General features: G+C 41.7%; 1 protein-coding gene and 4 pseudogenes across 1 annotated transcript; 2 read left to right on the top strand and 3 right to left on the bottom strand.

Moving 5' to 3' along the window:
- The first annotated feature begins 13944 nt into the window (after nt 1–13944).
- LOC128563347 (lisH domain-containing protein ARMC9-like) lies at nt 13945–15883 on the top strand (annotated as a pseudogene).
- A 4925-nt stretch (nt 15884–20808) lies between these two features.
- On the top strand, nt 20809–23020 carry LOC128563695 (nitric oxide-associated protein 1-like; annotated as a pseudogene).
- A 13284-nt stretch (nt 23021–36304) lies between these two features.
- Nucleotides 36305–38456, bottom strand: LOC128563693 (nitric oxide-associated protein 1-like). Its single transcript, XM_053559125.1, has one exon. The coding sequence runs from the start codon at nt 38449–38451 to the stop codon at nt 36385–36387; it is 2067 nt and encodes a 688-aa protein (XP_053415100.1). The 5' UTR covers nt 38452–38456; the 3' UTR covers nt 36305–36384.
- A 4959-nt stretch (nt 38457–43415) lies between these two features.
- LOC128563346 (lisH domain-containing protein ARMC9-like) lies at nt 43416–45353 on the bottom strand (annotated as a pseudogene).
- A 14808-nt stretch (nt 45354–60161) lies between these two features.
- Nucleotides 60162–67834, bottom strand: LOC128563345 (disks large-associated protein 5-like; annotated as a pseudogene).
- Nucleotides 67835–72089: the final 4255 nt, after the last annotated feature.

The following is a 72089-nucleotide window of genomic DNA, read 5'->3' as shown; positions in this document are numbered from 1 at the left end:
AGTTTTATGTGCTTGAAGGCTTAAGAATGATTTCTGCTTATATTTTTCAAAGTTAAAATTTTATTTTGAATATAAGATTTTTTATAAGGCACACCCAAAGGAAACCATATTTCTTTCTTTCTTTTCTTTTCTTTTTTCCAAGACAGAGTCTCAAATTGTCACCCTGGGTAGAGTGCTATGGTGTCACAGCTCGCAGCAACCTCAAACTCTTGGACTCAAGTGATTCTCTTGCCTCAGGCTCCCTCCCTAGTAGCTGGGACTACAGGTTTCTGCCAGAACTCTTGGCTTTCGGCTTTTTTTTTTTGTTTCCATTGTTTTATCTGGCCTGCACTAGGTTCAATCCTGCTAGCCTCAGTGTATGTGGCTGACACCCTAGCCACTGAGCTACAGGTGCTGCCCGGAAAAGCTGATGGGATCCTGATATCAATATAGAAACCATTTTTTTGTTTACCAAAAAAGCTTATTGTTGAAAATAACAAAATGGCAAAATTATAAAGAAATTGAGTTCATTAAGGGGTGGTTTTATGAAATTTAGAGAATGTGAATTGCTAGAATGTATAAATGGTTGCTCAGTATTTTCTTTAATTGCAAGTATTTATTTATTTATTTAACATATATAAATATATATCTATCTACATATATATTTTTTTGAGACAGTCTCACTGTGTCACCCTCAGTAAAGTGCAGTGGGATCACAGCTCACAGCAACCTCAAACTCTTGGGCTCAAGCTATTCTCTTGCCTTAGCCTCCCAAGTAGCTGGGACTACAGGTGCCCAGTACAACGCCTGGCTATTTTTTTTGTTGTTGTGCAGTTGTCATTGTTGTTTAGCTGGCCTGGGCTGGGATGGAACCTACCAGTCTGGATGTATATGGCTGGCACGGTAACCACTGTGCTATGGGCACCGAGCCTATTCGTAAGTATTAAGTGCCTTGTAAGACATTATTTTAAGGGCTAAAGATCAATTTTTTTTTTATTAAATCATAGCCGTGTACGTTAATGTGATCGTGGGGCACCATATACTGGTTTTATAGACCGTTTGACACATTTTCATCACACTGGTTAACATAGCCTTCCTGGCATTTTCTTAGTTATTGTGTTAAGACGTTTATATTTGGGCGGCGCCTGTGGCTCAGTGAGTAGGGCGCCGGCCCCTTATGCCGAAGATGGCGGGTTCAAACCCAGCCCTGGCCAAACTGCAACAAAAAAAATAGCCTGGCGTTGTGGCGGGTACCTGTAGTCCCAGCTTCTCCGGAGGGTGAGGCAAAAGAATCGCGTAAGCCCAGGAGTTAGAGCTTGCTGTGAGCTGTGTGAGTGAGCCACGGCACTCTACCCGAGGGCAGTACGGTGAGACTCTGTCTCTACAAAAAAAAAAAAAAAAACATTTATATTCTACGTTTACTAAGTTTCACATGTACCCTTGTAAGATGCACCGCAGGTGTAATCCCAGCAATCACCCTCCCTCTGCCCATCCTCCCCCCTCCCTCCCCTGTCTCTCCCCCTTCCTCATCCCCATATTCTTAGGTTATAACTGGGTTATAGCTTTCATATGAAAGCCATAAATTAGTTTCATAGTAGGGCTGAGTATATTGGATACTTTTTCTTCCATTCTTGAGATACTTTAGTAAGAAAAATATCACAGCTCTATCCATGTAAACAACAAAGAGGTAAAGTCTCCATCTTTCTTTAAGGCTGCATAATATTCCATGGTGTACATATACCACAATTTATTAATCCATTCGTGGATTGATGGGCACTTGGGCTTTTTCCATGACTTAGCAATTAGGAATTGGGCTGCAATAAATATTCTGGTACAAACATCTTTGTTATGATGTGATTTTTGGTCTTCTGGGCATATATCTAGTAGAGGAATTATAGGATTGAATGACTGATCTATTTTTAGGTCTCTAAGTGTTCTCCAAACATCTTCCCAAAAGGAATATATTAATTTGCATTCCCACCAGCAGTGCAGAAGTATTCCCTTTTCTCCACATCCACGCCAACATCTCTGGTCTTAGGATTTTGTGATATGGGCTAATCTTACTGGAGTTAGATGATATCTCAAAGTAGTTTTGATTTGCATTTCTCTGATGATTAAGGATGATGAGCATTAAGGATGATGAGTATTAATTTGCATTCCCACCAGGAAGGCATGATCCTTCCCTTAAACAGCTTAGATAGAAACTCCTTTTTTTTTTTTTAAGACAGAGTCTCACTTTATCGCCCCTGGTAGAGTGCCATGGTGTCATAGCTCACAGCAACCTCAGACTCTTGGGCTCAAGCAATTCTCTTGCTTCAGGCTTCCAAGTACCTGGGACTATAAAGTCTGGCTATTTTTAGAGGTGGGATCTTGTTCCTGTTCAGGCTGGTATTGAACCTCTAAGCTCAGGCAGTCTACCTACCTTGGCCTCCTTGAGTGCTGGGATTACAGGAGTGAGCCACCACATCTGGCCTAGCTATAAACTTCTTTTATTACTCAATATTTACCTCTGCTTATTGAAGACAAATAAGTTTGTACAAAATAAAAAGACTACTTCCTATTTCAGTCCCAGTCTTTGAGTTCTACTGAAGTCCAGACTTCCTATCTACCCAGGTCTTTTTATAAGCCTTGTTGTCATGTCAGCTGTCCAGGATATTTTTCTTAAGAGCTAATCCCTAGATAGGTTGGGAATCTCTTTGCTCTTGAAACAACCTGTGAGTTCTTTGCTGTTAGTACCCTTGGTGTGCCTGTATGTAGTGATTTGTTTAAATTTCTTCTCCACTAGAACGTGAAGTTCTTTTTTTTTCCTTTTTATTTATTTATTTTTTATTGAGACAGAGTCTCACTTTGTGGCCCTCGGTAGAGTGCCATGGCATCATAGGTCACAGCAACCTCCAACTCTTGGGCTTAAGAGATTCTCTTGCCTCAGCCTCCCAAGTAGCTGGAACTACAGGCACCCGGCACAACGCCTGGCTTTTTTCTGGTAGAGATGGGGTGTCACTCTGGCTCAGGCTGGTCTCGAACCTCTGAGTCCAGGGTAGCCCACCTGCCTCTGCCTCCCAGAGTGCTAGGATTATAGGCGTGAGCCACCCTGCCCAGCCTAGAATGTGAACTTCTTGAGGATAGTTACCAGGTATTAATGAAACATTTTTGTATTTCCAGTGCCTTGCACATTTTAAAGTGTATAATAGATGATTAATGAATGAATAAATGAATGCTTGTATGCCATTTTCACCTGAGTGACTTCTTTTAGAAAGGCTATTGAATATTAGGTTAAAGCTTTTAAATATCACTTACTGTATCACTGAAACTTCTAAATTATCAAGGATTCCAAATAAGGTAGAATAATTTTGTTAGCTAGCTTCCCACGCCCTTTCTTTTTTAGACGACCATCACAAAGTGGTATAGCTGGAAGGATCTCTTATAGATCATGAGATAAAGAAAGGGGGCATTTGTTTGCGGTTAGAAAGCCAGAAAGCGGCACAGGCAAGATCCAGAGTTAGGAGACTACTCCAGTGTCCTTTGCTGTGGCAGGCCGTTATACTAGTAGGAGTCGTCATGGTGACTGTGCTGTTATTTGAGTTCCTATCTATACGGTAGTGCCTTTTACCTCTATTTTGCAAGACGAGGCCATTTTCCTGAGTCTCATAGCTAATCCAGGGCAGAATCAGACTTGCCAGGTCGTCCGTCTTCAGAGCTCATTCCCTCAGCTCTTTACTGTCTGCTTCGTGTGTGAACATAGGATGCCTTTAAAAGCAGAGTTCACGGCATTGGTCGTAAAACCCAACATCTCCTCAGTCAGTCCGATGATTCTTTCCTCTGCCCCACACTGTTGAGGATAGTGTCCTTTTGGATGATTTTTCATGAAGAGCAAAATGATAGAAATGGGAATAGTTCAGTTTAATACTTATTTTGGAGACTAAAGCTTTTCATTTTATTATCTGAGCATTAAGGGTTTTTCTGAATTTCTAATTGAAATTTCTTTTTAATTACAACAGATATGTTTGTGTAAGTTCTTCATTAGAGAGATTTTAAAAATGCCTACTATAATTCTTACACAATATCTCAACCTTATAAAAATTCTTGGCACTTAATCCTATAATGGCATGGTACACATTTTAGTCTTTTCTGGAATTTTTTCAGATATTTGCATGCTTAATGTTGATCTAAAAAAATGAAGCTTGGAATTGTTCCTAAATTCTGACTGCTGCTGAACTTCTTGTTTGATTGCAGACTTTTTTCTTTCTCTTTCCGTATAGGGCCTCACACTGGGATTTCAAAACTGTTTAGTTAGTGATGAACTAGAAAGTCTGTAGCGCTTAGTGCAGCGCGGTCTATAGCTCATTGAAAAAAGAAAACTCCCTCTGTTATCATACTGGTCTCCAAAAGTAAAACATCTTTAATAATATCCACAGAAGAATTTAAAGCTCCTTCCATACAGTCATTAAAATTTTCTTTTAGGGGCAGTGCCTGTGGCTCAGTGAGTAGGGCGCCAGCCCCATATACCAAGGGTGGCAGATTCAAACCCGGCCCCGTCCAAACTGCAACAACAACAAAAAAAATAGCCGGGTGTTGTGGTGGGCACCTGTAATCCCAGCTACTCGGGAGGCTGAGACAAGAGAATCGCCTAAGCCCAACAGCTGGAGGTTGCTGTGAGCTGTCATGCCAGGGCATTCTACCCAGGGCAACAAAGTGAGACTCTGTCTCAAAAAAAAAAAAAAAAAAATTTCTTTTAAAGGCAGCACCCATAGTTCAGTGGGTAGGGCGCCGGCCACATACACCAAGGCTGGTGGGTTTGACCCGGCAGGGGCCAGCTAAACAATAATGGCAACTACAACACAAAAATCGCCGGGTGTTGTGGCAGAAACCTGTAGTCCCAGCTACTAGGGAGGCTGAGGCAAGAGAATCGCTTAAGCCCAAGAGTTTGAGGTTGCTGTGAGCTGTGATGCTACAGCACTCTGTAGCTCAGAGGGTAACATAGTAAGACTCTGCCTCCAAGGAGAAAAAAAAAATTTTCTTTTAATATTCCCAATGCAGTCATTCATATTAGTTCTTCCTCCCATGTTCCTAAGTCCAGCTCTCAAGAAATAACTGTTTTTCAAGCACAGTTTTTTATTTTTTATTTTTTTTAAACAGAGTCTGACTATATCACCCATGGTAGAGTGCTGTGGCATCACAGTTCACAGCAACCTCAAAACTCTTGGGCTTAAGCGATTCTATTGCCTCAGCCTCCCAAGTAGCTGCGACTATAGGTGCCCACCACAATGCCCGACTATTTCTTGGTTGCAGTTTACATTGTTGTTTAACAGGTCGAGGCTGGGCTCAAACCTGCCAGCTTCGGTGTATGTGGCCAGCACCCTACTCAGTAAGTTTCAGGCCCAAGCCTCAAGTACAGTTTTTAATGTAATCCTCACATGTGCGTTGTCTGGTGACATGAAAAAATGTCCTTGGAAGAATCTTACAAGATACCTGAAATTCTTCAGAGAATTCATAGTTGACAAAAAATGTACCAAGTGCATCAGTCCAAAAGTCCGCATCTAATTTTATATTTGTTCTTTAACAGCCATACTTAACATATAAGAAGTAGAAATAAACCTACGTGACTGGAAATAACCCATCAGTTTGGGGACAAATGGTGTACTTTAAATCCTTTATTGAGTGGATTTACTAAACCAAAATTCATTATTCAGTGACATACTGTTTGTGGGTTTTTATTCAGATATTCACTATTAGGAGGCACTTTATCAAGTCACATTTCTTCAGTTTTTTCTGTATATTTCTTAAGTATTAGGGTTTAGGATGATGGCTTTTTAACCCCACATTTAATAAAAATAATAGCAGCTAATGATTACATCCTAACCATCTGCCAGACATTCTGCTATAAGCTTATATGCATTACTGTGTGTCTCATTTAATCATATAGCAGCATTTTGACATATGAATACTGTTTGTATCAACATTTTAAAGTAAGGATTTAAGTCTTAGAAAGGTTTAAGGTCATCTAATAAGTACCAGAGACAAGATGCTTAGGTAAAGTTTTCTAATTCAAAGAAAGGCTTATGCTTCACATTTATTACTAAACTGCTATTATATGACCCTCAATTATCAACAAATAAAATACTTAGAAGATGCTGTACAAGTACTTGTTAGGACAATGTACCCATACATTTTCAAGGGCGTTTTTAACAATGAGGGTTAAACCAGAGTTTTGGTAATACTCAGTTAATCAATTAATCACTATTCCCCAGTTGCAAAGGATTTCCAGTAATACTTATTTTTGTCATTTGTTTTTTAAAAGTTAGCATGATAGTTATTAGTGTTCATTTTTATTCATTACTTGACAGTACATGAGGAGTTAGACAAAGCAAAGTAGTTTTCTAAGTTTTGTAGTTGAATGTATTCACAATCCAAAATAGATAGCTTTTAAGTTATTTTGGAAGCTACATTATCTGATTTATTTTAATTATTGGATTTATAGATGTATATTTCTGAGCATTTATTCCTCATTGTAACCAAGAAGCATGAATTGAGAAATAGATACTTAATCAAAATGTACCGTCTGTACCTGTTTATTCTTATGTAATTGTATTGATGATAGTTACATAATCTGACATAAATAAACCGAAGGTCTTATATTTCTCTTAACAGATTTTATTAAACAAAGAAGAGCAGGACTGAATGAATTTATTCAAAACCTGGTTAGGCATCCAGAGCTCTATAACCAGTAAGTCATTATCATTGTATTCTGAAGGGATGCTGAAACCAAATCTAAGAATGTTAAATAAGCCTCACACAGATTTTATCTCTTCTGTGAAATCGTGCTGTATACTAGTTATGTTTGTAAATTCTTCCTGGAGCATTTCCTCCCTGATGTTCTTAATTCCCTTTGCCCTTCATCAACTTGTTTTCTTTTCTTTCTTCCATTTGTATTTGAATTAGTTTTACAGATTAAACTTGAAATAAATTTGCATAATGCAGTTAAAATATTTTACTAATTATTTGATACTATGTTTGTGCCTTCAAAAAGCATTTAAGTGACCATTGCCTGCTTTGGGAATGTAAAACTAAATGACTTCCATCCCAGGGCGGCGCCTGTGGCTGAAGGAGTAGGGCGCCGGTCCCATATGCCGGAGGTGGCGGGTTCAAACCCAGCCCCGGCCAAAAACCACACACAAAAAAATGACTTCCATCCCTTTCATCCCTTCTAGAGGCATGGGTTCCCAGCCCAGTGGGAGAGTCAGACGTATAAACAAGTAATTGAAGCTGGGTAGTTTCTATGGTAGAGATGTCAGAAGATAACAGAAAAATATGTGGCCCTCTCTTTTTGAGGATGTCAAGGAAAGCCTTCTAGGACTTAATGCATGTATAATCATTCAAGAAAAAAAGGTAGGGAGAACATTCAGGTAAAGGGAGAAGTACATGTAACAGAGGATGCAAAAACCCGGAACCTCGAGGCCACTTATAACATTCCATGGTGACTGGAACAGGGTAGGGTTTTGGAAAGGAGATGAGGCTGATGGCGTTGGTAGGGTCAGGCACACATGCCCCCAGCCTTTGTTCTAGCTGCAGCAGTGTTCTGTTGACCCACAGAAGGCCTCTAGTCTTTCTCAGCATAGTATTGTAGGCAGATGAAGGCACTTTCCCAGGCCTGGCTGCCCTGTTGGCCCATGCCTGTAATCTCAGCTCTTTGGAAGGCCGAGGTTGGGGGATCACTCAAGGCCAGAAATTTGAGACCAGCCTAAGTATAGCAAGACCTGTCTCTAGAAAACTAAAAAAATTAGCCAGGTGTGGTAGCACTTGTAGTCCCAGCTCCTCAGGAAGACACAGGATTGCTTGAACCCCATTTAAAAATGGTTTGATGGTGAGCTACTATGGCACCACTGTACTCCGGCCTGAGTGACATAGCAAGACCTTGTCTGTAAAAAAATAAGAAAGAAGAGTGGCGCTTGTGGCTCAACGGAGTAGGGCGCTGGCCCCATATGCCAGAGGTGGCGGGTTTAAAAACCCAGCCCCAGCCAAAAACTGCAAAAAAAAAAAAAAAAAGAAGAAGAAGAAGAAAGAAAGAAATACCTGTGAAAACATTGGTAGATCTGTGGCTTAGTTTATGTTTTTATTTTTGAGTCTAGTAGTTGGTTCATAGTGATTACCTTTATTGTCCTTGGTAATTTAATATATGTTACAGTACTTACATTGTTTTGTATGTATAAAGTATTATATTCTTAGAAGAAATAAAGAGGGTAAAGTAAAATATCTGTGGAGCTTTTCCACACCTTACTTAGCTATGTAAATGCAGAAGTTGCTTTATATAGATAAGGATGTAAACACAAAACACTTAAATAATATTTTCAGAAGTACAACACTGAAGGACTGTGTTTTTTAGCACTTGTTCTAAAAACCATGATTACCATTTATATAGTTCTTCATAGTTCAAAGAAGGCATCAACTCTTTTTTTTTTTTTTTTGAGACATAGTTTTGCTTTGTCACCCTCGGTAGAGTGCCGTGGCATCACAGCTCACAGCAAGCTAAAACTCTTGAGCTTAAGCAATTCTCTTGCCTCAACCTCCCAAGTACCTGAGACTACAGGTGCCCGCCACAATACCCGGCTATTTGTTGTTGCAGATGTCATTGATGTTTAGCTGGCCTGGGCTGGGATCGAACCCGCCACCCTTGCTGTATATAGCTGGTGCCCTACCCACTGAGCTACAGGCACAAAGCCAACTTCCACTCTTTTTTAATTTACTTAATTTATTAAGTTACTAAAAATACTAAAACTGAGTCTTCCCTGACAAGATCTTCTGCCCAGAGCTATGGATTTCCCCTGATGCTCACAGGTAGGACAAGGGTCAAGGAGGTCTTGACCCTGGATTAACCAGTGCAGTTCGAGCAGGGGTCTTCACATGAAATTGAATTCCCTTTCTAGTCTGTTCCTTAATGAAGACTTTTTTCTTTCTTTCTTTTTTTTTTTTCTTTGAGACAGAGTCTTGTCTCAGTCAGTTGCTCTGGGTTAAGCTCCATGATGTCATAGCTCGCAACAACCTCCAACTCTTGGGCTCAAGCAAACCTCTTGCCTCAGCTTCCTGAGTAGCTGGGCCTACTGGCACCTGCCACAATGCCCAGCTAATTTAGCAAAGATTCTTTTACAGTTTGGCTCTTAGTGGAATTACTTGGTTAAACATTATGCGTTTTCCTGAGGACAAGTTCTATGCTGTCTTCAGTTTAGATGTACCCTTCTAACCGCCAGTCTTGGCTCTGTGCACTGGCTGTTACTCTGAAATGGTATATGACTGGCTTCTTTGAAATATATTCCATGCATTCAAAGCTTTAATCTGTTCTGTTTTGACAGAGCTGACTTGGAATAAGTATACAAATGATGAGGGTGGTGATTATTCTAATATTTTTAATTGTTACTCAGAAGTTCTAATGCTATATATATAATAAATACTAAATATTCTGAATCTTGAAGTGTAGTATTACAAAGATGTTATATTTGACATTAAAATTCAACTAAAAGCAACTTGATTATTTAAAATCGCCAATTTATAAAACATTGTACTGTAAAATATACAGTTCTTGAGCATACAACTCAATGGATTTTTCTATACTTTTGCCCCCTGTAGCCACCGCCAGTACATTCAAGATAGAGAACATTTCCAGCACCCCCAGAATAGCCAGGAGTTTTTTAAACTTAATTTTTTAACTGACATTTTCTTTGTAATAAAAGTGACCTTATATATTTTCTCGATCCCTTCTCTTCTTAACAGAACTTTAATTTTCATGCTCTTCATTTGATATCTTCATTTAAAATAGTAAAGGTTTTTTTTTTTTTTTTTTTGTAGAGACAGAGGCTCACTGTACCACCCTTGGGTACAGTGCCATGGCGTCACATGGCTCACAGCAACCTCTAACTCTTGGGCTTATATGATTCTCTTGCCACAGCCTCCCGAGCAGCTGGGACTACAGGCACCCACCACAACGCCCGGCTATTTTTTTGTTGCAGTTTGGCCGGGGCTGGGTTTGAACCCGCCACCCTCGGCGTATGGGGCCTGCGCCCTACTCACTGAGCCTCAGGCGCTGCCTTAAAATAGTAAGATTGCAAGAAGCCAATCAAGCCTTTTATTACTATTGAGGAAATGTACTTTAAAAATAGCTTTACTTCAGTAGCTGGGCATTGTGGCAGGAGCCTATAGTCCCAGCTACTTGGGAGGCTGAGGCAAGAGAATTGCCTAAGCCCAAGAGCTGGAGGTTGCTGTGAGCTATGACGCCATGGCACTCTACCGCAGGCGACAAAGTGAGACTCTGTCTCTTAAAAAAAAAAAAAAAAAAGCTTTACTTCAATAGATAAAAGCTCATTTTTAAGATAACTTTATTAAAATCAAATTTAAAAATCATTAAAATGTAGAATAAAATGTTATTAGTTTCTCTGACCTGTATATGGAGGAGGGTTGTCTGAGAATACTGGCAATGAATGATGTATCACAAAGTAAAACAATGAAAAATTTGAGTATTAAAAACTTCTCGTAAATCATAAATGAATTATCAATCGTAAATGAAAAATACAAAAATATTTTCCATAATAAAGATCAATAGAGAAGTAAAGTTAATATAGAAAGAACTCATGCAAATAATACCCTCAAGACACCAAAAGAAAAATAAAGCAAAAGAGCTGTTTACAAAAGAGGAGATACAAGTGGCTGATTAATTATTAGAAAAACTGAACATTTCCTTAAGAAATGAAAATGGCCAGATGCAGTGGCTCTTGCTTATAATCCTAGCACTTTGGGAGGCTGGGGCACAAGGATTGCTTGAGGCCAGGAGTTCAAAACCAGCACAGGTAAGACAGCAAGATTTTATCTCTACAAAAAATAAAAATAAAAATTAGCTTGTTGTGATTGCACATGATTGTGGCCCCAGCTCTTTGACAGGCTGAGGTGGAAGGATTGCTTGAGCCCTGGAATTTGAGTTTACAATGAGCTATGACCATGCCATTGTACTCTAGCCTGGGTGACCCTCAAAAAAATAAAGAAAGAAAGAAAAAAAATGGAAGCGTAAGATTCAGAAAAGTGCCCAGATGATGTCTATACAGCTCAACGAATGATCAGAAAGGGAACACACCTCAGTTGTCACTTTTACCCCCCACCAGGCCAAGAAATAAAACGTTATCAATACCCCTGAAGCCCCTCACACATCCTCTTTCAATCTCTGTGTCTTCTTTTCTTCCTAAAAGTAACTATTGTCCTGATTTTTAATAATATAGATTCGCCGCCTAGTTTTTAAACTGTATGTAAATAGAATCATACAATTTTTTTTCTCCAGCTGGCTTATTTTCAACAAGGTGAGAGTTACCCATGTTGTTCTATGGAGCTGTAATTTATTTCCTTTGCTATGTAATATTCCATTGTATGAATGTGCCACAGTAATCTGTTCTACTATTGATGCACACTTGAGTTGTTTCTGTTTTCTGGCTATTGTAAATTATATTGTCATTAAAAACTTTTGGTGCACACATGCAAACATTCTTTATGTATCTTGAAGCAGAACTTCTGGGTTATAGGATATGTATATGTTTAACCTTAGTGGATAATGTTGAATGGTTTTCCAAAATGTTAGTACCAGTTTCATACTTCTACCATCAAATCACATTGCTTATCTCACCAGCACTTAGCATTGTTAGTCTTTCCATTTTAGTAAGTCGTTAGTTTCTTTAATTTGCATTTGCGTAATACCTTTTTAGAAAAATGCAGTTTTTCACTTACCAAATTATCAAAGATGTTAATATACAATGTGTATTTGTATATACCTTTAATGCAAACCAAGGCTGGGAGAGTTTTCAGGGTGTTCCTATACTGCTAACAGAGTGTAAATTGGTATATCCTCTCTGGAAATCACTTTAACAAATTATTTAATGCTGAAAAATTCTTTACAATTCTGACCAGTCATTTTATTTGTAAAAATCTGCAGTTTCGAGGCTGGTGGATTGCCTAGGTGCATGGGTTGAAGACCAGCCTGAGCTAGAGCGAGACCCAGTGTCTAAGTATAGCTGGGTGTTGTAGTGGGCGCCTGTCATCCCAGGTATTTGGGAGGCTGTGGCAAGAAAATTGCTTAAGCCCAAGACTTTGAGGTTGCTGTGAGCTATGATGCCACAGTACTCTACTGAGGGCAGCAAAATAAAGCTCTATCTCAAAGAAAAAAAAAAATCTGTGCAGTTCTAACGTTAGCAGAAAGGTGGTCAATTGCAGTGTTATTTATAGTAATGAAATTGTATAGTAAAAAGTTGGAAGCCATCTATAGATCCTAAAGTAAAAGAATCATTCAGTAACATGTCTTTTTATTTTTTTCATTCAGTAACTTTTGGTGCACCCATATTATACAACATCATATATCTATCGAAAGTTACTGTTTATCAAGAGTTTTTTAACAACATTGGCAAATGTTTATAATTAATTTTTAAGTGAAAAACATAAAAATTTAAATATAGCATGATCCTAATTATGCAGAGAACAAGACTGAAATAAAACATGCTAAAATGGTAATAGTGCTTGTGTGTGGTAAGATTAAAAATCCCCACCCCCTTTTATTGAGATAAAATTCAACATTTTAAGCATTTTAAAGTATATAATTCAGTGGTGATTAATATAGTCACAATGCTGTTCAACCATCTTCAGCATCTAATTCTATTACTCCAAGTCTAATCTGATATTTTCATCCCCCCCACAAAAGAAACTATCTCCAAATTGTCTCTTCCTCCAACTTTTGAAACCACTATTCTATTCCTGTCTCTATAGATTTGCCTATTCTGAGTATATCAAAAATGAAATCATACGGGCAGTGCCGGTAGTTCAGTGGGTACAGCACCCGCCACATACACCAAGGATGGCGAATTTGAACCTGGCCTGAGCCTGCTAAAATCAACGATGACAACTGTAACTACAACCAAAAAATAGCTGGGCATTGTGGCGGGTGCCTGTAGTGCCAGCTACTTGGGAGGCTGAGGCAAGAGAATAGCTTAAGCCCAAGAGTTTGAGGTTGCTGTGAGCTGTGACGCTACAGCACTCTACCCAGGGTGACAGCTTGAGACTCTGCCTCAAAAACTAAATAAATAAAGTGAAATCATACAGTACGGTCTGGTTTCTCTTCAGAGTGGGTAAATCTTACTAAAGATTTCCGTGGAGAATGGGCAGCACCTGCAGCGCAGTGGGTAGAGTACGGGCCACGTACACCCAGGCTGGAGGGTCAAACTGGCCTGAGCCTGCTCAAATCAACGTGACTACTGCAACAACAACAAAATAAATAGTCGGGCACTGTGGCAGGCACCTGTGGTCCCAGCTGTTTGGGAGGCTGAAGCAAGAGAATTGCTTAAGCCCAAGGGATTGAGGTTGCTGTGAGCTGTGACACCACTCTACCCAGGGCGACATAGTAAAACTCTGTCTCAAAAAAAAGATTTCCGTGGAGAGGAACAAGTTGAGTTTTTAATCAATTTTTTGTGGTCTTGCTTTGGCAAAGCTAATAATAAACAAATAGAATCAAATCAAATAGTCAAATCAAATGGAAACAAATAGAATAATAAATAAACAAATAGAAAAGGATCACAATATGTGATCCTTTCGGCTGGGTGTGGTGGCTCATGCCTGTAGTCCTAGTACTCTGGGAGGCTGAGTCGGGTGGATTGCCTGAGCTCATGTGTTTGAAACCGTCCTGAGTCAGAGCCAGACCTTGTCTCTAAAAAAAAAAAAAAAAAAAAAAAAGGCTGGGTGTTGTGGCAGGCACCTGTAGTCCCAGCTACTTGGGAGGCTGAGGCAAGAGAATCACTTGATCATAAACCACATTTTGTTTATCCATTCATCCACTGATGGATATTTGGGGTGTTTCCACTTTTTAGCTATTATGAATAATGCTGTAGGGTGGAGGCTGGTCCGCGGCCGAAGTACAGACATTTTTCCTGTGAGAATTACCAGGAACAGTTCAATATGGGGGATATTCTGGCTCATGAATCTGAAATACTCGAACTAGTGAAAGAGTATTTAGATTTTGCTGAATTTGAAGATACCTTGAAAACATTTTCCAAAGAATGCAAAATAAAAGGAAAACCATTATGTAAAACAGCAGGTGGATCTTTACAGGACTCTAAACCATTGATAATTCAGAAGGCTCTTGTCTCTGCATTTGACAATGGAGACCAGAAGGTGTTCTTCAATTTATGGGAAGAACACATTCCCAGTTTCATCCAAAATGGTGACGCCCTTGCCCAGAAGTTGGAATTCTATCTTCACATCCATTTTGCCATCTATCCTCTGAAACATTCCGTAGGGAGACCGGACAGAGAGGAGCTGGAGGAAAGGATTTCTTACTTCAAAACCTACCTGGAGACCAAAGGAGCAGCGCTGAGCCAGACCACCGAGTTTCTTCCTTTCTATGCCCTTCCTTTTCTTCCCAACCCTATGGTACACCCTTCGTTTAAAGAACTCTTTCAGCATTCCTGGACTCCAGAGTTAAAGTTGAAGTTGGAAAAGTTTCTAGCTTTAATATTTAAAGATAGCAACACGCTGAAGCTTTTAACAGTGTATAAGGAGAATGGACAAAGTAACAAAGAGATGTTGCAGCAGCTCCACCAGCAGCTGGTCAGAGCTGAACTTAGGTCAGTGACCTACCTGAGACGTACAGTAAGATCCAAGCAGACTACCACAATCTCATTGGAGTCACAGCAGAGCTGGTGGATTCTCTCAGGCCACAGTCAGTGGCAAGATGATCACTCCTGAGTACCTCCAGAGTGTCCGTGTCTGCCTCTTCAGCAACCAGATGTGGCAGAGCCTGGCTCATAGCGTGGACTTCACAAGGCCTGGGACGGCTTCCAGCATGTTACAAGCTTCCTTGGCACCCGTGAGACTGAAAGATGTCCCATTACCGCCCTCCCTGGATTATGAGAAACTGAAGAAGGATTTGATTTGGGGGAGTGATCGTTTAAAAGCCTTCTTGTTGCAGGCTCTGCGCTGGCGCTTGAGCACCTCCCGTCCTGGAGAGCAGAGGGAGGCGGTTCTGCAGGCCTACATCAGCAACGACCTCTTGGACTGTCATAGCCACAACCAGAGAAATGTGCTTCACTTGCTGCACGCAAAGAGTGAGGTGGTGCGGCAGTACATGGCCAGGCTCATCAACGCTTTTGCGTCACTAGCTGAAGGTAGCCTCTACCTTGCTCAGAACAAAATGGTGCTGTGGATGCTGGAGGGAAGGCTGAAGGAGGACAAGGATGTCATCACCCAGGAGAATGTCCTTGGGGCCTTGCAAAAGTTCAGCCTCAGGCCCCCGCTGCATCGCTTCAAGATGGTCTCATCTTCTGGCTGATTGATATTCTGAAGGACTCTGATTGCCTGTCTGACTACACACTGGAGTTCTTAGTGGCTTTGCTTATGAACCTCTGCCTCCGGAATGCAGGGAAGAACATGTGTGCCAAGGTGGCAGGCCTCGTGCTCAAAGTCCTTTCAGATCTGCTTGGCCATAAAAGCCACGAGATCCAGCCGTATGTGAACGGAGCTCTGTACAGCATCCTTTCTATTCTGTCCATCCAGGAGGAAGTGAGAGCAATGGGGATGGAAGACATCCTACACTGCTTCATCAAAGAAGGCAACACTGAAATGATCCACCAGATTTTTTTTTTTTTTTCGTTTTTGGCTGGGACTGTGTTTGAACCCATCACTTCTGGCATATGGGACCGACGCCCTACTCCTTGAGCCACAGGCACCGCCCCGCCAGATAGAATTTATCATCAAGCAACTTAATTCTGGTCAGTTTAAGGCAACATTCCGGGATCTTTCTTGTGAATCATTCACAAGAAATGTACCGGAAAGATACATGGACTGTCTTATAGGGCCTTGTCATGCTTCTGCCAGCATTCATTCAAGAAGCATTTAGGGAGGTGAAGAGACCTAAGTGAACCCACTAACAAGAGTTCATTCAGGTATTCAAGGCCAGATTGTCCAAAGATTAATAATATCTTATCACACTTAACAGATACAGCCAACAAAAAGAATTTAAAGGCAATTACAGAAGCCCTTCCCTAGCCTTGTGTGTTCTCTTTATGTGGCCCCTCCCTTTCCTCTCCTAAATCCTGCCCCACTGTTAAGGGTGGCTTCCCCAGGTTCCTGTCAGGGAATGAAAACAGGTGCCAGCCTTTCCAGCACCACTGTGGAAAATGGCATCCCCCACATTTATTCATTCAATCCAAAACAAACAAACAAACAAAAAATAATGCTGCTCTGAGTAGTCCTGTGTGAGTTTTTGTGTGAACATACTCATGTGTTGTTATTTCTCTTGGATATATGCCCAGGAGTGGAATTGTGGGGACATACAGTAACTGTTTAACTTTTCAAGGAACTATGAAACTTTTTCACAGCAGCTGTACCATTTTACATTCATGCCAGCCCTTCCCTTTTTATTTGTATTTTATTTATTTATTTATTTTTTGAGACAGAGCCTCAAGCTGTCACCCTAGGTAGAGTGCCATGGCATCACAGCTAACAGCAACCTCCAGCTCCTGGGCTCAAGCAATTCTCTTGCCTCTGCCTCCCAAGTAGCTGGAACTATAGGCACCCACCACAATGCCTGGCTAATTTTTGGTTATCTCACAGTAACCTCTAGCTCCTGGGCTCAAGAGATTCTCCTGCCTCTGCCTCCCAAGTAGCTGGGACTATAGGCGCCTGCCACAGCGCCTGGCTATTTTTTGGTTGTAGCTATCATTGTTGTTTGGCAGGCCCAGGCTGGATTCGAACCTTCCAGGTTAGGTGTATGTAGCTGGTGCCTTAGCCACTTGAGCCACAGGTGCCGAGCCAGCCCTTCCCTTTTTAAAAATTTTTTTTTTATCTTTTGAATTCCCTGCAATGAATGTATATTGTTTGTAATTGTTTATCTTTTGAATTCCCTGCAACGAATGTACATTGTACCAGGTGTAGAGAGTGAATCATTCCTCAGAATTGTCACTGATCCACGCGTGGCCCATCTTTCATTTTAGTCCATTTTTTCTCTTTATTATGTATTTATTTATTTATTGGCAACAGAGAGTCTCACTATGTTGCCCTTGGTAGAGTGCTTTGGTGTCACAGCTCACAGCAACCTCAAACTCTTGGGCTTAAGTGATTCTCTTGCCTGAGCCTCCCAGTAGCTGAGACTACAGGCACCTGCCACAACGCCCAGCTATTTTTTGTTGTAGTTGTCATTGTTGTTTAGCTGGCCCGGGCCGGGTTCAAACCCGCCACCCTTGGTGCATTTGGCCAGCGCCAGAACCACTGTGCTGTGGGTGCTGTGTCTTTCTCCTCAGCCTTGATCTTCGTACCCATTTCCTCATCGTCACCGTTGACATCCAGGTTAATATGTTGGATATATGTGCTTGCATATCTGTATCTATGTAACTTTGTTAAAATTAGACTTACTGATGCTTTGTGTGTACACATATTTATATATATATATATATATGTAGATAGAAAGGAAATATATATATCCTGTGTTACGGTTCCTTGTTTCTGGCTGCTGACTGATATTCTCTGTAGTCTGTTAGCATAGTTGATTTCCCTGATGCCTACTTTGCTTCAAATTCCTACTGTAGAGAATCCTGCAGTGAATGTCATGGTTACTACATGCCTTTGCCTGGTCCTGCACATAATTTTTGTATGGTTTAATTCCTAGAACTGGAATTTCTGGGCCCAGAGAAAATGCATACACAGTTTCAGCAAGTATTGCCAGGTTTCTTTACAGAAAAGTTGTCTTCTTCTATCTTCTCACCAGCAATACATGAGGGTGTCTCTTTCCCTAAGTCCTTACTAACTTCTGATATTAGCTTTCTTTTTCCCCTCTTTTTTTTTTTTTTTTTAGAGGCAGAGTCTTACTTTGTCGCCTTTTGTAGAGAGCTGTGGTGTTACAGCTCACAGCAACCTCCATATCCTGGGCTTAGGCGAGTCTCTTGGCTTAGCCTCCCAAGTAGCTGGGACTACAGGATCCTGCCACAACACCCGGCTATTTTTTTGCTGGGGCTGGGTTCAAACCCGCTACCCTCAGTATAAGGGGCCGGCACCCTACTCACTGACCCACAGGCGCCACCCCTGGTATTATCTTCCTAATTTTTGCCTGTTAGTAGATATAAAATGGTATATCCTTCTTGTTTTAATTTATATCTTTTGGTTATTAGTGAAGTTAGCATCTTCATAAATTTGCTTTGTCATTTACGTTGTCTCTATCAACTACCTCTTTATGCCTTTGCCCATTTGTCTGTTGGTTTCCTTGTTTTTTAAAAAAATAATTTTCTTATTGCTTTTATAATGTTAATAGATTTTGTTGGCTTTCTTACTATCAGTGCTAATATAGTTATTTCTATATTGGTTTCTATTTTAAAAGGCAGAAAACCTGTAGAAATGCTGTTGAAGTTATACTAAAGTTCATTTTTGTTTTTAGTCCAGATGTCAGAGCATTCCTTCCAATGGACAGTCCAAAACACCAGTCAGATCCATCTGAAGATGACGATGAAAGAAGCATTCAGAAGGTAGTAAGAGGAATTTTTTTTAACAGAAAAAATACCATTCCCCCAAAGTTGAAATTAGTGGCAACTTTAGGGCAACATATACTTAAAATGAAGTAACTTCATCCATAGTAGGTTTCTGCTAAATAAAATACATAAAGACAAACATGTACAACTTACTGATCACTTTTTTTTCTGATCTCTATTTCATATAAAATTTATAGGATGAATATTTATGTAATAAAAAGTAGTATAAGTGAATTAAAGAAAAATTTGAAAATAGCAGTTAATAAAGTATTACCCATATTTTTTGCCACCCAGACCTAGTAATTTTTTTCAATTTATTTGTTTATTTATTTTTTACTTTTTAAAATTTTTTTGTTTCTATTAAATCATAACTGTGTACCTTGATGCATTTATGATACCTTTGTAATTATGATGCATTATGGCAGGATAACTGATTTGATATACAATGTGAAATGCTTACATTGAACTGATTAATATGTCCATCACAATTACACTCTTTCTTTTTTTTTTTTTTTTTGTAGAGACAGAGTCTCACTGTATCACCCTCGGGCAGAGTGCCGTGGCGTCACACGGCTCACAGCAACCTCCAACTCCTGGGCTTAAGCTATTCTCTTGCCTCAGCCTCCCGAGCAGCTGGGACTACAGGCGCCCGCCACAAGGCCCGGCTATTTTTTGTTGTTGTTGCAGTGTGGCCGGGGCTGAGTTTGAACCCGCCACCCTCGGTATATGGAGCCGGCGCCCTACTCACTGAGCCACAGGTGCCACCCATACTCTTTTCTTAATAGTTTTTAAATGTACCATTGCATTATGCACATTAGGTGAGGTTCCCCCCCAAGTACCCTCCTGCCTCCCGAGACCTAGTAATTTTTAATATTTTAGTGATTTTCTTTCCTGTATTCTCCTAATTATCTAATTTTATCTCATAAAAATTGATCTTAATTTTATTTCTCTAATGATAATTATAACAGTGTGTACAAGTATATATTTTTCACTTTACGTCTTACTTTTCGATCATTATTTATATTTATCATCATCACTGTACTTGAAATTATTGTTTTGAATTTTTGCCAGCAGGAAAGGCCTTTTCAACCACAAATTACATAGCTCTTCCTCTGCCTTGTCAGGTTTTTATACATAGAGCAATCCGTACACACATGCCATTTGGTATCAACTAACTTTTATTTCTATGTATAGGTACATAATAAATATATATTCTTAATAGAGAATGGGGTATTGTTATTTTTTTAACTAGATTATGATAGCAAAAAGTAAAATAAACTTGTACCTTATTTTGAAGATGTTTTCATCATTTACTTTAGAAAGTTGTATAGAAAGGGAAAACTGCAATAATTTAACTCAATATATTATGTAGCAATTAAAATTATAATTATGGGGCGGCGCCTGTGGCTCAGTGAGTAGGGCGCCGGCCCCATATGCCGAGGGTGGCGGTTCAAACCCAGCCCCGGCCAAACTGCAACAAAAAAATAGCCGGGCGAGGCTGAGGCAAGAGAATCGCGTAAGCCCAAGAGTTAGAGGTTGCTGTGAGCCGTGTGACGCCACGCCACTCTACCCGAGGGCGGTACAGTGAGATTCTGTCTCTACAAAAAAAAAAAATTATAATTATGAATACAATTAAATATAATATATTTATAATTCAAGCTTTGTAATTATTATTAAATATGTACATGAAAATTTGAGGTGTTGGGTTGATTGACATTTTTCTTTAGAAGGTATTTTAATTTTCTTATGGCTTTATTTTTCTAATTTAAAAGCTAATGTTATGTACTAGAACATATTACTATCCTAGGGCTAAAATATTCATTTGGGAAAAAAAAATATTCCTTTTTTGTGACTATTAGGAAGTAGCATTTTTTTTTCTCTGATGCCCTCAAAAGATTCTTACTTATGAGAACAAATTTAACCTTTGTATCTTTGACATGGTTGCTCCTATGACAGTGTAAAAATTTATATATTTGCTGGCAGGATGCCCATAGCTCAGTGGTTAGGGTGCCAGCCATGAGGCTTGTATGTTCGAACCTGCCCCGGGGTATGGCTCAGTCGGTAAGGCGCCAGCCCCATATAACGAGGGTGGTGGGTTCAAACCCGGCCTCGGCCAAACTGCAACCAAAATATGGCCGGGCGCCTGTAGTCCCAGCTGCTCGGGAGGCTGAGGCAAGAGAATCGCTTAAGCCCAGGAGTTGGAGGTTGCTGTGAGCTGTGTGAGGCCACGGCACTCTACCGAGGGCCATAAAGTGAGACTCTGTCTCTACAAAAAATAAAATAAAAAAGCTGCCCGGAGCAGCGCTCCCCATGCTGTCTGCACGCCTGGCGCCCACGCTGCTCAGTCCCTTCCTGCGGCGATCCGCTCCCACTGTAGGGCGCCATGGCCTCTGGGAGACGCTCCTGGGGAGGCGGTGCGCGGCCGCCGCCTCCTCCGGGCCCGCGTCGGACCTGGGCCCTGAGCCTCCTCATGGCCTCACGAGGCTGAGAGTTATGAAGGAAGCCCTAACATGCAGGAGCGGTTTCTGTTCCCCGAGTACGTCCTGGAGCCTGAGCCCGCGCCCACCCGGAAAGAGCTGCTGGAACAACTGCAGCAGCAGCACCAGGAGAGGGAGCAACCCAGGCGGACGCAGAAGCCACGGGTCGGCCGCCGGGCGCACCCTGTCGTGGGGCACCCGGACCCGGCGGTGCCGCCCAGCGGCCAGCACTGCTCGGGTTGCGGGGCAGAGCTGCACTGCCAGGACCCCGGCGTGCCCGGCTACCTGCCCAGCGAGAAGTTCCTGCGCGCGGCGCAGGCGGACGGCGGGCTGGCGCGGGCCGTGTGCCAGCGCTGCTGGCTCCTGGTGCACCACCAGCGTGCCCTGCGCCTGCAGGGGAGCCGCGAACAGTACTCTGAGCTGGTGAGCACCGCGCGGCGGCGGCCCGGGCCCGCCCTGGTGCTCTACATGGTGGACCTGCTCCACCTGCCCGACCTGCCGGCACTGGTAGGCCCCAAGCAGCTGATCGTGCTGGGGAACAAAGTGGACCTGCTGCCCCAGGACGCCCCCGGCTACCGGCAGCGGCTCCGGGAGCGGCTGTGGAACGACTGTGCCCGCGCCGGATTTTTGCTGGCCCCTGGCCACGGAGGGCCACAGCTCCCCAGCCGGGACGGGCCGCAGGACAGAGAGGAGAATTCGAATCGGTCGGACAGGTCGTGCACGGTGGTCCGGGACGTGCGTCTCATCAGCGCCAAGACTGGCTATGGCATCGAAGAGTTAATCTCGGCACTTCAGCGCTCCTGGCGCTACCGTGGTGATGTCTACCTGGTAGGATCCACAAACGCTGGCAAGTCCACTCTCTTTAACACGCTCCTGAAGTCCGATTACTGCACCGCCAAGGGCGCCCAGGCCATCGACCGGGCCACCATCTCCTCTTGGCCAGGAACTACATTAAACCTTCTCAAGTTTCCTATTTGCAACCCAACTCCTTATAGAATGTTTGAAAGGCACAAAAGACTTAAAGAAGATGCAGCTAAAGCCCTAGAAGATCTTAGCGAGCAAGAACAACATCAACTTAATGTTTTGAAAAAGCATGGCTATGTAGTAGGGAGAGTTGGAAGAACATTCTTGGATTCAGAAGAACAGAAGGATGAAGATGCCTTTGAATTTGATGCTGATTCACTTGCCTTTGACATGGAAAATGAACCCGTTACAGTTGAACCTACATCCACCAAACAAGTAGTATTGACTGCACAAGATGTGAGAGATGCCCGCTGGTTTTATGACACGCCAGGAATTACAAAAGAAAATTGCATTTTAAATCTTCTAACAGAAGAAGAAGTAAAGATTGTTTTGCCAACAAATTCCATTGTTCCAAGAACTTTTGTGCTTAAACCACGAATGGTTCTATTTTTGGGTGCTCTAGGCCGCATTGATTTCCTACAGGGAAACCAGTCAGCCCGGTTTACGGTTGTGGCTTCCAACCTCCTCCCCGTGCACATTACTTCCTTGGACAAGGCGGATAGTTTGTATGAGAAGCAGGCAGGTCACACGTTACTGCAGGTTCCAATGGGTGGAAAAGAAGGAATGGCAGACTTTCCTTCTCTTGTTGCTGAAGACATTATAGTAAAAGAAGGACTTGGGGAATCCGAAGCGGTTGCTGACATCAAGTTTTCCTCTGCAGGTTGGGTTGCAGTAACGCCTCGTGGGAAGGACAGATTGCATCTCCGAGGCTACACACCTCAAGGAACGGTTCTGACGGTCCGGCCCCCGCTCTTGCCGTATATCGTTAACATCAAAGGACAGCGCATCAAGAAAAGTGCGGCCTATAAAACCAAGAAGCCTCCTTCCCTCGTGTATAATCTGCAGAAGAAGAAAGGATAAATGTATGAGGCTGACTTTGTTCCTGCTGGATATTGACCATAACAAGACACATTGAAATTATATTAAATATGGGAGGCACCTGTGGCTCAAGGAGTAGGGCGCCAGCCCCATATGCCGTGGGTGGGGGGTTGAAGCCCGGCCCAGCCAAAACTGCAAAAAAAGAAATTATATTAAATATAGCCTATGGGCGGTGCCTGCGGCTCAAGGAGTAGGGTGCCAGTGCACATGCCGGAGGTGGCGGGTTCAAACCCAGCCATGGCCAAAAATTGCAAAAAAAAAAAAATAATTAAATATAGCCTATAATAAAATTCCCCTGCTCCTACCCCATTTAAAGATCTTAACAGTTGAACTTTTTTTTTTTTTTTTTGCAGTTTTTGGCCAGGGCTGAGCTTTGAACCTGCCACCTCTGGCATATGGGGCCGGCGCCCTGCTCACCCAACAATGACCTTTTTTTTTTTTTTTGTGGTTTTTGGCCAGGGCTGGGTTTGAACTCGCCACCTCCGGCATATGGGACCAGTGCCCTACTCCTTGAGCCACAGGCGCCGCCCAACAGTTGACCTTTTTAAACTAACCAGGACTGTGCCTATTCATAATGTACTGAGCTTGTAAATAGAGGTTATATATCTATTTCTTTTCTTCTCTTTTTTTTTTTTTTTTTTTTTTGGAGACAGGAGTCTTGCTGTGTTGGTAGAGTGCTGTGGCGTCACAACTCACAGCAACCTCCAACTCTTGGGCTTGGGTGATTCTCTTGCCTCAGCCTCCCTAGTAGCTGGGACTGCGGACACCCACCACAACACCCAGCTATTTTCTTGTTGCAGTTTTCATTGTTGTTTAGCTGACCCGGGCCAGCCTTGAACCAGCCAGCCTAGGTGCATGTGGCTGGCACCATGACCACTGTGCTACAGGCGCAGAGCCCTTTCTTACAGGGTATGTTTACGGTATATATTTGTGACCCATTTATATAAAAAGAAAGCCTGATATATTCAAGTTTCTCCCACTGCTTTTTTTTTTTTTTTTTGAGACCAGATGTCATTTCTGTCATTTGGAGTCTGTAGTTGACAAGGCAAGTTAACAGTCACATGAAAAAATAATACACTGGCTTATAAGTAAAAGTGAATAATCATCCGTGGACACAACTGGTGGAACATTCTGCGCCTTCCATCTCTAGGTCTAAGGTAACGGTTTTCCAAGTCCTCATCCTTTCCCAGCAAGTGTGAAGAAGGGGAAAGAGTGGAGAGCAAGCAGCTTCCCTATTTAAAGGAAGGGGAAAAGCTGGATGTTACACACATTGGTTTACACAGTCTGTTGATAAACGTCATGGAAACTGGGAAGTGAAGGAGGAAATGGGCACTGTTTCAGATTTTTACTGACAAGGGGAGAATACATACTGAGAACAAGTAGAACTTCACCTAACACAATTTAACAGTGTCTAAGAATCTTTCATAAAGATGTGTGTTCCTGGGCGGCGCCTGTGGCTCAGTGAGTAGGGCGCTGGCCCCATATGCCGAGGGTGGCAGGTTCAAACACAGCCCCGGCCAAACTGCAACAAAAATAAGGCCGGGTGTTGTGGCGGGCGCCTGTAGTCCCGGCTGTTCGGGAGGCTGAGGCAAAAGAATCGCCTGGGCCCAGGAGTTGGAGGTTGCTGTGAGCCGTGTGACTCCATGGCATCCTACCCAGGGGCGGTACAGTGAGCCTCTGTCTCTCCAAAAAAAAAAAAATACGAAGAAGATGTGTGTTCCTAGTATCTGGAATCTATTCCACAATCAGGAGAGCACTTACTACCCATGTTATTAACATTGGCCTGTCTGTACCTGTACAACATGTATCGATCAGACGGCTTTATTTTGGTTATTCCTAGGTGAGTTTTACTACAGCTGTGTAGAAACAATCGGCGCGTCTCAGATCCTAACACTGAGATAAATGCTGGTGGGTTAAGCTGGGCTGAAATGCAGTTAGATCCGTGAGTGTCTTGATGGACCTGTGTTCTCTCCCGACATGTGGAAGCCCTGTGTACTTCACACCCTCCTTTTCTGCTAAGTCTCCTTACACTAAATATGACAAGTTTTTTAAGATGCAACTTACAACTTTGAAAATCTCACTTTCATAGTGTTTCAAAGGGTAGTATAGTACTAGTGGTATGTTGGGGGAGATGTTCTTCGTGTGTAAAACCGTTTCAGCGTGGATGGCATCCCTCATCCCCAGACACTGGACGCCAGTAGCAACTCCCTCTGCCCATCGGTCATTAAAACTGAAACGTAGCCCCAAGGTTTCCAACTGCACCTCTAGAGGGCAGCAGTTCCCAAGTTGAGAAAATCGATCGGCGTTTTTTAGGTTTCACTGGCAGGTTTTTTGGAGGGAATGAAATACCATTAATTTTACTACAAGTTAAAATTGCGCTCCAAGCACAATGGCTCATGCCTGTAATCCCAGCATTTTGAGAGGCCAAGACAGGAGGATCACTTGAGGCCAGGAGTTGAGACCAGCATAGACAAAGTAGCAGGGACCCTGTCTCCACAAAAATTTTAAAAACTTGGGTGGCGCCGGTGGCTCAGTGAGTAGGGCACCAGCCCCATATGCTGAGGGTGGCAGGTTTGAACCCGTCCCCAGCCAAACTGCAAGAAAAAAATAGCTGGGCGTTGTGGCGGGTGCCCGTAGTCCCAGCTACTCGGGAGGCTCAGGCAAGAGGATCACCTAAGCCCAGGAGCTGGAGGTTGCTGTGAGCTGTGATGCCACCGCACTCTACCAAGGGTGACACTTTCAAAACTTAGCCAGGTATGGTAGTATGCACATGTAGCCCCGGCTACTTCAGAAGTTGAGGCAAGAGGATCTCCTGAGCCCAGGAGTTGCAAGTCACAGTGAGCCATGATCACAGCACTGCACTCCAGCCTGGGAGACAGAACAGGACCCTGTCTTTCCAAAAAAAATTGTAGTCTTTATCTTTCTATTTGTAGTTGAAAACAAGAATTCACAGTTCAGAGCTTAGGCCTGAATCTTTTTTTTTTTTTTTCCCCTTAAATAGAGACAGGGTCTCACTTGTGGCCCAAGCTAGAGTGCAGTAGTGCAGTCATGGCTAACTGTGACCCTGAACTCTTGGGATAAAGCAACGTTCCCACCTCTGCGGCAGCGGGGGCTACAGACACACACCAGCACATCCAGCCTGAATCTACTGAGATAGCATTGTTTTTAATTTCTGGAGAAGTGGCGGCGCCTGTGGCTCAGTGAGTAGGGCGCCGGCCCCATATGCCGAGGGTGGCGGGTTCAAACCCAGCCCCGACCAAACTAACAAAAAAATAGCCGGGCGTTGTGGCGGACGCCTGTGGTCCCAGCTGCTCGGGAGGCTGAGGCAAGAGAATCTCGTAAGCCCAATAGTTAGAGGTTGCTGTGAGCCGTGAGATGCCACGGCACCCTACCCGAGGGCGGTACAGTGAGACTCTGTCTCTACAAAAAAAATATATATATATAATTTCTGGAGAAGTAAAATAACTTACAGAAATGTATTTTAGAGAAGAAAACAAAATAAATAAATAAATAAAAAATAGCCGGGCATTGAGGCGGGCATCTGTTTGAGCCCAAGAGTTTGAGGTTTCTGTGAGCTATGATGCCACGGTACTCTACCGAGGGTGACATAGTGAGACTCTGTCTCAAAAAAAAAAAAATAAATAAATAATACAAAGATATATATATTTTTACACTTGGTGAAAAAAAAAACAATAATCTGGGAAAACATTTGTAACAAGGCATAAGAAGAAATAACATTTATGTAAAAAGCTTATACAGATGAGTTTCATGTTTTTTTTTTTTTTTTTTCCTTTTCTTTTTTTTTGAGACAGAGTCTCAGTTTCGCCCTCGGTAGAGTGCCATGAAGTGACAGCTCACAGGAACCTCAAACTCTCGGGCTTAAGCGATTCTCTTGCCTCAGCCTCCCAAGTAGCTGGGACTAAGGCACCCACCACAACGTGCAGCTGTTTTTTGGTTGTAATTGTCATTGTTGTGTAGCAGGCCTGGGCCAGGCTCAAACCCACCAGCCTCAGCGTACATGGCTGGCGCCCTACTCACTGAGCTACAGGTGCTGAGCCAGATGAGTTTTTAAATAGGCTTCTTAATACCCCCGGTACTTAAAAGGAAAAGGGGCACGACCGAGGACTGCTAGGAAAAACATAGATGGGAAAATGTTCAACCGTGATGCTAATAACCAAGGAAATTTTTGAAGGAGTGCTCGCTTTGGCAGCACATATACTTAAATTGGAAATTTTGAAGGAATGTTTTGTATTTTTCCATCAATTGAGCAAAAACGTAAAGTATTTGACATACTGCCAGACTGATAAGGGTAAGGTACAACAAACACCCTGAGGCATTATTTATGTCATAATTTTTTGAAATTCTTGTGGAAAGCAATTCAGCAACATGTATCAAATAGAAACATATTCATGTCATGTAGGAGTGGATGCCAATGAAATCCTTCACACAGACAAAAACAAAGATGTTCATTTCAGCGTGATCTGTTATAAAACCATTAGAACCTTAATATCATCAGAAGGTATTTGTATATATTACACATTTTAAGTAACATTCGAAGGTAATATTTTAAACTAGGGAGAGGGGAATGATTCCATTTAGATTTAAAATTTGCTTCAATTTATTATCAAAATAGTTAATTCAAACACCAGGGCCAGGTTAAACAGTGACAGGTAAAGATTAGTGAGATAAATAGTTAACTACATTTAGATGTTTTTCTTCTTTAAAAACCCGCTCTTTGGACTATTTTGTTCTCTAATAACATGCAGAGATATCAACATATTTCTAAACACATGTAGAGTGAAAAACACGCCAATCCCTCAGACATAGGAAACAGGATAACTAAGGCCATACCAATGGCACCCATTGTTAACTGCTCTGATGAATCCTAACTAAAAGCAAATTTCCATTTTTCTTCAATGCTGTGATAAGAGAAAAGAATGCTCACAAACAAACTTCCTCTAGTTAGCATTCCATTTCTTTGCTTTCCTTGCAGGAAAACTCAAGGAAGTTTTGTAAACTGTCTCCACCTGCTGTCCTCCTCTGGATCTCTTGCGAACCCCTCGGTCGCGGGCCCATCACACCACAGACTGCTCAGAGTTTAGCAGCCAATCTTCAACTTTCATCTTACTTGCACTAACAGCAACGTGAACAGAGTTAATTACCCCCCTGACTTTGGGAAACTACATTCTTGGTTTTCCTCCTGTCTCACAGACTGCCTTTCTGTCTCTATTACCGGTTATTCCTTGACTTCACGATGCTGAAGTGTCCCAGGACTCAATCCTTGGATCACTTCTCTCATCTGTCCGTACTCACTCTCCAAGGAGACCAAGAGGGTGGAGAAAGCCTGGTGCCCTGGGATGAAATAATACTTTGTAATTAATCCAATAAGCCTGTGAGGATAAAGTAAGGATGCAACACCACAACTCTCCAATCCATGGCAGACGTCATTAATCATTCAGGGCTTTTCTCAAACGGAGCTAAGCAGCCCTGGAATCCTTCTTTGTATGGAGTATTGTAGCCATTCACTTCCAATGAACTGCTGGACTTGACATTCCAGATGAAGTCTATACCTGCCAACCCTGATATCGTTCAGTATTGCTCAGTGTTTCTCAAAATGTTCCCCATGCTCAAATAAATGTGAATATGGGGAGAAACTGAATAAATAAAGCTTATTAGCCTTAACATACTAATGTCCATCAAGACTCCGTTGGAACAAACTGGCTAACAAGTAGGGTGAACCAACAACAGAATGCCAGGAGGATATTAATCACGCTTGCAAGGGCACTTTCCTTCTGACTACCTCGTAGGTCCCTCCAAGAACTTATTGTCCCCTGGGAAGTATGGTCAACTGATTTTCTCCAAATGCATACTCTCCCCCAAAATAAGACCAGAAAAGTGACAATGACAAAACAGCAGAACCAACCAAAAATATGTGGATTAAAAACTCCTCAAGGCTCTACTAAAGCAATAAAAAGTTAGAGCAGCAATTAGTGAAGCGTATGACAGTACTATCTTCACTGTAACCATGGTTATATTTCATAGGCCTCCAATTAAACTGGTATAATTATGCATATCTGCATACTCTCAAAAAAGATCTTCCCAAAATTTAGTCAAAGGATGGTTTGAAACAAATTAAACCTACTGAGGATTTCCAGATGGTCCCAGGTTGATGTTCTGTGAGGTAGTGTGTAGCTGTTTGGATGGGGGAAAAAAACAACATTCTCAATGGAGCTTCAAAAATTATCAATGTTTAGAAATAAAACATACAGCACTGTACCGTGGATAACATGGGTATTGTCATATGATAGAAACCTAAGGCCTTAATAAGTATATAAACTTATTTGGAAACATATAATTGATATAAGCATAATTATTTTTATCACAATAACTTCTAGGAACAGTTGAAAGGAAAAAATGTAAGTAAGCCAGAAATCAACCTCAAAGTTGGCAAATGAATGAAATAACCTGGAGGAAGCTCCTTGGAAGAGGTGGGTATTGAAACCACAAATTTAAGGGGAAACATTTTATCAAAGAAAACTATTTAAAAATGGCTATTTTTCAAATTTTCAGATAGGTAATTAAAGATAGAAGATAGGATACTGATGATGATTGTAAATGCTGGATTTCAGTTTTAATTTGACGCTAGGTAAATATAGGCAAAGCAAATACAGACAGCAGTGCTCTTCCAATTCCAGCACTGTAGTAGCACCAAAATTTTAAAGGCTTTCTTCTTCGTTACACTTACAATATTATAAATTCAACCTCTGATACTAATTTAGAAGCAGATCTTTCTGTACCTATTATGCCATAAAAAATTAATAAAAGTTTCTAGTTCATTAACAATTAGCCAGAAATTTGACTCAGAATCTCAAAAGATTAATCTAACAATCCTAGCAGACCAGTGTAGATGAATTTTGCTTCACATAAATTCACTTTGAAATTCTTTACACAAGAAAAAGGAGACGAAAAAAATTCTTTATACATTCAGAGAATTAACTCAGTTATAAATGTCTGAAATACATGCACTTTTACTAGTTCTCTATATAATTATACTTCATATAAGTTACAAATATAAAAAGCTTTATAAAACTCTTTAGGCTTGGCTCCTGTAGCTCAGCGGCTAGGGCGCCAGCCTCATACACCAGAGCTGGTGAGTTTGAATCTAGCCTGGGCCTGGCAAACAACAACTCCAACCAAAAAATAGCCAGGCGTTGTGGCAGGCGCCTGTAGTCCCAGCTACTAGGGAGGCTGAGGCAAGAGAATCACTTAAGCCCAAGAGTTTGAGGTTGCTATGAGCTGTGATGCAACAGCACTCTACCAACGGTGACAAAAATACAAAAATAAAATAAAGATGATATCAAATTAAGGGTGAGATATAATTTATTAACAAAATTAACACTAATTGAGATCATAAGTTCCTTGACTTCTCTTGGCCTCTAGTTTTCCCTTTATACATAGAACAGTAGGTCCACATGCCTTCTAAGATATTGCAGTTGTATCTTCACTTAGTTATCTACTTAACAGTCCTTAACAGTTATAACTGTAAGTCAAAGTATGGCTCTTTCCTTTTATTAAAAAGATTCTTTTTTTTTTTTTTTGACAGAGTCTCACTATGCTGCCTGAGCTAGAAAGCAGTGGTATTATCATAGCTCAATGAAGACTCCGAGGCTGTAGTGATCTTCCTGCCTCAGCCTTTACAAGTAGCTGGGACCACAGGTACATGCCACCATGCCCAGCAAAGTTTTCTGTTTTTTGTAGATACAAGGTCTTGCTATGTTGCTTGGGCTATACTTGAACACTGGCCTCAAGAACCAATCCTCACAGCTTGGCCTTCTAAAGTGCTAGGATTACAAGCATGAGCCAGTGTACCAGTCTTTAAAGATTCTTTTTATCAGTATTTTAAAACTTTTAGAGAGTCTTGTCAAGTTTCAGGCATTATGAATGAAAAAGGTAAGAAAAATAAAATCTAAAGCCAACAGTGGCCAGGCACAGTGGTTCATGCCATTAATATTAGCACTTTGAGAGGCCAAGGCAGGAGGACTGCTTGAGGTCAGAAATTCAAGACCAGTTTGAGCAAGAGCAAGACTCCTGTCTCTGCAAAAAAAAAAAGGAAAGAAAGAAAAGAAAAAAGAAAAATTAGCTGAGTGTGGTTCTCAGAGGCTGAGGCAGAAGGATTGCTTGAGACCAGAAGTCTGAGGATACAGTGAACTATGATGATGTCACTGCACTCTAAGAGCCTGGACAATAGACTGAGACCCTGTCTCTAAAAACTAAATTAAACAGGCCGGGCAGAGTGGCTCATGACTGTAATCTCTACACTCTAGGAGGCCGAGGCAGGTGGATTGTCTGAGCTCACAGGTTTGAGACTAGCCTGAGCAAGAGTGAGACCCCATCTCTAAAAAGGAATAGCAGGAAGTTGCTGTAAGCTATGATGCCATGGCACTCTACCAAGGGTGACAAAGTAAGACTTTGTCACAAAAACAAAACACCAAAAATCTAAAATAAATAAATAAATAAGTCAACAGGGACAGAACAGCAGCCAGAACCCAGGAATCTCTCAGTTTAGCTAATTCTGCAAAGCCAGCTGTCTCCTATAGCAATGCAAGACATTCTTCAAAGAACCTAAACCTACAAATTCTCACATTGGTACCAAGCAAAAAGTGGAAAAATCAGTTATATATATTTTAGTCTTTAGGATATTATTTTAAGTCTTTTTCAATTAAAAATATATACTCAGAAAATATAGAAAAGTATGAGAAAAATATTTAAAATTCATAACCTCACTAACACAGTATTTTGCAAATATGTAAGTAAATTCATATAGTCCTTTCTTGCCTTTTAAAAACTAATTCACAATGTGTGAATATGCATATAAAATTTGATATATTGATTTCACGTGTTTTCACTTGTGTCAAAGTTTAAAATATTACCTTCGAATGTTACTTAAAATGTGTAATATATACAAATACCTTCTGATTGATATTAAGGTTCTAATGGTTTTATAACAGATCACGCTGAAATGAACATCTTTGTTTGTGTCTGTGTGAAGGATTTCATTGGCATCCACTCCTACATGACATGAATATGTTTATGTTTGATTCATGTTGCTGAATTGCTTTCCACAAGAATTTCAAAAAATTATGACATAAATAATGCCTCAGGGTGTTTGTTGTACCTTACCCTTATCAGTCTGGCAGTATGTCAAATACTTTACGTTTTTGCTCAATTGATGGAAAAATACAAAACACTCCTTCAAAATTTCCAATTTTAGTATATGTGCTGCCAAAGCGAGCACTCCTTCAAAAATTTCCTTGGTTATTAGCATCACGGTTGAACATTTTCCCATCTATGTTTTTCCTAGCAGTCCTCGGTCGTGCCCCTTTTCCTTTTAAGTACCGGGGGTATTAAGAAGCCTATTTAAAAACTCATCTGGCTCAGCACCTGTAGCTCAGTGAGTAGGGCGCCAGCCATGTACGCTGAGGCTGGTGGGTTTGAGCCTGGCCCAGGCCTGCTACACAACAATGACAATTACAACCAAAAAACAGCTGCACGTTGTGGTGGGTGCCTTAGCCCCATCTACTTGGGAAGCTGAGGCAAGAGAATCGCTTAAGCCCGAGAGTTTGAGGTTCCTGTGAGCTGTCACTTCATGGCACTCTACCAAGGGCGAAACTGAGACTCTGTCTCAAAAAAAAAAGAAAAGAAAAAAAAAAAAAACATGAAACTCATCTGTATAAGCTTTTTACATAAATGTTATTTCTTCTTATGCCTTGTTACAAATGTTTTCCCAGATTATTGTTTTTTTCGCCAAGTGTAAAAATATATATATCTTTGTATTATTTATTTATTTTTTTTTTTTGAGACAGAGTCTCACTATGTCACCCTCGGTAGAGTACCGTGGCATCATAGCTCACAGAAACCTCAAACTCCTGGGCTCAAACAGATGCCCACCTCAATGCCCGGCTATTTTTTATTTATTTATTTATTTTTTTGTTTTCCTCTCTAAAATATATTTCTGTAAGTTATTTTACTTCTCCAGAAATTATATATATATATATATTTCTGTAGAGACAGAGTCTCACTGTACTGCCCTCAGGTAGGGTGCGTGGCATCACACAGCTCACAGCAACCTCTAACTCTTGGGCTTACGAGATTCTCTTGCCTCAGCCTCCCGAGCAGCTGGGACTACAGGCGTCCGCCACAACGCCCGGCTATTTTTTTGTTAGTTTGGTCGGGGCTGGGTTTGAACCCGCCACCCTCGGCATATGGGGCCGGCGCCCTACTCACTGAGCCACAGGCGCCGCCACTTCTCCAGAAATTAAAAACAATGCTATCTCAGTAGATTCAGGCTGGGTGTGCTGGTGTGTGTCTGTAGCCCCCGCTGCCGCAGAGGTGGGAACATTGCTTTATCCCAAGAGTTCAGGGTCACGGTTAGCCATGACTGCACTATTGCACTCTAGCTTGGGCCACAAGTGAGACCCTGTCTCTATTTAAGGGGAAAAAAAAAAAAAGATTCAGGACTAAGCTCTGAACTTTGAATTCTTGTTTTCAACTACAAATAGAAAGATAAAGACTACAATTTTTTTTGGAAAGACAGGGTCCTGTTCTGTCTCCCAGGCTGGAGTGCAGTGCTGTGATCATGGCTCACTGTGACTTGCAACTCCTGGGCTCAGGAGATCCTCTTGCCTCAACTTCTGAAGTAGCCGGGGCTACATGTGCATACTACCATACCTGGCTAAGTTTTGAAAGTGTCACCCTTGGTAGAGTGCGGTGGCATCACAGCTCACAGCAACCTCCAGCTCCTGGGCTTAGGTGATCCTCTTGCCTGAGCCTCCCGAGTAGCTGGGACTACGGGCACCCGCCACAACGCCCAGCTATTTGTTTCTTGCAGTTTGGCTGGGGCCGGGTTCAAACCTGCCACCCTCAGCATATGGGGCTGGCGCCCTACTCACTGAGCCACCGGCACCACCCAAGTTTTTAAAATTTTTGTGGAGACAGGGTGTCTGCTACTTTGTCTATGCTGGTCTCAACTCCTGGCCTCAAGTGATCCTCCTGTCTTGGCCTCTCAAAATGCTGGGATTACAGGCATGAGCCATTGTGCTTGGAGCGCAATTTTAACTTGTAGTAAAATTAATGGTATTTCATTCCCTCCAAAAAACCTGCCAGTGAAACCTAAAAAACGCCGATCGATTTTCTCAACTTGGGAACTACTGCCCTCTAGAGGTGCAGTTGGAAACCTTGGGGCTACGTTTCAGTTTTAATGACCGATGGGCAGAGGGAGTTGCTACTGGCGTCCAGTGTCTGGGGATGAGGGATGCCATCCACGCTGAAACGGTTTTACACACGAAGAACATCTCCCCCAACATACCACTAGTACTATACTACCCTTTGAAACACTATGAAAGTGAGATTTTCAAAGTTGTAAGTTGCATCTTAAAAAACTTCTCATATTTAGTGTAAGGAGACTTAGCAGAAAAGGAGGGTGTGAAGTACACAGGGCTTCCACGTGTCGGGAGAGAACACAGGTCCATCAAGACACTCACGGATCTAACTGCATTTCAGCCCAGCTTAACCCATCAGCATTATCTCAGTGTTAGGATCTGAGACACACCGATTGTTTCTACACAGCTGTAGTAAAACTCACCTAGGAATAACCAAAAGTAAAGCCGTCTGATCGATACATGTTGTACAGGTACAGACAGGCCAATGTTAATAACATGGGTAGTAAGTGCTCTCCTGATTGTGGAATAGACTCCAGATACTAGGAACACACATCTTCTTCTTCTTTTTTACTTTTTTGGAGAGACACAGTCTCACTGTACCGCCCCCGGGTAGGATGCCATAGCGTCACACGGCTCACAGCAACCTCCATCTCCTGGGCCCAGGCGATTCTCTTGCCTCAGCCTCCCGAACAGCCAGGACTACAGGCGCCCGACACAACACCCGGCCTTATTTTTGTTGCAGTTTGGCCGGGGCTGGGTTTGAACCTGACACCCTCGGCATATGGGGCCGGCGCCTTACTCACTGAGCCACAGGCGCCGCCCAGGAACACACATCTTTATGAAAGATTCTTAGACACTGTTAAATTGTGTTAGGTGAAGTTCTACTTGTTCTCAATATCTATTCTCCACTTGTCAGTAAAAATCTGAAACAGTGCCCATTTCCTCCTTCACTTCCCAGTTTCCATGACGTTTATCAACAGACTGTGTAAACCAATGTGTGTAACATCCAGCTTTTCCCCTTCCTTTAAATAGGGAAGCTGCTTGCTCTCCACTTTTTCCCCTTCTTCACACTTGCTGGGAAAGGATGAGGACTTGGAAAACCGTTACCTTAGACCTAGAGATGGAAGGCCCAGAATGTTCTACCAGTTGTGTCCACGGATGACTATTCACTTTTACTTATAAGCCAGTGTATTATTTTTTCATGTGACTGTTAACTTGCCTTGTCAACTACAGACTCCAAATGACAGAAATGACATCTGGTCTGAAAAAAAAAAAAAAAAAAGCAGTGGGAGAAACTTGAATATATCAGGCTTTCTTTTTATATAAATGGGTCACAAATATATACCGTTAACATACCCTGTAAGAAAGGGCTCTGCGCCTGTAGCACAGTGGTCATGGTGCCAGCCACATGCACCGAGGCTGGCTGGTTCAAGGCTGGCCCGGGTCAGCTAAACAACAATGAAAACTGCAACAAGAAAATAGCTGGGTGTTGTGGTGGGTGTCCGCAGTCCCAGCTACTAGGGAGGCTGAGGCAAGAGAATCACCCAAGCCCAAGAGTTGGAGGTTGCTGTGAGTTGTGACGCCACAGCACTCTACCAACACAGCAAGACTCCTGTCTCCAAAAAAAAAAAAAAAAAAAAGAGAAGAAAAGAAATAGATACATAACCTCTATTTACAAGCTCAGTACATTATGAATAGGCACAGTCCTGGTTAGTTTAAAAAGGTCAACTGTTGGGCGGCGCCTGTGGCTCAAGGAGTAGTTCACTGGTCCCATATGCCGGAGGTGGCGAGTTCAAACACAGCCCCGGCCAAAAACCACAAAAAAAAAAAAAAGGTCATTGTTGGGTGAGCAGGGCGCCGGCCCCATATGCCAGAGGTGGCAGGTTCAAAGCTCAGCCCTGGCCAAAAACTGCAAAAAAAAAAAAAAAAAGGTCAACTGTTAAGATCTTTAAATGGGGTAGGAGCAGGGGAATTTTATTATAGGCTATATTTATTTTATTTTATTTTTTTTTTGCAATTTTTGGCCATGGCTGGGTTTGAACCCGCCACCTCCGGCATGTGCACTGGCACCCTACTCCTTGAGCCACAGGCACCGCCCATAGGCTATATTTAATATAATTTCTTTTTTTGCAGTTTTGGCTGGGCCGGGCTTCAACCCGCCACCCACGGCATATGGGGCTGGCGCCCTACTCTTTGAGCCACAGGTGCCTCCCATATTTAATATAATTTCAATGTGTCTTGTTATGGTCAATATCCAGCAGGAACAAAGTCAGCCTCATACATTTATCCTTTCTTCTTCTGCAGATTATACACGAGGGAAGGAGGCTTCTTGGTTTTATAGGCCGCACTTTTCTTGATGCGCTGTCCTTTGATGTTAACGATATACGGCAAGAGCGGGGGCCGGACCGTCAGAACCGTTCCTTGAGGTGTGTAGCCTCGGAGATGCAATCTGTCCTTCCCACGAGGCGTTACTGCAACCCAACCTGCAGAGGAAAACTTGATGTCAGCAACCGCTTCGGATTCCCCAAGTCCTTCTTTTACTATAATGTCTTCAGCAACAAGAGAAGGAAAGTCTGCCATTCCTTCTTTTCCACCCATTGGAACCTGCAGTAACGTGTGACCTGCCTGCTTCTCATACAAACTATCCGCCTTGTCCAAGGAAGTAACGTGCACGGGGAGGAGGTTGGAAGCCACAACCGTAAACCGGGCTGACTGGTTTCCCTGTAGGAAATCAAAGCGGCCTAGAGCACCCAAAAATAGAACCATTCCTGGTTTAAGCACAAAAGTTCTTGGAACAATGAAATTTGTTGGCAAAACAATCTTTACTTCTTCTTCTGTTAGAAGATTTAAAATGCAATTTTCTTTTGTAATTCCTGGCGTGTCATAAAACCAGCGGGCATCTCTCACATCTTGTGCAGTCAATACTACTTGTTTGGTGGATGTAGGTTCAACTGTAACGGGTTCATTTTCCATGTCAAAGGCAAGTGAATCAGCATCAAATTCAAAGGCATCTTCATCCTTCTGTTCTTCTGAATCCAAGAATGTTCTTCCAACTCTCCCTACTACATAGCCATGCTTTTTCAAAACATTAAGTTGATGTTGTTCTTGCTCGCTAAGATCTTCTAGGGCTTTAGCTGCATCTTCTGTAAGTCTTTTGTGCCTTTCAAACATTCTATAAGGAGTTGGGTTGCAAATAGGAAACTTGAGAAGGTTTAATGTAGTTCCTGGCCAAGAGGAGATGGTGGCCCGGTCGATGGCCTGGGCGCCCTTGGCGGTGCAGTAATCGGACTTCAGGAGCGTGTTAAAGAGAGTGGACTTGCCAGCGTTCGTGGATCCTACCAGGTAGACATCACCACGGTAGCGCCAGGAGCGCTGAAGTGCCGAGATTAACTCTTCGATGCCATAGCCAGTCTTGGCGCTGATGAGACGCACGTCCCGGACCACCGTGCACGACCTGTCCGACCGATTCGAATTCTCCTCTCTGTCCTGCGGCCCGTCCCGGCTGGGGAGCTGTGGCCCTCCGTGGCCAGGGGCCAGCAAAAGCCCGGGGCGGGCACAGTCGTTCCACAGCCGCTCCCGGAGCCGCTGCCGGTAGCCGGGGGCGTCCTGGGGCAGCAGGTCCACTTTGTTCTCCAGCACGATCAGCTGCTTGGGGCCTACCAGTGCCGGCAGGTCGGGCAGCAGGGCGTCGGGCAGGTGGAGCAGGTCCACCATGTAGAGCACCAGGGCGGGCCCGGGCCGCCGCCGCGCGGTGCTCACCAGCTCAGAGTACTGTTCGCGGCTCCCCTGCAGGCGCAGGGCGCGCTGGTGGTGCACCAGGAGCCAGCAGCGCTGGCACACGGCCGGCGCCAGCCCGCCGTCCGCCTGCGCTGCGCGCAGGAACTTCTCGCTGGGCAGGTAGCCGGGCACGCCGGGGTCCTGGCAGTGCAGCTCTGCCCCGCAACCCGAGCAGTGCTGGCCGCTGGGCGGCACCGCCGGGTCCGGGTGCCCCACGACAGGGTGCGCCCGGCGGCCGACCCGTGGCTTCTGCGTCCGCCTGGGTTGCTCCCTCTCCTGGTGCTGCTGCTGCAGTTGTTCCAGCAGCTCTTTCCGGGTGGGCGCGGGCTCAGGCTCCAGGACGTACTCGGGGAACGGAAACCGCTCCTGCATGTTAGGGCTTCCTTCATAACTCTCAGCCTCCGTGAGGCCATGAGGAGGCTCAGGGCCCAGGTCCCACGCGGGCCCGGAGGAGGCGGCGGCCGCGCACCGCCTCCCCAGGAGCGTCTCCCAGAGGCCATGGCGCCCTACAGTGGGAGCGGATCGCCGCAGGAAGGGACTGAGCAGCGTGGGCGCCAGGCGTGCAGACAGCATGGGGAGCGCTGCTCCGGGCAGCTTTTTTATTTTATTTTTTGTAGAGACAGAGTCTCACTTTATGGCCCTCGGTAGAGTGCCGTGGCCTCACACAGCTCACAGCAACCTCCAACTCCTGGGCTTAAGCGATTCTCTTGCCTCAGCCTCCCGAGCAGCTGGGACTACAGGCGCCCGGCCATATTTTGGTTGCAGTTTGGCCGAGGCCGGGTTTGAACCCACCACCCTCGGTATATGGGGCTGGCGCCTTACCGACTGAGCCATACCCCGGGGCAGGTTCGAACATACAAGCCGCATGGCTGGCACCCTAACCACTGAGCTATGGGCATCCTGCCAGCAAATATATAAATTTTTACACTGTCATAGGAGCAACCATGTCAAAGATACAAAGGTTAAATTTGTTCTCATAAGTAAGAATCTTTTGAGGGCATCAGAGAAAAAAAAAATGCTACTTCCTAATAGTCACAAAAAAGGAATATTTTTTTTTCCCAAATGAATATTTTAGCCCTAGGATAGTAATATGTTCTAGTACATAACATTAGCTTTTAAATTAGAAAAATAAAGCCATAAGAAAATTAAAATACATTCTGAAGAAAAATGTAAATCAACCCAACACCTCAAATTTTCATGTATATATTTAATAATAATTACAAAACTTGAATTATAAATATATTATATTTAATTATATTCATAGTTATAATTTTTTTTTTTTTTTTGTAGAGACAGAATCGCACTGTACCGCCCTCGGGTAGAGTGGCGTGGCGTCACACGGCTCAGAGCAACCTCTAACTCTTGGGCTTAAGCGATTTTCTTGCCTCAGCGTCCCGAGCAGCTGGGACTACAGGCTCCCGCCACAACGCCCGGCTATTTTTTTTGTTGCAGTTTGGCCGGGGCTGGGTTTGAACCCGCCACCCTCGGCATATGGGGCCGGCGCCCTACTCACTGAGCCACAGGCGCCGCCCCATAATTATAATTTTAATTGCTACATAATATATTGAGTTAAATTATTACAGTTTTCCCTTTCTATACAACTTTCTAAAGTAAATGATGAAAACATCTTCAAAATAAGGTACAAGTTTATTTTACTTATTGCGATCATAATCTAGTTAAAAAAGATAACAATACCCCATTCTCTGTTAAGAATATATATTATGTACCTTGACATAGAAATAAAAGTTGATGCCAAATGGCATGTGTGTACGGATTGCTCTATGTATAAAAATCTGACAAGGCAGAGGAAGAGCTATGTAATTTGTGGTTCAAAAGGCCTTTCCTGCTGGCCAAAATTCAAAACAATAATTTCAAGTACAGTGATGATGATAAATATAAGTAATGATCAAAAAGTAAGACGTAAAGTGAAAAATATATACTTGTACACACTGTTATAATTATCATTAGAGAAATAAAATTAAGATTAATTTTTATGAGATAAAATTAGATAATTAGGAGAATACAGGAAAGAAAATCACTAAAATATTAAAAATTACTAGGTCTCGGGAGGCAGGAGGTTACTTGGGGGGGGAACCTCACCTAATGTGCATAATGCAATGGTACATTTAAAAACTATTAAGAAAAGAGTATGGGTGGCACCTGTGGCTCAGTGAGTATGGCGCCGGCTCCATATACCGAGGGTGGCGGGTTCAAACTCAGCCCCGGCCACACTGCAACAACAACAAAAAATAGCCGGGCGTTGTGGCGGGCGCCTGTAGTCCCAGCTGCTCGGGAGGCTGAGGCAAGAGAATAGCTTAAGCCCAGGAGTTGGAGGTTGCTGTGAGCCGTGTGACGCCACGGCACTCTGCCCGAGGGTGATACAGTGAGACTCTGTCTCTACAAAAAAAAAAAAAAAAAGAAAGAGTGTAATTGTGATGGACATATTAATCAGTTCAATGTAAGCATTTCACATTGTATATCAAATTAGTTATCCTGCCATAATGCATCATAATTACAAAGGTATCATAAATGCATCAAGGTACACAGTTATGATTTAATAAAAACAAAAAAATTTTAAAAAGTAAAAAATAAATAAACAAATAAATTGAAAAAAATTACTAGGTCTGGGTGGCAAAAAATATGGGTAATACTTTATTAACTGCTATTTTCAAATTTTTCTTTAATTCACTTATACTACTTTTTATTACATAAATATTCATCCTATAAATTTTATATGAAATAGAGATCAGAAAAAAAAGTGATCAGTAAGTTGTACATGTTTGTCTTTATGTATTTTATTTAGCAGAAACCTACTATGGATGAAGTTACTTCATTTTAAGTATATGTTGCCCTAAAGTTGCCACTAATTTCAACTTTGGGGGAATGGTATTTTTTCTGTTAAAAAAAATTCCTCTTACTACCTTCTGAATACTTCTTTCATCGTCATCTTCAGATGGATCTGACTGGTGTTTTGGACTGTCCATTGGAAGGAATGCTCTGACATCTGGACTAAAAACAAAAATGAACTTTATTATAACTTCAACAGCATTTCTACAGGTTTTCTGCCTTTTAAAATAGAAACCAATATAGAAATAACTATATTAGCACTGATAGTAAGAAAGCCAGCAAAATCTGTTAACATTATAAAAGCAGTAAGAAAATTATTTTTTAAAAAAACAAGGAAACCAACAGACAAATGGGCAAAGGCATAAAGAGGTAGTTGATAGAGACAACGTAAATGACAAAGCAAATTTATGAAGATGCTAACTTCACTAATAACCAAAAAATATAAATTAAAACAAGAAGGATATACCATTTTATATCTACTAACAGGCAAAAATTAGGAAGATAATACCGGGTTGGCGCCTGTGGGTCAGTGAGTAGGGTGCCGGCCCCTTATACTGAGGGTAACGGGTTTGAACCCAGCCCCAGCAAAAAAATAGCCGGGTGTTGTGGCAGGATCCTGTAGTCCCAGCTACTTGGGAGGCTAAGCCAAGAGACTCGCCTAAGCCCAGGATATGGAGGTTGCTGTGAGCTGTAACACCACAGCTCTCTACAACAGGCGACAAAGTAAGACTCTGCCTCTAAAAAAAAAAAAAAAAAAAAGGGAAAAAGAAAGCTAATACCAGAAGTTAGTAAGGACTTAGGGAAAGAGACACCCTCATGTATTGCTGGTGAGAAGATAGAACAAGACAACTTTTCTGTAAAGAAATCTGGCAATACTTGGTGAAACTGTGTATGCATTTTCTCTGGGCCCAGAAATTCCAGTTCTAGCGATTAAACCATACAAAAATTATGTGCAGGACCAGGCAAAGGCATGTAGTAACCGTGACATTCACTGCAGGATTCTCTACAGTAGGAATTTGAAGCAAAGTAGGCATCAGGGAAATCAACTATGGTAACAGACTACAGAGACTATCAGTCAGCAGCCAGAAACAAGGAACCGTAACACAGGATATATATATTTCCTTTCTATCTACATATATATATATAAATATGTGCGCACACAAAGCATCAGTAAGTCTAATTTTAACAAAGTTACATAGATACAGATATGCAAGCACATATATCCAACATATTAACCTGGATGTCAACAGTGACGATGAGGAAATGGGTACGAAGATCAAGGCTGAGGAGAAAGACACAGCACCCACAGCACAGTGGTTCTGGCTCTGGCCACATGCACCAAGGGTGGAGGGTTTGAACTCTGCCCGGGCCAGCTAAACAACAATGACAACTGCAACAAAAAATAGCTGGGCATTGTGGCGGGTGCCTGTAGTCAAACCTACTTGGGAGGCTCAGGCAAGAGAATCACTTAAGCCCAAGAGTTTGAGGTTGCTGTGAGCTGTGACACCAAAGGACTCTACCAAGGGCAACATAGTGAGACTCTCTGTTGCCAATAAATAAATAAATACATAATAAAGAGAAAAAAATGGACTAAAATGAAAAATGGGCCACGTGTGGATTAGTGACAATTCTGAGGAATGATTCACTCTCTACACCTGGTACAATGTACATTCGTTGCAGGGAATTCAAAAGTTAAAAAATTACAAACAATATACATTCATTGCAGGGAATTCAAAAGATAAAAAATATTTTTTAAAAAAGGGAAGGGCTGGCTCGGGGCCTGTGGCTCAAGCGGCTAAGGCACCAGCCACATACACCTAAGCCGGAAGGTTCGAATCCAGCCTGGGCCTGCCAAACAACAATGATAGCTACAACCAAAAAATAGTCAGGCGCTGTGGCGGACACCTATAGTCTCAGCTACTTGGGAGGTAGAGGCAGGAGAATCTCTTGAGCCCAGGAGCTAGAGGTTGCTGTGAGATAACCAAAAATTAGCCAGGCATTGTGGTGGGTGCCTATAGTCCCAGCTACTTGGGAGGCAGAGGCAGGAGAATCGCTTGAGCCCAGGAGCTGGAGGTTGCTGTGAGCTGTGATGCCATGGCACTCTACCTAGGGTGACAGCTTGAGGCTCTGTCTCAAAAAATAAATAAATAAAATACAATAAAAATAAAAAGGGAAGGGCTGGCATGAATGTAAAATGGTACAGCTGCTGTGAAAAACAGTTTCATAGTTCCTTGAAAAGTTAAACAGTTACTGTATGACCCTACAATTCCACTCCTGGGCATATATCCAAGAGAAATAACAACACATGAGTATGTTCACACAAAAACTCACACAGGACTACTCAGAGCAGCATTATTTTTTGTTTGTTTGTTTGTTTTGGAATGAATGAATAAATGTGGGAGGATGCCATTTTCCACAGTGGTGCTGGAAAGGCTGGCACCTGTTTTCATTCCCTGACAGGAACCTGGGGAAGCCACCCTTAACAGTGGGGCAGGATTTAGGAGAGGAAAGGGAGGGGCCACATAAAGAGAACACACAAGGCTAGGGAAGGGCTTCTGTAATTGCCTTTAAATTCTTTTTGTTGGCTGTATCTGTTAAGTATGATAAGATATTATTAATCTTTGGACAATCTGGCCTTGAATACCTGAATGAACTCTTGTTAGTGGGTTCACTTAGGTCTCTTCACCTCCCTAAATGCTTCTTGAATGAATGCTGGCCGAAGCATGACAAGGCCCTATAAGACAGTCCATGTATCCTTCCGGTACATTTCTTGTGAATGATTCACAAGAAAGATCCCGGACTGTTACATTAAACTGACCAGAATTAAGTTGCTTGATGATAAATTCTATCTGGCGGGGCGGTGCCTGTGGCTCAAGGAGTAGGGCACCCGTCCCAAATGCCAGAGATGGTGGGTTCAAACCCAGCCCCGGCAAAAAAAAAAAGAAAAATTCTATCTGGTGGATCATTTCAGCGTTGCCTTCTTTGCTGAAGCAGTGTAGGATGTCTTCCATCCCCATTGCTCTCGCTTCCTCCTGGATGGATAGAATAGAAAGGATGCTGTACAGAGCTCCGTTCACATACGGCTGGATCTCGTGGCTTTTATGGCCAAGCAGATCTGAAAGGACTTTGAGCACGAGGCCTGCCACCTTGGCACACATGTTCTTCCCTGCACTCCAGAGGCAGAGGTTCATAAGCAAAGCCACTAAGTACTCCAGTGTGTAGTCAGACAGGCAATCAGAGTCCTTCAGAATATCAATCAGCCAGAAGATGAGACCATCTTGAAGCGATGCAGCGGGGGCCTGAGGCTGAACTTTTGCAAGGCCCCAAGGACATTCTCCTGGGTGATGACATCCTTGTCCTCCTTCAGCCTTCCCTCCAGCATCCACAGCACCATTTTGTTCTGAGCAAGGTAGAGGTGACCTTCAGCTAGTGACGCAAAAGCGTTGATGAGCCTGGCCATGTACTGCCGCACCACCTCACTCTTTGCGTGCAGCAAGTGAAGCACATTTCTCTGGTTGTGGGTATGACAGTCCAAGAGGGCGTTGCTGATGTAGGCCTGCAGAACCGCCTCCCTCTGCTCTCCAGGACGGGAGGTGCTCAAGCGCCAGCGCAGAGCCTGCAACAAGAAGGCTTTTAAGCGATCACTCCCCCAAATCAAATCCTTCTTCAGTTTCTCATAATCCAGGGAGGGCAGTAATGGGACATCTTTCAGTCTCACGGGTGCCAAGGAAGCTTGTAACATGCTGGAAGCCGTCCCAGGCCTTGTGAAGTCCACGCTATGAGCCAGGCTCTGCCACATCTGGTTGCTGAAGAGGCAGACACGGACACTCTGGAGGTACTCAGGAGTGATCATCTTGCCACTGACTGTGGCCTGAGAGAATCCGCCAGCTCTGCTGTGACTCCAATGAGATTGTGGTAGTCTGCTTGGATCTTACTGTACGTCTCAGGTAGGTCACTGACCTAAGTTCAGCTCTGACCAGCTGCTGGTGGAGCTGCTGCAACATCTCTTTGTTACTTTGTCCATTCTCCTTATACACTGTTAAAAGCTTCAGCGTGTTGCTATCTTTAAATATTAAAGCTAGAAACTTTTCCAACTTCAACTTTAACTCTGGAGTCCAGGAATGCTGAAAGAGTTCTTTAAACGAAGGGTGTACCATAGGGTTGGGAAGAAAAGGAAGGGCATAGAAAGGAAGAAACTCGGTGGTCTGGCTCAGCGCTGCTCCTTTGGTCTCCAGGTAGGTTTTGAAGGAAGAAATCCTTTCCTCCAGCTCCTCTCTGTCTGGTCTCCCTACGGAATGTTTCAGAGGATAGATGGCAAAATGGATGTGAAGATAGAATTCCAACTTCTGGGCAAGGGCGTCACCATTTTGGATGAAACTGGGAATGTGTTCTTCCCATAAATTGAAGAACGCCTTCTGGTCTCCATTGTCAAATGCAGAGACAAGAGCCTTCTGAATTATCAATGATTTAGAGTCCTGTAAAGATCCACCTGCTGTTTTACATAATGGTTTTCCTTTTATTTTGCATTCTTTGGAAAATGTTTTCAAGGTATCTTCAAATTCAGCAAAATCTAAATACTCTTTCACTAGTTCGAGTATTTCAGATTCATGAGCCAGAATATCCCCCATATTGAACTGTTCCTGGTAATTCTCACAGGAAAAATGTCTGTACTTCGGCCGCGGACCAGCCTCCACCCTACAGCATTATTCATAATAGCTAAAAAGTGGAAACACCCCAAATATCCATCAGTGGATGAATGGATAAACAAAATGTGGTTTATGATCAAGTGATTCTCTTGCCTCAGCCTCCCAAGTAGCTGGGACTACAGGTGCCTGCCAGAACACCCAGCCTTTTTTTTTTTTTTTTAGAGACAAGGTCTGGCTCTGACTCAGGACGGTTTCAAACACATGAGCTCAGGCAATCCATCCGACTCAGCCTCCCAGAGTGCTAGGACTACAGGCATGAGCCACCACACCCAGCCGAAAGGATCACATATTGTGATCCTTTTCTATTTGTTTATTTATTATTCTATTTGTTTCCATTTGATTTGACTATTTGATTTGATTCTATTTGTTTATTATTAGCCTTGCCAAAGCAAGGCCTCAAAAAATTGATTAAAATCTCAACTTGTTCCTCTCCACGGAAATCTTTTTTTTTTTGAGACAGAGTTTTACTATGTCGCTCTGGGTAGAGTGGTGTCACAGCTCACAGCAACCTCAATCCCTTGGGCTTAAGCAATTCTCTTGCTTCAGCCTCCCAAACAGCTGGGACCACAGGGGCCTGCCACAATGCCCGACTATTTATTTTGTTGTTGTTGCAGTCGTCACGTTGATTTGAGCAGGCTCAGGCCAGTTTGAACCCACCAGCCTGGGTGTACGTGGCCCGTACTCTACCCACTGCGCTGCAGGTGCTGCCCATTCTCCACGGAAATCTTTAGTAAGATTTACCCACTCTGAAGAGAAACCAGACCGTACTGTATGATTTCACTTTATTTATTTAGTTTTTGAGGCAGAGTCTCAAGCTGTCACCCTGGGTAGAGTGCTGTGGCGTCACAGCTCACAGCAACCTCAAACTCTTGGGCTTAAGCGATTCTCTTGCCTCAGCCTCCCGAGTAGCTGGGACTACAGGCACCCGCCACAATGCCCAGCTATTTTTTGGTTGTAGTTACACTTGTCATCGTTGATTTTAGCAGGCTCAGGCCAGGTTCAAATTCGCCATCCTTGGTGTATGTGGCGGGTGCTGTACCCACTGAACTACGGGCACTGCCCGTATGATTTCATTTTTGATATACTCAGAATAGGCAAATCTATAGAGACAGGAATAGAATAGTGGTTTCAAAAGTTGGAAGAAGAGACAATTTGGAGGTAGTTTCTTTTGTGGGGGGGATGAAAATGTCAGATTAGACTTGGAGTAATAGAATTAGATGCTGAAGATGGTTGTACAGCATTGTGAATATATTAAACACCACTGAATTGTATACTTTTAAATAGTTAAAATGTTGAATTCTATCTCAGTAAAAGGGGGGTGGGGTTTTTAATCTTACCACACACAAGCACTGTTACCATTTTAGCATATTTTATTTCAGTCTTGTTCTCTGCATAATTAGGATCATGCTATATTTAAATTTTTATGTTTTTTACTTAAAAATTAATTATAAACATTTGCCAATGGTGTTAAAAAACTCTTGATAAACAGTAACTTTTGATAGATATATGATGTTCTATTATATGGGTACACCAAAAGTTACTGAATGAAAAAAATAAAAAGACATGTTACTTAATAATTCTTTTACTTTAGGATCTGTAGATGGCTTCCAACTTTTTACTATACAATTTCATTAGTATAAATAACACTGCAATTGACCATCTTTGTGCTAACGTTAGAACTGCACAGATTTTTTTTTTTTTTTGAGACAGAACCTTATTTTGCTGCCCTCAGTAGAGTACTGTGGTGTCACAGCTCACAGCAACCTCAAACTCTTGGGCTTAAGCAATTCTCTTGCCACAGCCTCCCAAATAGCTGGGATGACAGGAGCCCACCACAACACTCAGCTATATTTAGACACTGGGTGTCGCTCTAGCTCAGGCTGGTCTTGAACCCATGCACCTGGGCAATCCACCAGACTCGAATCTGCAGATTTTCAAAAATAAAATGACTGGTCAGAATTGTAAACAATTTTTCAGCATTAAATAATTTGTTAAAGTGATTTCCAGAGAGGTTATACCAATTTACACTCTGTTAGCAGTATAGGAACACCCTGAAAATTCTCCCAGCCTTGGTTTGCATTAAAGGTATATACAGATACACATTGTATATTAACATCTTTGATAATTTGGTAAGCGAAAAACTGCATTTTTCTAAAAAGGTATTAAGCAAATGCAAATTAAAGAAACTAACGACTTACTAAAATGGAAAAGACTAACAATGCTAAGTGCTGCTGAGATAAGCAATGTGATTTGATGGTAGAAGTATGAAACTGGTACTAACATTTTGGAAAATTATTCAACATTATCCACTAAGGTTAAACATATACATATCCTATAACCCAGAAGTTCTGCTTCAAGATACATAAAGAATGTTTGCATGTGTGCACCAAAAGATGTTAATGACAATATAATTTACAATAGCCAGAAAACAGAAACAACTCAAGTGTCCATCAATAGTAGAACAGATTACTGTGGCACATTCATACAATGGAATATTACATAGCAAAGGAAATAAATTACACCTCCATACAACAACCTGGGTAACTCTCACCTTGTTGAAAATAAACCAGCTGGAGAAAAAACATTGTATGATTCTATTTACATACAGTTTAAAAACACGGCCCGCGAATCTATATTATTAAAAATCAGGACAATAGTTACTTTTAGGAAGGAAAGAAGACACAGAGATTGGAAGAGGATGTGTGAGGGGCTTCAGGGGTATTGATAACGTTTTATTTCTTGGCCTGGTGGGGGGTAATAGTGACAACTGAGGTGTGTTTCCTTTCTGATCATTCGTTGAGCTGTATAGACATCATCTGGGCACTTTTCTGAATCTTACGCTTCCATTTTTTTCTTTCTTTCTTTATTTTTTTGAGGGTCACCCAGGCTAGAGTACAATGGCATGGTCATAGCTCATTGTAAACTCAAATTCCAGGGCTCAAGCAATCCTTCCACCTCAGCCTGCCAAATCGCTGGGACCACAAGCATGTGCAGTCACACCAAGCTCATTTTTTATTTTTATTTTTTGTAGAGATAAAATCTTGCTGTCTTACCTGTGCTGGTTTTGAACTCCTGGCCTCAAGCAATCCTTGTGCCCCAGCCTCTCCAAGTGCTAGGATTATCAGCAAGAGCCACTGCATCTGGCCATTTTCATTTCTTAAGGAAATGTTCAGTTTTTCTGATAATTAATCAGCCATTTGTATCTCCTCTTTTGTAAATAACTCATTTGCTTTATTTTTCTTTTGGTGTCTTGAGTGTCTTATTTGCATGAGTTCTTTCTATATTAACTTTACTTCTCTATTGATCTTTATCATGGAAAATATTTTTGTATTTTTGATTTAAGATTGATAATTCATTTACAATTTATGAGAAGTTTTTAATACTCAAATTTTTCTGTGTTTTACTTTGTGATACATCATTCACTGCCAATATTCTCAGACAACCCTCCTCCATATACATTTCAGAGAAACTAATAACATTTTATTCCACATTTTAATGATTTTTAAATTTGATTTTAATAAAGTTATCTTAAAAATGAACTTTTATCTATTGAAGTAAAGCTTTTTTTTTTTTTTTTTAAGAGACAGAGTCTCACTTTGTCGCCTGCGGTAGAGTGCCATGGCGTCATAGCTCACAGCAACCTCCAGCTCTTGGGCTTAGGCGATTCTCTTGCCTCAGCCTCCCAAGAATCTGGGACCATAGGCTCCCGCCCCAATGCCAAGCTACTGAAGTAAAGCTATTTTTAACGTACATTTCCTCAGTAGTAATAAAAGGCTTGATTGGTTTCTTGCAATCTTACTATTTTAGGGCAGCGCCTGTGGCTCAGTGAGTAGGTCGGAGGCCCCATATGCCGAGGGTGGTGGGTTCAAACCCAGCCCAGGCCAAACTGCAACAAAAAAATAGCCGGGCGTTGTGGTGGGTGCCTGTAGTCCCATCTTTTCGGGAGGCTGAGGCAAGAGAATCATGTAAACCAAAGAGTTAGAGGTTGCTGTGAGCCGTGTGACACCATGGCACTCTACCCAAGGGTGGTACAGTGAGACTCTGTCTCTACAAAAAAAAAAAAAAAAACCTTTACTATTTTAAATGAAGATATCAAATGAAGAGCATGAAAATTAAAGTTCTGTTAACAAGAGAAGGGATCCAGAAAATATGAAAGGTCATTTTTATTGCAAAGAAAATGTCAGTTAAAGCATTAAGTTTAAAAAACTCTTGGCTATTTTGGGGGTGCTGGAAATGTTCTCTATCTTTAATGTACTGGCGGTGGCTACAGGGGGCAAAAGTATAGAAAAATCCATTGAGTTGTACGCTCAAGAACTGTATATTTTACAGTACAATGTTTTATAAACTGGAAATTTTAAATAATCAAGTTGCTTTTAGTTGAATTTAAATGTCAAATATAACATCTTTATAATACTACACTTCAAGATTCAGAATATTTAATATTTATTATATATAGCATTAGAACTTCTGAGTAACAATTAAAAATATTAGAATAATCACCACCCTCATCTTTTGTATATTTATTCCAAGTCAGCTCTGTCAAAACAGAACAGATTAAAGCTTTGAATGCATGGAATATATTTCAAAGAAGCCAGTCATATACCATTTCAGAGTAACAGCCAGTGCACAGAGCCAAGACTGGCGGTTAGAAGGGTACATCTAAACTGAAGATAGCACAGAACTTGTCCTCAGGAAAAGGCATAATGTTTAACCAAGTAATTCCACTAAGAGCCAAACTGTAAAAGAATCTTTGCTAAATTAGCTGGGCATTGTGGCAGGAGACAGTAGGCCCAGCTACTCAGGAAGCTGAGGCAAGAGGTTTGCTTGAGCCTAAGAGTTGGAGGTTGTTGCGAGCTATGACATCACGGAGCTTAACCCAGAGCAACTGACTGAGACAAGACTGTCTCAAAGGAAAAAAAAAAAAGAAAGAAAGAAAAAAATCTTTATTAAGGAGCAGACTAGAAAGGGAATTCCATTTCATGTGAAGACACCTGCTCGAACTGCACTGGTTAATCCAGGGGCAAGACCTCCTTGACCGTTGTCCTACCTGTGAAATCAGATGAAATCCACAGCTCTGGGCAGAAGATCTTGTCAGGGAAGATGCTGTTTTAGTATTTTTAGTAACTTAATAAATTAAGTAAATTAAAAAAGAGTGGAAGTTGGCTTGTTGCCTGTAGTTCAGTGGGTAGGGCACCAGCTATATACACCAAGGGTGGCGGGTTCGATCCCAGCCCAGGCCAGCTAAACAACAAATAGCCGGTTATTGCGGCGGGCACCTGTAGTCCCAGCTACTTGGGATGTTGAGGCAAGAGAATTGCTTAAGCCCAAGAGTTTTAGGTTGCTGTGAGCTGTGATGCCATAGCACTCTACCAAGGGTGACAAAGCGAAAGTGTGTCTCAAAAAAAAAAAAAAGAGTTGATGCCTTCTTTGAACTATAACAAAGTATATAAATGGTAATCATGGTTTTTAGAACAAGTGCTCAAAAACACAGTCCTTCAGTGTTGCACTTCTGAAAATATTATTTAAGTGTTTTGTGTTTACATCCTTATCCATATAAAGCACCTTCTGCATTTACATAGCTAAGTAAGGTGTGGAAAAGCTCCCCAGATATTTTACTTTACCTTCTTTATTTCTTCTTAGAATATAATACTTTATACGTACAAAACAATGTAAGTACTGTAACATATATTAAATTACCAAGGACAATAAAGGTAATCACTATGAACCAACTACTGAACCAACTACTAGACTCAAAAATAAAAACATAAACTAAGCCACAGATCTACCAATGTTTTCACAGGTATTTCTTTCTTTTTTCTTCTTCTTCTTTTTTTTGTTTTTGCAGTTTTTGGCTGGGGCTGGGTTTTTAAACCCGCCACCTCCGGCATATGGGGCCAGTGCCCTACTCCGTTGAGCCACAGGTGCCACCCTTCTTTCTTATTTTTTACAGACAAGGTCTTGCTATGTCACTCAGGCTGGAGTACAGTGGTGCCATAGTAGCTCACCATCAAACCATTTTTAAATGGGGTTCAAGCAATCCTGTGTCTTCCTGAGGAGCTGGGACTACAAGTGCTACCACACCTGGCTAATTTTTTTAATTTTCTAGAGACAGGTCTTGCAATACTCAGGCTGGTCTCAAATTTCTGGCCTTGAGTGATTCCCCCACCTTGGCCTTCCAAAGAGCTGAGATTACAGGCATGGGCCAACAGGGCAGCCAGGCCTGGGAAAGTGCCTTCATCTGCCTACAATACTATGCCGAGAAAGACTAGAGGCCTTCTGCGGGTCAACAGAACACTGCTGCAACTACAACAAAGGCTGGGGGCATGTGTGCCTGACCCTACTAATGCCATCAGCCTCATCTCCTTTCCAAAACCCTACTCTGTTCCAGTCACCATGGAATGTTATAAGTGGCCTCGTGGTTCCGGGTTTTTGCATCCTCTGTTACATGTACTTCTCCCTTTACCTGAATGTTCTCCCTACCTTTTTTTCTTGAATGATTATACATGCATTAAGTCCTAGAAGGCTTTCCTTGACATCCTCAAAAAGAGAGGGCCACATACTTTTCTGTTATCTTCTGACATCTCTACCATAAAAACTACCCAGCTTCAATTACTTGTTTATACGTCTGACTCTCCCACTGGGCTGGGAACCCATGCCTCTAGAAGGGATGAAAGGGATGGAAGTCATTTTTTTGTGTGTGGTTTTTGGCCGGGGCTGGGTTTGAACCCGCCACCTCCGGCAATTGGGACTGGCGCCCTACTCCTTGAGCCACAGGCACCGCCCTGGGATGGAAGTCATTTAGCTTTACATTCCCAAAGCAGGCAATGGTCACTTAAATGCTTTCTGAAGGCACAAACATAGTATCAAATAATTAGTAAAATGTTTTAACTGCATTATGCAAATTTATTTCAAGTTTAATCTGTAAAACTAATTCAAATATAAATGGAAGAAAGAAAAGAAAACAAGTTGATGAAGGGCAAAGGGAACTAAGGACATCAGGGAGGAAATGCTCCAGGAAGACTTTACGAACATACCTAGTATACAGCACAATTTCACAGAAGAGATAAAATCTGTGTGAGGCTTATTTAACATTCTTAGATTTGGTTTCAGCATCCCTTCAGAATACAATGATAATGACTTACTGGTTGTAGAGCTCTGGATGCCTAACCAGGTTCTGAATAAATTCATTCAGTCCTGCTCTTCTTTGTTTAATAAAATCTGTTAAGAGAAATATAAGACCTTCGGTTTATTTATGTCAGATTATGTAACTATCATCAATACAATTACATAAGAATAAACAGGTATAGACGGTACATTTTGATTAAGAATCTATTTCTCAATTCATGCTTCTTGGTTACAATGAGGAATAAATGCTCAGAAATATACATCTATAAATCCAATAATTAACATAAATCAGATAATGTAGCTTCCAAAATAACTTAAAAGCTATCTATTTTGGATTGTGAATACATTCAACTACAAAACTTAGAAAACTACTTTGCTTTGTCTAACTCCTCATGTACTGTCAAGTAAAGAATAAAAATTAACACTAATAACTATCATGCTAACTTTTAAAAAACAAATGACAAAAATAAGTATTACTGGAAATCCTTTGCAACTGGGGAATAGTGATTAATTGATTAACTGAGTATTACCAAAACTCTGGTTTAACCCTCATTGTTAAAACCCCCTTGAAAATGTATGGGTACATTGTCCTAACAAGTACTTGTAGAGCATCTTCTAAGTATTTTATTTGTTGATAATTGAGGGTCATATAACAGCAGTTTAGTAATAAATGTGAAGCATAAGCCTTTCTTTGAATTAGAAAACTTTACATAAGTATCTTGTCTCTGGTACTTATTGGATGACCTTAAACCTTTCTAAGACTTAAATCCTTACTTTAAAATGGGGATAACAACAGTATTCATATGTCAAAATGCTGCTATATGATTAAATGAGACACACAGTAATGCATATAAGCTTATAGCAGAATGTCTGGCAGATGGTTAGGATGTAATCATTAGCTGCTATTATTTTTATTAAATGTGGGGTTAAAAAGCCATCATCCTAAACCCTAATACTTAAGAAATATACAGAAAAAACTGAAGAAATGTGACTTGATAAAGTGCCTCCTAATAGTGAATATCTGAATAAAAACCCACAAACAGTATGTCACTGAATAATGAATTTTGGTTTAGTAAATCCACTCAATAAAGGATTTAAAGTACACCATTTGTCCCCAAACTGATGGGTTATTTCCAGTCACGTAGGTTTATTTCTACTTCTTATATGTTAAGTATGGCTGTTAAAGAACAAATATAAAATTAGGTGCGGACTTTTGGACTGATGCACTTGGTACATTTTTTGTCAACTATGAATTCTCTGAAGAATTTCAGGTATCTTGTAAGATTCTTCCAAGGACATTTTTTCATGTCACCAGACAATGCACATGTGAGGATTACATCAAAAACTGTACTTGAGGCTTGGGCCTGTAGCTTACTGAGTAGGGTGCCGGCCACATACACTGAAGCTGGCAGGTTTGAGCCCAGCCTCGACCTGCTAAACAACAATGACAACGGCAACCAAAAAATAGTCGGGCATTGTGGTGGGCACCTATAGTCCCAGCTACCTGGGAGGCTGAGGCAATAGAATCGCTTAAGCCCAAGAGTTTTGAGGTTGCTCTGAGCTGTGATGCCACAGCACTCTACCAAGGGTGACATAGTCAGACTCTGTTTAAAAAAAATAAAAAATAAAAAACTGTACTTGAAAAACAGTTATTTCTTGAGAGCTGGACTTAGGAACATGGGAGGAAGAACTAATATGAATGACTGCATTGGGAATATTAAAAGAAAATTTTTTTTCTCCTTGGAGGCAGAGTCTTACTATGTTACCCTCTGAGCTACAGAGTGCTGTAGCATCACAGCTCACGGCAACCTCAAACTCTTGGGCTTAAGCGATTCTCTTGCCTCAGCCTCCCTAGTAGCTGGGACTACAGGTTTCTGCCACAACACCCGGCGATTTTTGTGTTGTAGTTGCCATTATTGTTTAGCTGGCCCCTGCCGGGTCAAACCCACCAGCCTTGGTGTATGTGGCCGGCGCCCTACCCACTGAACTATGGGTGCTGCCTTTAAAAGAAATTTTTTTTTTTTTTTTGAGACAGAGTCTCAGTTTGTTGCCCTGTGTAGAATGCCCTGGCATGACAGCTCACAGCAACCTCCAGCTGTTGGGCTTAGGCGATTCTCTTGTCTCAGCCTCCCGAGTAGCTGGGATTACAGGTGCCCACCACAACACCCGGCTATTTTTTTTGTTGTTGTTGCAGTTTGGCCGGGGCCGGGTTTGAATCTGCCACCCTTGGTATATGGGGCTGGCGCCCTACTCACTGAGCCACAGGCACTGCCCCTAAAAGTAAATTTTAATGACTGTATGGAAGGAGCTTTAAATTCTTCTGTGGATATTATTAAAGATGTTTTACTTTTGGAGACCAGTATGATAACAGAGGGAGTTTTCTTTTTTCAATGAGCTATAGACCGCGCTGCACTAAGCGCTACAGACTTTCTAGTTCATCACTAACTAAACAGTTTTGAAATCCCAGTGTGAGGCCCTATACGGAAAGAGAAAGAAAAAAGTCTGCAATCAAACAAGAAGTTCAGCAGCAGTCAGAATTTAGGAACAATTCCAAGCTTCATTTTTTTAGATCAACATTAAGCATGCAAATATCTGAAAAAATTCCAGAAAAGACTAAAATGTGTACCATGCCATTATAGGATTAAGTGCCAAGAATTTTTATAAGGTTGAGATATTGTGTTAAGAATTATAGTAGGCATTTTTAAAATCTCTCTAATGAAGAACTTACACAAACATATCTGTTGTAATTAAAAAGAAATTTCAATTAGAAATTCAGAAAAACCCTCAATGCTCAGATAATAAAATGAAAAGCTTTAGTCTCCAAAATAATTATTAAACTGAACTATTCCCATTTCTATCATTTTGCTCTTCATGAAAAATCATCCAAAAGGACACTATCCTCAACAGTGTGGGGCAGAGGAAAGAATCATCGGACTGACTGAGGAGATGTTGGGTTTTACGACCAATGCCGTGAACTCTGCTTTTAAAGGCATCCTATGTTTACACACGAAGCAGACAGTAAAGAGCTGAGGGAATGAGCTCTGAAGACGGACGACCTGGTAAGTCTGATTCTGCCCTGGATTAGCTATGAGACTCGGGAAAATGGCCTCGTCTTGCAAAATAGAGGTAAAAGGCACTACTGTATAGATAGGAACTCAAATAACAGCACAGTCACCATGACGACTCCTACTAGTATAACGGCCTGCCACAGCAAAGGACACTGAAGTAGTCTCCTAACTCTGGATCTTGCCTGTGCCGCTTTCTGGCTTTCTAACCGCAAACAAATGCCCCCTTTCTTTATCTCATGATCTATAAGAGATCCTTCCAGCTATACCACTTTGTGATGGTCGTCTAAAAAAGAAAGGGCGTGGGAAGCTAGCTAACAAAATTATTCTACCTAATTTGGAATCCTTGATAATTTAGAAGTTTCAGTGATACAGTAAGTGATATTTAAAAGCTTTAACCTAATACTGAATAGCCTTTCTAAAAGAAGTCACTCAGGTGAAAATGGCATACAAGCATTCATTTATTCATTCATTAATCATCTATTATACACTTTAAAATGTGCAATGCACTGGAAATACAAAAATGTTTCATTAATACCTGGTAACTATCCTCAAGAAGTTCACATTCTAGGCTGGGCAGGGTGGCTCACGCCTATAATCCTAGCACTCTGGGAGGCAGAGGCAGGTGGACTACCCTGGACTCAGAGGTTCGAGACCAGCCTGAGCCAGAGTGACACCCCATCTCTACCAGAAAAAAGCCAGGTGTTGTGCCGGGTGCCTGTAGTTCCAGCTACTTGGGAGGCTGAGGCAAGAGAATCTCTTAAGCCCAAGAGTTGGAGGTTGCTGTGACCTATGATGCCATGGCACTCTACCGAGAGCCACAAAGTGAGACTCTGTCTCAATAAAAAATAAATAAATAAAAAGGAAAAAAAAAGAACTTCACGTTCTAGTGGAGAAGAAATTTAAACAAATCACTACATACAGGCACACCAAGGGTACTAACAGCAAAGAACTCACAGGTTGTTTCAAGAGCAAAGAGATTCCCAACCTATCTAGGGATTAGCTCTTAAGAAAAATATCCTGGACAGCTGACATGACAACAAGGCTTATAAAAAGACCTGGGTAGATAGGAAGTCTGGACTTCAGTAGAACTCAAAGACTGGGACTGAAATAGGAAGTAGTCTTTTTATTTTGTACAAACTTATTTGTCTTCAATAAGCAGAGGTAAATATTGAGTAATAAAAGAAGTTTATAGCTAGGCCAGATGTGGTGGCTCACTCCTGTAATCCTAGCACTCTAGGAGGCCAAGGTAGGTAGACTGCCTGAGCTTAGAGGTTCAATACCAGCCTGAACAGGAACAAGACCCCACCTCTAAAAATAGCCAGACTTTATAGTCCCAGGTACTTGGAAGCCTGAAGCAAGAGAATTGCTTGAGCCCAAGAGTCTGAGGTTGCTGTGAGCTATGACACCATGGCACTCTACCAGGGGCGATAAAGTGAGACTCTGTCTTAAAAAAAAAAAGGAGTTTCTATCTAAGCTGTTTAAGGGAAGGATCATGCCTTCCTGGTGGGAATGCAAATTAATACTCATCATCCTTAATGCTCATCATCCTTAATCATCAGAGAAATGCAAATCAAAACTACTTTGAGATATCATCTAACTCCAGTAAGATTAGCCCATATCACAACATCCTAAGACCAGAGATGTTGGCGTGGATGTGGAGAAAAGGGAATACTTCTGCACTGCTGGTGGGAATGCAAATTAATATATTCCTTTTGGGAAGATGTTTGGAGAACACTTAGAGACCTAAAAATAGATCAGTCATTCAATCCTATAATTCCTCTACTAGATATATGCCCAGAAGACCAGAAATCACATCATAACAAAGATGTTTGTACCAGAATATTTATTGCAGCCCAATTCCTAATTGCTAAGTCATGGAAAAAGCCCAAGTGCCCATCAATCCACGAATGGATTAATAAATTGTGGTATATGTACACCATGGAATATTATGCAGCCTTAAAGAAAGATGGAGACTTTACCTCTTTGTTGTTTACATGGATAGAGCTGTGATATTTTTCTTACTAAAGTATCTCAAGAATGGAAGAAAAAGTATCCAATATACTCAGCCCTACTATGAAACTAATTTATGGCTTTCATATGAAAGCTATAACCCAGTTATAACCTAAGAATATGGGGATGAGGAAGGGGGAGAGACAGGGGAGGGAGGGGGGAGGATGGGCAGAGGGAGGGTGATTGCTGGGATTACACCTGCGGTGCATCTTACAAGGGTACATGTGAAACTTAGTAAATGTAGAATATAAATTTTTTTTTTTTTTTTTTTGTAGAGACAGAGTCTCACCGTACTGCCCTCGGGTAGAGTGCCGTGGCTCACTCACACAGCTCACAGCAAGCTCTAACTCCTGGGCTTACGCGATTCTTTTGCCTCACCCTCCGGAGAAGCTGGGACTACAGGTACCCGCCACAACGCCAGGCTATTTTTTTTGTTGCAGTTTGGCCAGGGCTGGGTTTGAACCCGCCATCTTCGGCATAAGGGGCCGGCGCCCTACTCACTGAGCCACAGGCGCCGCCCAAATATAAACGTCTTAACACAATAACTAAGAAAATGCCAGGAAGGCTATGTTAACCAGTGTGATGAAAATGTGTCAAACGGTCTATAAAACCAGTATATGGTGCCCCACGATCACATTAACGTACACGGCTATGATTTAATAAAAAAAAAATTGATCTTTAGCCCTTAAAATAATGTCTTACAAGGCACTTAATACTTACGAATAGGCTCGGTGCCCATAGCACAGTGGTTACCGTGCCAGCCATATACATCCAGACTGGTAGGTTCCATCCCAGCCCAGGCCAGCTAAACAACAATGACAACTGCACAACAACAAAAAAAATAGCCAGGCGTTGTACTGGGCACCTGTAGTCCCAGCTACTTGGGAGGCTAAGGCAAGAGAATAGCTTGAGCCCAAGAGTTTGAGGTTGCTGTGAGCTGTGATCCCACTGCACTTTACTGAGGGTGACACAGGGAGACTGTCTCAAAAAAATATATATGTAGATAGATATATATTTATATATGTTAAATAAATAATTAAATACTTGCAATTAAAGAAAATACTGAGCAACCATTTATACATTCTAGCAATTCACATTCTCTAAATTTCATAAAACCACCCCTTAATGAACTCAATTTCTTTATAATTTTGCCATTTTGTTATTTTCAACAATAAGCTTTTTTGGTAAACAAAAAAGTGGTTTCTATATTGATATCAGGATCCCATCAGCTTTTCCGGGCAGCACCTGTAGCTCAGTGGCTAGGGTGTCAGCCACATACACTGAGGCTAGCAGGATTGAACCTAGTCCAGGCCAGATAAAACAATGGCAACAAAAAAAAAAAAGCCGAAAGCCAAGAGTTCTGGCAGAAACCTGTAGTCCCAGCTACTAGGGAGGGAGCCTGAGGCAAGAGAATCACTTGAGTCCAAGAGTTTGAGGTTGCTGCGAGCTGTGACACCATAGCACTCTACCCAGGGTGACAATTTGAGACTCTGTCTTGGAAAAAAGAAAAGAAAAGAAAGAAAGAAATATGGTTTCCTTTGGGTGTGCCTTATAAAAAATCTTGTATTCAAAATAAAATTTTAACTTTGAAAAATATAAGCAGAAATCATTCTTAAGCCTTCAAGCACATAAAACTCATCTTACAGAGGTTGGCAACCATCAGAATAAAGAAATAAAAAAAGAAAATGAAGACACAGGCTTGTGCTGCACCCCAAGGACTCAGAAAGATGTAAAACAAACTCAGGATGATGGCTGCCAAACACAAATAAAGTTAAAAGGGGAATTTCAGGCTCGGTGCCTGTGGCTCAAGTGGCTAAGGTGCCAGCCACATACACCTGAGCTGGCGGGTTCGAATCCAGCCTGGGCCCACCCAACAACAATGACGGCTGCAACCAAAAAATAGCCGGGCGTTGTGGCGGGTGCCTGTAGTCCCAGCTACTTGGGAGGCGGAGACAGGAGACTCCCTTGAGCCCAGGAGTTGGAGGTTGCTGTGAGCTGTGATGCCATGGCACTCTACCCAGGGCGACAGCTTTCTGTCTCAAAAAAAAGCGGGGGGGGGGGAATTTCAGGATAGTTTTCTAAGGTATGAATTTATTTTTAACTTTTCACTGTGGAAAATTTTAGAAATACACAAAAGGTGACAGACGAGCATAATGAACCACATGTACTCATTACCCTGCTTTAAAAATTACCATACCAACATTCTGGTATTGATGGCTCATTTATCCCTATTCTTCACTTTTTTTTCTGGAGTATTTTAAAGCAATTTTAGACAACTTTGTGGTTTTGTTTTTTTAAATACATCAATGTGTATTGCTGGTAATATCTTTTTTTAAAAAACGTGAAATCATCTTAGAATGTCCATAAAGTCTTCGATTTGCCTCCAATCTACAGACAGAGCTTAATTCTTCTCTTGAATGTGTGTTGGACTAATGACTATCTTTGAATTAACTGAATATGGTGGATGTGATGGTATGTGACGTCCAAGTCCAGGTCATAAAAGGCATTGCTAGTTCACTTGGATCATTCATTCCGGAAAAGCCAGTTGCCATGTTGAAAGGACAGCGAAGGCTATGTAGCCCACATGCAAGAAGGCTTTCTGCCAAGAACCACAAGAGTGAGTCATCTTGGAAGTGGATTCTCCTGCCCCAGTAAAGCTTTCATCATTGATGGTCTGTGCCTAGATCCATTAACTCATCAGAAGTTATACAGTGATTCTTCCCATTTTGTCATTCCTTTTGCAATTATGAGCTGTTGATTCTTCTATGAAGAAGTACTACTTTCCATCATTAGCTCTTTGGTACAAAGAAATTATGTTTCATACCAAACAAGGATAAATGTTTGATTCTTTGACTGATTGCAAGAATAATAAATCAGTAATCTAGTAACCTCTAAGGTATTTGATGAGTTGTTCTATTTATTTTTTTTGAAGAGTCCATGTGAACTCAAGGGTCTTTATATATTAATGTGTTCTAACCCACTCCAATACTCTTTCTCCATGTTCTAATTGTCCAATCTTTGCTCAACTAAAGCTCACATAAATTCAGCTCTTTTGTAGTTTTGATAAACCTTCAGTAATTGCAGATCACTTCTGTGTGAAAATTTAAGGCAAGATGTCTTGAGATAATCTTGTACATTGCTTGCCCAGAAGCTGAAATGACCATTTTCCAGGAACTCTGGTTCCCTTGAGAGGAAAATGGTATTGAGAGATCACAACTTGAATGCTGGGGTTGTTGATTGCTACTTATTTGTTACTGCTTTTAGGCATTTCCAGGAGAGAACACTAATACATACGGTTTGAAAATGTAAAAAAAAGAAAAAAATTATGATTCCATGTTATGTTTGAAAATGAAGCAAAAATTATAGGATTTTCACTTAAAATCTTTGATTTCATATTTGTTTCTCTTTCCTCTTCTGCCTAAAATCTTGGTTCCCATGACATTAACATAATTCCAGGATAACAACTTTATATAACTTACTATCGAATGCCATATAAAACTTCTTTGAAGGTTTTTGTTTTTGTCTTTGGCATATAAACCCATGAGATATAGTCAAAATCTTATTATTCTAATGGTTAATTATTCTCTAAGTATTTACAACAAAAATCAAAATATAGTTAGGTTATTTTTTCCTTTAGTTTATTTTCCATTGTTAGAGGTCTCTTTGTTATTGCATTTTAATTTTTGTTTTTAAATCATGTAAAACAAGGGCTGGGCCCAGTGACTCATGCCTGTAATCCCAGCACTTGGAAGGCTGAGGTGGATGGATTGCCTGAGCTTACAGGTTCCAGACCAGACTGAGCCAGTGCAAGACCCTGCCTCTAAAATATAGCCAGGCGTTGGGAAGCTGAGGCCAGAGGATCACTTGAACGCAAGAGTTTGAGGTTTCTGTGAGGTAAGACGCTACAGCACTCTACCAAGTGTGACCAAGTGAAACTCTGTCTCAAACATACATACATACATAAATTATGTAAAACAAATACATGGTTCCAAAGTCAAAACAATGAACAAGATTCACTCAGGGACATTTAACTTCCACTTCTGTTGGGTCCCCTAGCCTCTCCCTCCTCAAAGTCCCAGTTTTGATTTATTCCTTCATCATCTCCTCAGTAGAGTACCGTGGCGTCACAGCTCACAGCAACCTCCAGCTGTAGGGCTTCGGGTATTCTCTTGCCTCAGCTTCCCAAGTAGCTGGGACTACACGTGCCTGCCACAACACCCAGCTATTTTTTTTGAAGTTTGGCCAGGACTGTGTTTGAACCCACCACTCTCGTTATATGGGGCTGGTGCTTCCCTGAACATACATCATTTTATGTGCAGTTTATCTTTGGGATAGATTCCTAGAAATGTAATTTCTTGGTCCAAGTGAAATACATACAGTTTTCCTAAATGTTACCAAATTTCCATTGACATGGATGTCCATTTGGCATTCCTACCGGCAAAATGTAAGAATGCCTGTTTCCCCAGCAAGGCTTAACCAAACAGACATTCTTACCTATTTCTGGATTTTTACATTAAGACTTACATTTGCTATCCCTAATGCTTTTCAAGATTTCTGTTACGTACAACGTAGTTCACTGTTACTAAATCATATACAACACACTTTAAGATAGACTGCAAATGGCTTTTCAATAAAAATCCATTTTCAGTGTCAAATAATTAATTCATTAAAACATAGGTACAATTGGGCATTCAGTCTGGTATCTTGTCTTTTATAAGAAAGGAGTAGAGCTGCGGATCTTTTACTTCTTTGTGCCTTCATTCCTTGAAGGAATGACTGTCTTCACGATTCAACTAAGGGCTCTACTGAACTCCAACCCAAGTTCAAGTGTCATCACTAGCATAGTTTGATTTTTCTTAAAGTCTTTCTGCCACTTCATATTAATTAATTTTCTCAGTCAGATCATACCTGACACTTCACTTATCTCTCATTCTCTTCTTTATGTGGCATTACTAAGCAATTATCAAAATTTCTTACAGATTTATCATTAGAAGAGCTTTTGCACACGGCTCATTTTTTAACGCTATTCCCACTCGAGTCCCTGTGCTCATTATCTAACGCCATGACTGGTAGGAATACTCTCTTAACCAGCCTCCCACTCTCTACTTGGTCTCTCCTCTCTGCAGTACCTACTACAGGGTATTCTAAAAGTCTCCACACATAGGAAAAACTTTAACACAACAGATCCCTTAGACTGTGTTCTCCAGGAGTAAGGGAGAAGACTGTGTATGTTACAAAGAGGTGGCCATAGAGAACACATAGAGAATATTTTGTAATTTTTTTCTACATATCTATATCTATCTTTCTTTAATTCAAATTGAGTAAAAAAGGGAAATTAGAGGCTCAGCACCTGTAGCTCAGCAGCTAGGGCGCCAGCCACATACACTGGAGCTGGCGGTTCGAACCCAGTGCAGGCCTGCCAAATAATAACTACAACAAGAAAAGAAAAAACAAAACCAGCCAGGCATTGTGGCAGGCGCCTGTAATCCCAGCTTCTTAGGAGGCTGAGGCAAGAGAATCACTTAAGTCCAAGAGTTGGAGGTTGCTGTGAGCTGTGACAGTATCGCACTCTACCGAGGACAATATAGTGAGACTCTGATGCAAAATAAAAAATAAAATAAAATAATGGGAAATTAGACAAATTGATATACTTAAAGCCTAAAAGAGGATATTTTTACAATCCTAGTATCTGCTACCCTTAAATTAAATGCCAATGATGGCATGTATAAGGATGTTTGCAAAGTACAATAAACTTTACACACAGTGGAACAGACTATTATGTGACATTATTCAGCAATATGATTACTAGAATCTGTCTCATTACAATAGCAAAAATATTTTCACCATGTAATAAAGAAATGCTTGAACTATGTATCTTACTATGTAGAACAAAATTATATAAAATTATATATATTATATATATATATATATAATATATATATATATACATCGATCCATCTATCTTGGGCTCGGTCCCTGTAGCTCAGAGGTTAGGGCACCAGCCACATACACGGGAGCTGGCATGTTCAAATCCAGCCTAGGCCCGCCAAACAACAATGACAACTACAACCAAAAAATAGCTTGGTGTTGTGGCAGGCGCCTATAGTCCCAGCTACTTGGGAGGCTGAAGCAAGAAAATCGCTTAAGCCCAAGATTTGGAGGTTGCTGTTAGCTGTGATGCCACAGCACCCTACCGAGGGTGCAAAATAAAACTCTGCCCCCCACCCCTCCAAAAAATATATACATATGTATATAGGTTCAGTGCCCATAGCTCAGTGGCTAGGGTACACTGAGGCTGGCGGGTTCGAACCCAGCCTGGGCCTGCTAAACAACAATGACAACTACAACAAAAAAATAGTCCCAGCTACTATGGGAGGCTGAGGCAAGAGAATTGCTTAAGTCCACGAGCTTGAGGTTGCTGTGAGCTATGACTCCACAGCATCCTACCGAGGGTGACATAGCAAGACTCTATCTCAAAATAAATAAATAAATAAAAAGTTTCTAAATGTAAAAATAAATTCCTTTTCTGGCATTGTTTAAAGTTAGAAAAGTACCCCTAAGTTAGCGATTACTAAATTTATCTGAGGCAAGATTGCTTGAGTTTAACTTCCGAAGCTGCCATTTACCCTGTGTGTGTGACCCTGAGCAAAATAATGAACCTAACTGTGCCTCAGTTTCCTTATCTAATAATGACAACAATACCTACCTTATAGGCTTGTTGTAAGGATTGAATAAATTAAAACACCTGGCACACAGTAAGCACATTCCAGAAGCAGTATTTTCATAAAGCACAAGATCAATTAGTTTTCTAAAGTCCTGCACTATGACACAGTCCAATGAATATGCTCATGACTTCTTCAAACCTGAACTACCACTTAATTCCTGGTCTATAAAGTTACAGCTTACCTGGATCAAAATTATCACCAAATATTCTCTTGGCAGGAATCTTCAGGGCCATAGCAGGAAACTGCTTCTTTAACTAAAAAAATTTAAAATAACATTACAAATTACAAATAATTTTGCAAGTGGTCTAGTTATGCATGCACCAAAACCAAATATAACCTGATTTTGAAGAAAACCCATTCTAAAACACTTTTAAACAGATGCCCACCCAATGTACAGTATTAAGTTATACCAGTAAACCACACACTGACTAAACATCTTTATTTGCCCCAATAAAACACTTGGTATCTGTGTTGCCTTGTATCAGTTACTTAACATCTCTGGGCCTCAGTTTTCTGGCCTGTGAAATGGAAGTAATTTTAGCAATTCCTTTACAGATTTATTGTGAGACTTAGAGGAGATTGGATGTTAAGTGCTTGGATGAGAATCTGATGTGTAAGTACATGTTACTCACCATTTATTACCTCAAGAGGAGATGTGATCTTTTGTGTTCCCTCTACATGAACAGATTAACAATAGTTTTCTTTCTTTTCTTTTTTTTTTGTTTTTTGTTTTTTTGAGACAGAGCCTCAAGCTGTTGCACTGGGTAGAGTGCCATGGCATCACAGTTCACAGCAACTTCCAGCTCCTGGGCTTAGGTGATTCTATTGCCTCAGCCTCCCAAGTAGCTGGGACTACAGGCGCCCACCACAATGCCCGGATAGTTTTTGGTTATAGATGTCATTGTTCGGCGGGCCCGGGCTGGATTCCAACCTGCCAGCTCTGGTGTATGTGGCTGGCACTGGCCGCTTAAGCTAGAGGTCCTGGGCCAACAACAGTTTTCTTAAAAAGCTGATGTATTGACACCTGCCCACGCTTCATGGGCTCCAGGTAGGGTCTCCAGCCCGGGTCGGAGTCCGGGGCTCCACGTCCTGCCCCCCTCCAGCGCCCAGGCCAACGGGAGGCATTAGAGGTGAAAAGGAGATCAGGTCACCACCAAGGGAAATGTATCCGGAATGTTCTCAATGTCTGCCCTCTGGCTGAGTGAATGGATTGCTGCAGTTCAGGCCTGTTGAATCAACAAGGCATTCAGTAGTGAGACTTTTATTATCAAATAGTACTTGACGGAGGAAGTTTAGTTTCCTCTTCTGGTGAGAGGATATTCTGTGACGGTTTAATTTTTTCAGGGCTACTCATCAAAACATCGTGTGATATAATTGAAGAATTAGCTCCATTCCTTCCACGACATCTGAAATTTCTTCTTTTTTGTTAATATTATCTGCTACTCCACCAGCAAGAAGAGGCAAACTCAATTCTTTCAATGGGTAAGTAATGCACGCCAAAGTTTACCCTATTTTCATCATGTTTCGCTTCGATTAAATCTTGTGATCCAGGACACTGAGCATCTTCTCCTAGGTTGCTCTGGCTTTCAGGAGTATTTTCGAACAAAGTCTTCTTATCATCGTGTTCATTTTTGGTACTCCAAGGACTGGAACTCTCTGGTGATGCAGTTTGTCCTAGGAGGCCCACCGCACCCCTGCTCTGAGACGCAGCTTTGCTGACAGACTTAGGTGTTCAACGTCTTTTGAGAAGGATGTTCAAAAGAAATGGAAAGTCTTGAGAATGATATAATGGGACTTTCAACCCTGAAAAATCCAGCATCAAACACTATTTTATCAATCTCCTTTGGCATCCTAGAGGCTGCTGCCTCCGCATGTTCTCCCAGCTTCGTCTTCTCTCTCTGCACTTTTTATGACAGCCAAGCGATTTCTAGCTGCAATTCTTCCTCCATCATGTGGAAGAATTTGTTTTGGTTTATTCACCATACTTGAGATGACTTTTTTCCTGAAGACTAAAATGCTTGCATTACTATTGTTTTGCCACCCAGATTCTTCAAGTCTGGTCAGATTGTTGAATTTTTGCTTTACATCTTCTATCTGAAAACTAATCATATCCCAGAACCTGTCCAGATCTGTGTGAGTAATCTCCTTTTCACCTTGTTTATATTCACAATCATTCACTAGTCCTTCAAATTGTTTGACCCTTTCCTTCATAAGGAGTCTTGTTGGACCAACTGCTGTGCGAATACGATCTTTAGCATCATCTGGAATGTCCGATCTCAGCTTCTTCTCCCTCTGAAGGCAACTTGACATTGTTAATTTCTCAGTTTCTGACTGGAGGATATTTCTGAAATATGGTACATATCTGTCCTTCCTTCATTTCAAGTGATGGGACCTCTGTTACTGGAAGGCCATTTGACTTTTTAATAGATTTATTATGATTTAAGACCTGTTCTTCATTCCAAACTGTTAGAGAACACAAAGGATGTTGTAATTTATTTGAATCTTGCTGTACTAACTCAGTAGCTGACATTTTACATTTTAGCACCAAAATATCTTTTGTTGCTTCTTGAGTCTTATCCTCTTCTATTTTGCAAGGGGTCCAGGTGTAACTGCGTGTCGAGAAATCGTCAGCACTTCTGGGAGTCATGGGTGTGACTTGATAGGTCTTCAGACCATCCAGGGGCTTTGCAGGTTTTGTTTCTTTTTTGGGGGCGGGTCTTCCTTTATTTGGTGCCTTTCTTCCTGGTTCACTGTCACCAGTGGCTCTTGAGAATGGCTTTCTTGCTGTGCTGGATGAGACTGCTCCAGCAACCTGCTTTGCTGCTTGAGCAGCAGATCAAGTCATTCTCACCGACGTGGACACTACAGGCTGTCCAACTTTTCCCTCTTTGTCCAACACTTTGTTTTCAGAAGTTTGTCTTTGACCAGGTCATACTGCTGGTCATACTCCCATTATTGGGAGTGATGTTCGAGCAGTACGAGTGAGCCTCCTAGGACAAACCAAACAGGTCTTTGGCCTTTGACCTTGTAATCCATACAGAAGAAGTCTTTTGTGGCCCAGCTTTCATAGCATTCAGGTTTGATGAAAGGAAACCAGGCGTATCAGGTCTATAAAAACCCACTTTAAACGCTTCTCGTTTAGCTTTCTCTTTCTCTGTGCTTTCAATTTTTGTAGTTGCTTTTCTTCTTTGTATTTTTGGAGCGTTTGCTTCGTTGGTCACACAGAACAGTTTTTATTGACCTTGGCTTGGCGTTTTCTAGAGCAAGCTCTTGAGATGTCTCATCTAATTCAACAAGAATTCTACCTTCCAAGGTTGGAATGCTGACATCTTTCAAACCAAAGAGTCTATTTTGTTCATATTCCTTATGTCTGTTTGTGTTTCTCAGACAGTGATTTCCTTTGAGCAAGTTTAGTCCTAATCATTTCAGTACTGAAATCCTTTCTGAACCGACTGGCAAAATGTGATGAAGACATTCTGAAGCACCTCCTAGCGTGAACCTCAAGTGAATCAAAAGTTAAGGAACCCTGGAAGTGGACGCACACCACCGCCTCCAAGGCTCGCCTCCATACAACTAAACTTCCTGCACTGAGCCCATCTTTGGATTTTTAAATAATGCTTTCTGAGTATTGTATATAAAATTTTAGAAGTGAAATTTCTGTGCCAATGGATATAGAAACATTGCTTTAAATGTTTGCTAAATATTGAAAAAAAAAGCTGATGGATTTTGCTTTAAATAACCTCTGCTCTAGCCTTCTTATTAATATTCTAATACATTCAGGCGGCACCTGTAGCTCAGTGGGTAGGGTGTCAGAAACATACACGGAGGGTGGTGGGTTTGAGCCTGGCCTGAACCTGTTAAACAATGACAAGTGCAACAAAAACAAAAAAAAAAAAATAGCCAGGCACAGTGGCAAGCACCTGTAGTCCCAGCTACTAGGAGGCTGTGGCAAGAGAATCACTTGAACCCAAGAGGTGGAGGTTTTGAGCTGTGATGCCACTGCACTCTACCAAGGGTGACATAGTGAGCCTCTGTCTCAAAAAAAAAAAAATTCTAATGCATTCATATCAGATTTGCATGTCCCCAGAGAAGGTAATCTTGGCCCTGAAGAAATTAAATTTGGGACAGTAAAGTCACAAAAATGGGTTATATTTATAACATAAACTTAATATAAACAAAAACCACACGCAAATATAAAAACTACAGTTCTAACACCTCGAAATACCAAGAATAAAAGAATGCATTAATCACTTTACAATATAGGCATACTGTCAACTGGAAAATCTATAAAAAAAGAAAAAGACTTTTTTTTTTTTCTTTTGGCCAGGGCTGGGTTTGAAGCCGCCACCTCCGGCGTATGGGACCGGCACCCTACCCCTTGAGCCACAGGCGCCGCCCAGAAAAAGACTTTTTTTCACAAAAGTTTGTAGAGGAAAGAAAAGAGAGGCAAAGAGGAATTTGGTGATTAAAAGACACTTGATAGGGCGGCACTTGTGGCTCAAAGGAGTAGGACACTGCCCCATATGCCGCAGGTGGTGGGTTCAAACCCAGCCCCAGCCAAAAAACCACAAAAAAAAAAAAAAGACACTTGATAGAGCTATTAACCAGTCCTTTGAACACTAACTGGATTTTTTTTTTTTTTTTGAGAGAGAGAGTTTTGGCTTGGCACCCATAGCACAGTGGTTATGGCACCAGCCACATACACCAAGGGTGGCAGGTTTGACCTGGGGCAGCTAAGCAACAGTGACAACTGCAACAAAAAAAATAGCCGGGCGTTGTGGTGGGCTCCTGTAATCCCAGCTACTTGGGAGGCTGAGGCAAGAGAATCTCTTGGGCCCAAGGGTTTGAGGTTGCTATAAGCTGTGGCAACACATACTCTACCGAGAGTGACATAGTAGGGTTCCCTCTCAAAAAAAAAAAAAAAAAGAAAGAAAAGAAAAGAAAAAAGAGAGTTTCACTTTGTTACCCTTGGTAGAGTGTCGTTATAGTTCAGGGCAACCTCAAACTCTTGGCTTAAACGATTCTCTTGCCTCAGCCTCCCGAGCAGCTGGGACTACAGACACCCACCACAATGCCTATTTTTAGAGATGGAGTCTCTCTCTTGTTCATACTGGTCTTAAACCCATGAGCTCAGGCAATCCACCTGCTTCAGCCTCTCAGAGTTCTAGGATTACAGGCATGAGCCACCATGCCTGGACTCTAATTAGATATTTGATACTAGGCATTACTGTTCTTTTTTTTTTTTTTTTTGTAGAGACAGGGTCTCACTTTATGGCCCTCGGGAGAGTGCGGTGGCCTCACACAGCTCACAGCAACCTCCAACTCCAGGGCTTAAGCGATGCTCTAATGCGATGCCTGTAGCTGGGACTACAGGCGCCCGCCACAACGCCCAGCTATTTTTTGGTTGCAATTCAGCCGGGGCCGGGTTTGAACCCACCACCCTCGGTATATGGGGCTGGCGCATTACCGACTGATCCACAGGCGCCGCCCCCTTTTCTTTTTTTAATGTGATAGTGGTTTTGGTTTTAAGAATTTTTATCTTTTGGCTGGGTGCAGTGGCTCACTCCTGTAATCCTAGCACTTTGGGGAGTCAAGGTGGGTAGATTGAGCTCTGAAGTTCAAGACCAGCCTGAGCAAGGGCAAGACCCCATTTCTATAAGAAAAAAACGCAAATGGCAAGGCATTGTGACGGGTTACCTGTAGTTCCAGCTGCTACTCAGGAGGCTGAAGAAAGAGGATCACTTGAACCCAAGAGTTTGAGGCTGGTATAAGCTATGACACCATGGCACTCTCTAGCAAGGGCGACAAAGTAGAACTCTATTTCAACAAAAAAAAAAAAAAGAATTTTTATCTTTTAGAGATGTACACTAAAATATTTACAAATGAAATGATATCTGAGATCTGTGTCAAAATCATTGATGGAATGGTACAGGATGGAGATTAATTAATCAAGAATAGCCTTGTACTGGTAATGGTTGAAGGCTAGTGGTACAGTTACGTTATATTACTTTCTATATTTATACTAATCTACTTCTGCATGTATTAGACAATTTCTATAATAAAAAGTTTAAAAATATAAACTATAGTCATCAAATATACATTTAAGCTGACAATAAAATGCTTACAGTTTGGAAAATTTTATTATATTTTTTATCTTTTCTTTTACTCTAAAAGGAGAATAGTTCAAGAATTTGTGTTTTTTGAAATACAGGCCAAGTTTAACCTCATGTCTGCAGTTTCAAAGAACACAACTGATACCATTTTTCTGTTTTATTTCCTGCCCCTCACCACAGGAGGCAGAATTAAAAGGAGTTATACAAAAAGACAGAGGTAGACACAAATAGGAATGAAGTAAGAAAAAGATGAAAAAAAAGAAGAGAAATAGAAGAGCAACAAGGGAGATGAATGATAAAAAATGAATTACATATTAAAAAATTCTGCTGCAAAAGTTTAAAGACAGGGCATTTCAAAGAAGAGAGAAAATAAGTGATCATGGGGGAAGGGGCTCATACAAGTTTTATTACTTCACCTTTATTATTAAAGATATACAAATATACACACACACATATATATATACATATTTTTGAGATATAGTCTCACTTTGTCACACTGGGTAGAGTGATACCCTGGCATCACAGTTCACAGCAACTTCAAATTCTTGAGCTCAAGTGATTCTCTTATCTCAGCCTCCCAAGTAGCTGCGACTACAGGCGCCCACCACAACACCCAGCTATTTTTTTTTTTCAGAGACGGGGTCTCACTCTTGCTCAGGCTGGTCTGGAACTCTTGAGCTCAAGCAATCCACCCACCTTGGCCACCCAGAGTGGTACGATTACAGGTGTTGAGCCACCTCACCCGGCCAAAGGTACACAAATATTAACACTCTGTCTATGAGATCATCAGCTATTTAATTCATAAAACCAACTTCAAGTGCAGCACTGGGATAGATCGCCATACTGCTCAGTTTTTAGGTGAAATTCCCTGTACACCCCTTCCTTTTATGAACAGTTCTGCTAAAGGTAAGTTTAGAAAGTAAGTGTAGCCTATAAAATATTTTAAGCAGAATGTAGAAAGAAGTCTCAAATTTCAGTTATTACTATTTCTTTTTCTTTTTTTTTTTTTTGGCTGGGGCCAGCTTTGAACCCGCAACTTCTGGTCTATGGGGCTGGCACCCTACTCCTTGAGGCACAGGCGCCACCGTTACTACTATTTCTTTAAACAAAATTTCGTCTTATCTAAGAAGATCATATAAACTGTGTTCATACGAGAAAGATATTGTAATGTTATTTTTCCCTGAGCATAACTAGGTATCCCAGTGGGTACAGAGTTTACAATCCTCAAAACAAGGATGAACATGCAGATAACAGGTTTCTAAGAGTTTTCAGCAGAACTAACAGTTCAACTCTTACTCAGTTTCCAAAATAAAACCATTTTTTAAAAATTATGGAAGGCAGCCTGGGTACGGTGGTTCATGCCTGTAATCCTAGCACTCTGGGAGGCTGAGGTGGGTTGAGTACCTGAGCTCACAGGTTCGAGACCAGACTGAGCCAGAGTGAGATCTCCATCTCTAAAAACAGCCAGGCATTGTGGCTGGTGCCTATAGTCCCAGCTACTTGGGAGGTTAAGGCAAGAGAATCACTTAAGCCCAAGAGTTCGAGGTTGCCTGAGCTGTGACACCACAGCACTCTATCAAAGGTGAGAAAATAAGACTCTGTCTCAAGAAACAAAAA

Source organism: Nycticebus coucang, chromosome 13, assembly GCF_027406575.1.
Source record: "Nycticebus coucang isolate mNycCou1 chromosome 13, mNycCou1.pri, whole genome shotgun sequence".
NCBI lineage: Eukaryota > Metazoa > Chordata > Mammalia > Primates > Lorisidae > Nycticebus > Nycticebus coucang.
This window is presented reverse-complemented; position numbering and strand designations above follow the sequence as displayed.

What these genes read in the sequence shown, in the direction of transcription:
- LOC128563693 (XM_053559125.1), bottom strand. Translation starts at nt 38,451, where the DNA reads ATGCTGTCTGCACGCCTGGCGCCCACGCTGCTCAGTCCCTTCCTGCGG.